The sequence below is a fragment of the Eschscholzia californica genome, unplaced genomic scaffold, assembly GCF_041429995.1.
Source record: "Eschscholzia californica isolate CP2 unplaced genomic scaffold, dmEscCali1.0.p SCAF_6, whole genome shotgun sequence".
NCBI classification, from domain to species: Eukaryota; Viridiplantae; Streptophyta; class Magnoliopsida; order Ranunculales; family Papaveraceae; genus Eschscholzia; species Eschscholzia californica.
In genome coordinates this window covers 34,316,955-34,389,043 of record NW_028238483.1, presented here as the reverse complement: position 1 = coordinate 34,389,043, position 72,089 = coordinate 34,316,955, and the positions used below count along the sequence as shown (strand labels likewise).

General features: G+C 35.0%; 1 protein-coding gene and 5 long non-coding RNA genes across 6 annotated transcripts; 3 read left to right on the top strand and 3 right to left on the bottom strand.

The window, feature by feature from the left end:
- The first annotated feature begins 19,319 nt into the window (after nt 1-19,319).
- LOC147533964 (uncharacterized) lies at nt 19,320-20,484 on the top strand. Its single transcript, XR_015228058.1, has 3 exons — nt 19,320-19,709; nt 19,969-20,026; nt 20,137-20,484. It is a non-coding gene; the product is annotated as an uncharacterized LOC147533964 (long non-coding RNA).
- Nucleotides 20,485-24,487: 4,003 nt separating this feature from the next.
- Nucleotides 24,488-26,771, top strand: LOC147533963 (uncharacterized). The gene is made up of 3 exons (XR_015227535.1): nt 24,488-24,717; nt 26,153-26,286; nt 26,419-26,771. It is a non-coding gene; the product is annotated as an uncharacterized LOC147533963 (long non-coding RNA).
- A 6,290-nt stretch (nt 26,772-33,061) lies between these two features.
- LOC147533962 (uncharacterized) lies at nt 33,062-40,153 on the bottom strand. The gene is made up of 3 exons (XR_015227983.1): nt 39,865-40,153; nt 39,499-39,531; nt 33,062-33,283 (listed from the first exon to the last, which is right to left on the bottom strand). It is a non-coding gene; the product is annotated as an uncharacterized LOC147533962 (long non-coding RNA).
- A 2,338-nt stretch (nt 40,154-42,491) lies between these two features.
- LOC147533961 (uncharacterized) lies at nt 42,492-44,531 on the top strand. The gene is made up of 3 exons (XR_015228307.1): nt 42,492-42,719; nt 43,260-43,345; nt 44,090-44,531. It is a non-coding gene; the product is annotated as an uncharacterized LOC147533961 (long non-coding RNA).
- An 8,429-nt stretch (nt 44,532-52,960) lies between these two features.
- On the bottom strand, nt 52,961-60,812 carry LOC147533960 (Nucleic acid-binding, OB-fold-like protein). The gene is made up of 14 exons (XM_086647411.1): nt 60,340-60,812; nt 59,627-60,230; nt 59,393-59,531; nt 59,207-59,327; nt 59,011-59,109; nt 58,487-58,786; nt 58,296-58,403; nt 56,938-57,009; nt 56,722-56,808; nt 56,523-56,594; nt 56,320-56,409; nt 54,461-54,568; nt 53,445-53,513; nt 52,961-53,193 (listed from the first exon to the last, which is right to left on the bottom strand). Exons 1-14 carry the CDS (start codon nt 60,589-60,591, stop codon nt 53,119-53,121), a joined length of 2,196 nt encoding a protein of 731 aa, XP_086503537.1. The 5' UTR covers nt 60,592-60,812; the 3' UTR covers nt 52,961-53,118.
- Nucleotides 60,813-62,295: 1,483 nt separating this feature from the next.
- On the bottom strand, nt 62,296-70,063 carry LOC147533959 (uncharacterized). Its single transcript, XR_015227534.1, has 2 exons — nt 69,822-70,063; nt 62,296-62,571 (listed from the first exon to the last, which is right to left on the bottom strand). It is a non-coding gene; the product is annotated as an uncharacterized LOC147533959 (long non-coding RNA).
- Between the last annotated feature and the right edge of the window lie 2,026 nt (nt 70,064-72,089).

The following is a 72,089-nucleotide window of genomic DNA, read 5'->3' as shown; positions in this document are numbered from 1 at the left end:
ATTTTCGATTCATATATTGAAACTTTATGGACTTGAATGATGTCTTCGTCTGCTAAATAATCTTTATAGTAGCTTTGGATTTCCATTTTATGATCTTGAAGATATTTTACGATGTTCTTATTATCTCCTTCGACGATGAGATATGAGGTTTTTGAGATCTGGCCCATTTAATGCCATGATAGACTGTTTTTGCTTCACTTTCTTCACTTGTTCTCTTCGTCTTGTATTTCAAAGTTGTTGTATCGTCTTTCCTATTAGGGTTGCCTATAAAGGAAAATTAGAGGAAAACGCCCAAATGTGCAGCTTAATTGGACGGTCAACCTTCATATCTTGCTTTCTAGTTTTTATTTTTACTTTTATGTACTTGAATTTTGCAACACTTATTTATTCGGGAGTTTCAGGTGTTTGAATACATGCCTCACTGAATAATTGAATTGATTTTTACTATCTTTTGTTTTATATATCTTCATTCGTTAAAGTTCTGCTATGATTATCTGTAATCATAATTCCTTCTCTCTTTAGCTATGTACCTTATGTATTTTTATGGTTTATACCGTTGAAAGAAGATCATGTTAGTCACTTTGTTTTCGAAAATACGTTTTCCTTTTATATTTGAGAGATCAACTTATTTATGTCGCTCAAAACATGTTTGAAACCAAACTAAAGAGTATCTTGTAATTCTAAAAAGATGTCCATACATATTAATAATGAATTACAGTAGTACACTAGTACTAAAAGATATCCGAGTTCTCATGATACAATCATGATCATTAAGTAATTTATGATGTTAGTTGTTGCTCTCTTAGTGTCTACCATATTGATATTGAATAGATCTTCAGTTACTACTTTAATTATTGAGACAACACATTTTTTTACTACGAGAGAGTGAATTGTCACACATTGTGACTCACAATAACAATAAATGTCAATGCATGGTGTTATCATTTGCATTATATGTTCGTTAACTAGATGGAGAATAGGTTTTAACTACCGAACTATGATGCATATGGTCATTAAATCTATTTATTTTCACGCACACAAACATATAATTATGTCTACAGATTTTATTTATTGAATATTAGAGATAGAATTTATGAAGTGAATCAAATGTAATGTATATAATTATTGTTGTATATAGATATCATCTCCTATATCCATCTGATTCCAGTTAGGATTTCCTTAAATTTGGTTCCTACTATTTTGCTCAAAAAAAATGTGAATATGTCCATGTATTCACTGGTGAAATCTCCAAGATTAAGTTTCCTCAATAAGAAGATCTGTTAGCTGTTGTCCTCTCTTAACGTCATCTCAGTAGGTCATTATAAATACTAGACCTAGAAGTCTCAACTAGAGTACCTTAGCTATGTCCAGCTCCACCAACTTTCTCTATTATTCATCTCTCACTCCTATACCTCCATCCAATGCTCTCAGTCTTTTAGTTTTTACAATTTGTTACTTTAAGTTCTCTCAAGGTTATCCCTTTCTGTTTTCTTATCGCATGTGGGGGACTATGTTTTGTTTGTTACAGCTTTAGGAAAATCCCATTTAATGGATAAAAGTGTTTTCTATCAAACATTTTGTCTAATGGGAATGATAGTATTATCTTCAAAATATCATTTCTATTGTATCAACGATTTACCATATCAATTGTAGAATTTTATGTCATTGTCAGTTCTATATTAAGGTGGAGCACTAAAAATAGAGGTAGACAAGTGACCTTAAACACCCGGGAAGTGCCTTGGTGGTGGTTAAGGTGGTTACGGTGGTGTGCGGGTGGTATCTATGGTGAGTTCCGATGGTCAAGGCGGGGTGACAGAAGTTGTTGCTCCATTTCAGAGTACGTTGGTGCCATGTGAATCCATTTCAACGTAATGGAGGTGACAAAACTTGCTCCTTCTCATAATACAAATCAATCAAAGACATGATGATAGTTATATTTGTAAAGTGTCTTTTTATAGGTTCTCTTGAAAATTGCTAAATAAAATTTGATTAATTAAATTTTCAGTCATGATCTAGAGAAGTTGTGTTTAAATGTTATTCTTTTCTTGTTGAGAGTGTTAATTTTTTTTTCTTGGAATATACGTTGTAATAATTTGTAAATAGTTTTTTTTTCGTTTCATACTACTATTTCTACTTTACTATTTCATCTTTTACTTATTTTATGAATTTTTATTTGAAACCCTAAAAGCAATTAGGATAACCCATAAGAATTTGTAGACTAGAGTTTCTTTTTTGTTGGGAAAATTCTCGTAATTGAAGACTTATTAACAAGTGCGAGAAGAAAAAAGCTTCATATTTTTTTTATTATGCATAATATATCATTAAAATAAAGGTGTGTTTAAAAGGGCGAGAGCGGTGCAACGAGACTTTAAAGTGTTTCGGCACTGAGGCCCACTCCAATACATATGTCAAATAAAAAAGAACAAGAACAAATATGACACTAAATTCATCTCTGTTGATTTTATGTTATGCAAATTCAAATTGGAATTGTAAATTTATTTACCACTGTTAGGATGAAATACAAACAAATTATGATTGAACAACCCAACTTTTTTTGTTTTTGGTCTATCTCTTGTTTCAAGGTTCATTTAGTGAAATCCCAGTTCCACTTTTTTTTTTTTTGTGGGAAAGAAATCCTATTTCCACTAACTTTAGTTGGGTTATTTCCCTAATGGCCCCCAACTTTGTGATCAGCTTCCCGCTTGGACCCTACTTTACAAGAAATACCATATGGCCCCCTACTGTTATAACACCGTTACTCTCTCTTCCATTTCTTTTCTCTCTCCTCCAACATGTTTTCTCTCTCTGCCACCTCGTTAAAACCAGCCATATCATCGTCTTCACCGGCAGGGTCGCCGACCGGCGACCTTCAAACTTTTTTTTTCTCTCTCTCTAAAAAAAAAAATTGAAAAAAAAAAAGTTTGAAGGTCGCCGGTCGGAAATTTGGCCGACCGGCGACCCTGCCGGTGAAGACGATGATGTGGCTGGTTTTAACGAGGTGGCAGAGAGAGAAAACATGCTGGAGGAGAGAGAAAAGAAATTGAAGAGAGAAGGAGTAACGGTGTTATAACGAAAGGAGACCATATGGGTATTTCTCGTAAAGTAGGGGGCCAAGCGGGAAGCTGGTCACAAAGTTGGCGCCCATTAAGGAAATAACCCACTTTAGTTTTTGTTTATATGTTATAGACATATTATATTGTTCTACTAAAAAAAACTTTCTAATTTTATTTTGTTTCACATTCTATCTAAGAAAAACTAAAAAACCCTAGCATTTAATGCTTGAGCCATTTGAACAAAACAAGTTGCGTGAAATCCCATCTCGACCATATATTACTTCTTAAATAAATTCGATTGATCTTTTATTTGAGAAAAAGTACGAACATAGTAATTTTTAGTTTGAGAAAATTGGCAGGAAAATAGATGTATTTTCGACATTCTTGTTAAATCGTCTTCGACATTATGACCATTTAAATTCGTTAATTTGAGATATAAATACTCTTATACTTCACCAATAAAAGGCCTCAAATTCTACACGGGGCATCAATTTCTCGGGATACCATTGTTCCTTATATCTTCAATTTTTGTTTGAACTAGTTTCTAATTGAACCTTTATAGAGAGTATGAATCTACGCCTATGTATTTTAATTAATGTTAGTTATCTTGATTATTAATCTCTCGTATTGATTTCAAGTATTAAAACTGAACAAAATAAGATCGATGTAAGAAACTAGAACACGTACATAGAGGTGATTAATTTGCCTTACATATCTTAACTGAAAGAGACACATGTGTCATGACACTCAAAGGAAGATCAAGTTAGTCATGTTGTTTTAGAAAATATATGTTTTCTTTTATATTTGAGAGGTCAATTTATTCTTGCCGCACAAAACACGTCTGAAATCCAACTAGCTAGAGAGTATGTAATTTGTAATCCTAAAACGATGTACATGTTAATAAATTCTAGTAGCCAACTAGCTAGAGAGTATGTAATTTGTAATCCTAAAACGATGTACATGTTAATAAATTCTAGTAGTTATAGATACTGGAGTACTACTAATATAGTCACAAGTCATGATTAAGAATAAGTTTTGATGTCATTTGTTGCTATGGAATAGATCCTTACTATCAGGGACGGATCCTAAATTTTCACTTAGGGGCTGCGGGTTTATATACTTAAATAAGTTTTTTTCGCAAGCACAGTAATCAACAAAATATTTATATTCAATAATTATATTAATACATCGACAATTACAGACGCAATTGACCTCTACGAGAGTTCAAATTTTGAAATGTTAGCATAATTGACTCATTGTCAGTTTCACAAGAAAATTTCTTTTCAATAAAGTCTACTAAATTAACATTCAGCCACGGATCACTCATCTTGTTTCTTAAGCGTGTTTGAACTAGCTTTACAGCTGAAAAACTCTTTCAACGTACAGAGGCAGTTGCAAGCGGCAAAGTTAGTGCTAAAGTGATAAGAAAATAAAATATATTCTATATCTCTCTAGTTTCCACCAATGCTCTAGCAAGAGCTTCAATCTCATCTAAATTTGAGAATCATCATTCTGCCTCATATAGTAAATGTAATTATCAAACTGAGAACTAAGTAGCATAATTTCAAGACTATTGAAATCTGACGGATAAAATTCAACAAGATGCATCAACTCATTTTTGTCGAAAAGGGCAAAACCTCAAGATGGACTCAAACATGCCATACAACAAAGTAACTTGATATTCTTCTCAGTGAAACGAGCATTTAATTCTTGAAGTTGCATATCAATAACGGTATAGAAAATATCCACTTGATAGAGATAAAAGTTTGTAATTTGTTGTGCATTCCTCCTGCTTCTCCTTTGAACTATGTATGAACCACTAAGATTAACAACTTCAATATTATGTTTTTTAACAAAAAGTAAAACACACTCCATACCAATTCTGACCACTCGTGATCTCGTACATATTGGATTCTAGCTTTTGATGATTCAACAAAATCTATGGGAATATTGTGTCTTTTCTTTTGATAATTTTATAGGATTTATGTTAGAACTGAACTTTGTAGGATCTGCGGTAGATAAATTAAACTTTGTAAGATTTATGGTAGATGAACTGAATTTTATGAGGTTTAAGGTAGTTGAATTGAATTTTCTAAGAATTTGGGATAGTTGAATTGAATAATTTCAATATATAAAAAGTTAAAATATACTTCATATTGCTTATAGTGGGACTCGAACTCAGAACCTCACACACTCACTCCCCCAAAATTCAACCTCTCAACCATTGATCCAAACTCTACTTAATGTCATTCATACCGACGATTAGTTACATATAGGTAATGCCACATATATATTAAAAAAAACACTTAAAATGCTTGTGAAGGGATTTGAACTCAAGCCCTCACGGTTTCACCTGCAACCATCCTATGCTTTAACTACTAAGCCAGGGCCTTCTTTCTGTTGTTTTAATACATCAAACGATATACATTTATATAAACCCCATCGCACCCCGATGGATCCGCCCCTGCTTACTATGTACTTTAATTACTGAGACCAGACGCTTTTTTTTTTTTTTTTTTTTTTTTATCAGAGAATGCATGGTAGTGGTAACAATTAAATATCCAATTTTCACTGTTTAGTAAATGTTTTGATCAATGTTTGAAATCAGTTGATTAGTAGGAAAATTGATTCTATTTACCTCGTAATAAGTTCTTTATAATGCATAGTATAATATTTTACAAAAATAAAATTTAACAGTCAAAGATTCACTATAGTCAAGTCATACGTTACATCTAAATAAGATAAGTCTGGGGAAAGATGATGGTATATTATATATCATTTATCGCCTGCACACTATAATAAATTATGCAAACTATTACTAACTTTGATGGTTGCATGAATGTTACCTGTGCATATTTGCCCCATATACCTTTCTATGCTTCCTATATTCATATATATGTATATGTCAGTGCATGGTGCTACCATTTGCATTATATGTTCGTTAATTGGGTGCAAATTTGATTTTAACTATGATGCATATAGACAGTAAACCTATTATTTTTTCACGAGAAAAATTGTTTTGTAATCATTCCTATATCCATATAATTCTATTTAGGATTCCCTTAAATTTGTTTCCAAGTATTTTGCTAAAAAATGTGAACATGTCCATGTATTTAATGGTGAAATCTCCATGTTTATATATTCAATATTCGGATATTAATTAATTAATGGGGGATTTCCTGTCATTATTCCCTAAGATTAACTTTCCTGAATAAGAAAATTTGCTTTTAGTTTTTACCTTATCCTATTGATCCTCTCTTAAGCTCACCTCAGTAGGTCACTATAAATACTACACCTAGAAGTCTCCACTAGAGCACCTTTAGCTATGTGATGACTATGTCTAGCTCCACCAACTTTCTCTATTATTCATATCTCACTCCCAGCTAGCTCCATCTAATACTCCCAGTCTTATTTATTTATTTATTTTCTGGGAAACAGTATTTTAGTTTTGACAATTTGTTAATTTAAGTTCTGTCATGGTAATAGCTTTTTGTATTTTTTTTCTTCTAGAGAACTATGTTTTGTTTCTTACAGCTTGAGGAAAATCCCATTTAATAGATAACATCGTTTCCTACCAGTCAAAACATTTTGTCTAATGGGAATGATAGTATTATTATATGTTCAAAAAAATTATTTTATCGGATCAACGATTTACCATATGGTTTGTAGGTTTCTTTCCGATTAGATTCAGCAACAAGGTGATGTACGAGAATAGATGGGGAAACCATCAACATGTACATGCCATGGTGGTGCTTAAAGTGGTGGAGGTGTTGGTGGTTTTGATGATGAAGGGGTTGTGCTGGTGAAGACGGGGGAATGGTAAACAACGGGAGAAACCCCTTGTGGTGAATGGGGTTGTGGCAATGCCGGTGCCGGTGGGGTGGTTTTGATCACGATGAAGATGGTTTTGATGTTGAAGACCGAGGTATTGATGCCAGTTGGTGTTCTGTTTCACAATCAATGAAAGACAGGATAGGAGTAATCTTTGTAAAGAATTTTCTTATAGAGTGTCTGAGAGAACCAGAGAAACTAGGATTTACAAGTCGAAGAATGAAATGAGGAATTAGGGATTACATGTTCTTATATGGTCAACATCAGTCAAGAGTCAAGAAGGATCAGTCAAGAGTCAAGAAGGCTTCAGTCAATAGTCAAGGAGAAGTCAATGGAAGCAGCCCATTACAGCCCAGCCTGGTCAAGTCTCAGTTGTGTTAAGAGCACTCTCCACCTATCAAGAAAAGTTAGTTTACAAGATTAGTTAATCAAACTAACTTTTCTGTTTTCTGTTTTTAACAACAATCTTAACAAACTTAGTTTGTTTTTCTTTTCTTCTTTATCTCTATAAATACAAAGTTGTATAACAAGGAAATTAAGAATTGGAAATAAAATTTAGAGTTCATTGAAAACTTACATGGTATCAGATTCAGCTAGATCCTTCCAAAACTAGGGTTTTCATTGTGAACTCAACAGCCAATTGATCATTTCTCGTAAAATCACCATCAAAATCAAGAGAAAGTAGTAAATATTCAGAAAATTACAATCATTTCAAGATGAAGATCTCTAAAATTCTTATACAAATCAACAAAGTTTCAGAAGATACTTGTTCTTATCAAAGCTATTGATCAAAATTGAAAGAAAACAAGTATAAAGATCTAATTACTTACTGTTTTTTCGTGCAAAGTCTCCAGCTTTCTTCAAATCTATCCATGGCAGCAGCAAATCAAGGTAATCTCCCACCTATTTCTGCTGTTACTAACTTCATAACTGAGAAGTTAGATGATTCTAATTATCTAATGTGGAAAGACCAAGTTGAGACCTTGCTTGGTACCTATGATCTTCTAGGGTTTGTGACTGGTTTGACTGAGGAACCATCACAACTTAGGGTCATTAATGGGGTTGAACAAATTAACCCTGATTTCTTACTTTGGAGAAGTAGAGAAAGTTTTGTAAGGTCTTATCTCAAGAGTACTCTCTCTAAGTCAGTCTATTATGACACATATGGATTGAATTCTGCCAAAGAGATGTGGGATTGTATAAATCTCACTCATAATGAGGGTCTTGAGTCCAAAAAGGACCAATTGAGAAGAAAATTACAATCTATTAAGAAAGGTTCTGCTTCTATTACTGTCTATCTAAGAGAATTAAAAATGCTAGCAGATTCTCTCATATCAGTTCATGATAGGATAAGTGAGTCTGAATTAGTTCGTATTGCTATTCAAGGTTTAAGTCCTGATTATGATCAATTTACAATTGCATTAAGAGCAAATAATGAACATCTCACTTTAGCACAACTCAAATCCAGACTCACTATGCATGAACAATGGTTACTATCCAAGGAACAGGATCAAGAAGTTTATTATGTTAGAAGAATAAACCATTCAAACAAACCTTCTCCAACTTACTATAGGAATCCATCTTACAATAGAAGAGAAGGGTCATCTTCTATTCCAAAATCTTCTAGTAACACTGATGTCAAACACAAAAACCAAAAGGCAGAAGATTTTGACTTTTCCACTGTTCCATGTGGCATATGTAAAAGATGGGGTCACTCAGCTAGTGTGTGTTTCTTTAGGTATACACCAAATAAGACTTAATCTGGTTACCACACAGAGTCTCAATCTCAGCCAGAAGGTTGTGTGTCTGAGGTTAAGGCTGAAACTATTGAACCACAGTCTTATTTTTATGAGGATGAAGCACTACCAGAATGTAATAATGCTGTGACTTATGAGTATGCTTATAATGATAGTACTGATGATATCTTCCATGAATGCCACACTGCTATTGTTGAAGAATGCATTGATAATGACACTTTTCATGATTGTCTTACAAATGCCTTTTATACTTATGATGATGAGAAATGCTATGTTGCTGAAAATGGCATAAGTATAGAATCAAAAGACTCTTCCTGGCTAGCAGACACAGGGGATAGTAGTCATATGACTCATTCATCAGGAAATTTATTATCTACTCTACCATATCAAGGCAGTGAGGCAGTGATGGTGGGTAGTGGAAATTTTATACCCATCACTAGTATTGGATCATCACAACTATGTACTTCTACCCATGATTTCAATCTTAACAAGGTTCTTTGTGTCCCTAAATTGAAGAGAAATCTGCTCTCTATCTCCAAATTCACTAAGGACAACTCATGTTCTGTAGAATTTATGCCATGGGGATATCAAATCAAAGACATAAGTTCTAAAAAGGTATTAGCTGCAGGCCCAATGCAAAATAATCTATACCCTATTGAAGTTCATACAAATTCTCTTAAGAACAGATCAATTGAAGTACATGCAGCTCAAACAGTAAGTTCTTATGATATCTGGCATTCTAGACTTGCACATTCTCATCATGGGGTCATTAAGCAACTACATACTGAAAACAAGATAGCAGTATCAAATATAAATGATAGGAAGTTTTGCAAATCATGTGAGCTAGGAAAGAGTAAATCTCTTCCTTTTCCAAACTCTCTATCAACAACTACTACACCTCTACATCTTATTCATTGTGATATATGGGGACCTGCACCCATCAATACTCCCAATGGAGCAAGGTATTACATTCTATTCCTAGATGATTTCAGCAAGTTTAGCTGAATTTATGCCATGAAACTCAGATCAGACAGTTTAAAGTGTTTCACACATTTCAAGTCAACAAATGAGAATCTTTTACAACAGAAGATTGTCATTTTTCAATCTGATGGAGCACCAGAACTTAAACAGGGAGTTTTCAGGGCCTTCTTGGACTCAAACGGAATTATATTCAGGTGTTCCTGCCCTTATACCCCTCAGCAAAATGGCAAAGCTGAGAGGAAACATAGACACATCACTGAATTGGGTAACACTCTATCTTTTCATTCCTCTTTACCAAAATTTTTGTGGTTTGATGCATTTAATACAGCTGTCTACATCATAAATAGATTACCAACTCCCACTCTGTCACCATTTGAGAAACTATTTCATGTCTCTCCTGACTACAATTTCTTAAAGTCCTTTGGGTGTGCTTGCTATCCACATTTAGGGGAATTAAGACAGGACAAACTCAGCCCAAAGAGTATTGAATGTGTCTTTATTGGTTATAGCAATGAACATAAAGGGTATAAGTGTTATGACCCTTTGTCAAAGAGAGTATATATTTCCAGACATGTAGTCTTTGATGAAGGTAATTTCCCTTACACCAACATCTCCAAACTACAGTCTAGTAGTGATCAGCATAGTGAGCAACCTATTTCACTTCCTCTACCTCCTATACAAAATTCATTTCCTGTTGCCACTGAAATTGGGACATCTAGTTTATCTACTAGCTCACCAGCAAGTTCTGTGGTTAGGGGTATGACTTCACATGAGGATGGCATTCCTAGTATACCTACTAGTACACCAGCAACCTCAATAGTTCCAATACCCCCTCAACAGTCAGATACTATTGTCACTAGGGGTAGAAATGGAATTCTCAAACCAAAACAGCTTCCTGCTGATTTTGTTGCTCATTTTACATCACCTCACAGCTTAAATTTAGCCTATTTGGCCCTTCTAGACCTACCCACTGAACCAACCACTTATAAGGAAGCATCAAAACATAGTGAATGGGTACAAGCTATGAATGAAGAATACTTGGCCCTTCAAAATAATAAAACCTGGTCTCTAGTACCATATGATAGTACAATGAATGTACTTGGATGCAAGTGGGTATTCAAATTGAAACAGAAAAGTGATGGGACTATAGAGAGGTACAAGGCAAGACTTGTTGCCAAGGGTTTTCATCAAATGGAGGGCATAGATTATGATGAGACCTTTAGCCCTGTTGTGAAGGCAAATACCATTAGAATTGTTCTATCTATTGCTGTCACAAGGTCCTGGTCTATTAAACAGTTAGATGTCTCAAATGCTTTCCTTCATGGGACATTGACAGAATCAGTTTATATGATACAGCCACCTGGGTTTATTGAAAAGGGTAAAGAAGACCATGTGTGTTCATTACATAAGGCTCTTTATGGGCTCAAACAGGCTCCTAGGGCTTGGTATACAAAATTTGCCACCTTTCTATATGATTATGGGTTTCAGAAAAGTAAGTCTGATCATTCAATGTTTGTCCTTTATTCTCAAAAGGATACCATGATATTGATATTATATGTTGATGACATAATACTAACAGGAAGCTCACAGTCTATGATGTCTACTTTAATCTCAGACCTAAGTACATCTTTTAAGATGAAAGATTTGGGTATCCTGTCCTACTTCTTAGGTTTAGAGGTTACCTATGATACACTAGGTACTCATATGATTCTATCTCAGACTAAGTATACTTTGGAACTGTTGAGCAAGGCAAATCTCTTGGATTCTAAGCCATCAAAGACACCAGTGACAAGTGGTCAAAGAGTTTCTATCAATGATGGTGTATTACTCTCGAATCCTACAGAATATAGGAGTCTGGTTGGGGCTTTACAGTATCTTACACTTACAAGGCCAGATATTTCTTTTGCTGTAAACTACACAGCTCAGTTTATGCAAAAGCCAACTTCATCACATCTTATGATAGTAAAGAAGATACTTAGGTATCTTAAGGGGTCAATAGGGTCTGGAATTCGCATTGGGTCAACTGATCTTACTACCATTACTGCTTATTCAGACTCTGATTAGGCTGGATGCCCGGACTCTCGCAAATCCACAGGAGGGTTTTGTATATTTCTAGGGTCGAACTTAGTATCTTGGAGTTCTAAGAAACAAGCAGCAGTAGCAAAATCATCGACAGAAGCTGAATACAAGGCATTATCTACTATGGCAACAGAAGTTGTTTGGATCTCATACCTGTTGGATGAACTCCATTGCTATGTACGAAAACCCTTCACACTGTTTTGTGATAATATTAGTGCTAAGTACCTTGCCTCAAATCTGGTTTTTCATGCAAGGACGAAACATATTGAAGTGGATTACCACTATGTTCGAGATCTGGTTTCGAGTGGATCTGTTACGATCCTTCATATTCCCACACAAGAACAGCTCGCAGATATATTCACGAAGGGTTTATCTCTTGATCTCTTTCAGACTCTTCGCAACAAACTGATGATTCATCGCCTCTCTTCATCATCGGTTTGAGGGGGGATGAGAGAACCAGAGAAACTAGGGTTTACAAGTCGAAGAATGAAATGAGGAATTAGGGATTACATGTTCTTATATGGTCAACATCAGTCAAGAGTCAAGAAGGATCAGTCAAGAGTCAAGAAGGCTTCAGTCAATAGTCAAGGAGAAGTCAATGGAAGCAGCCCATTACAGCCCAGCCTGGTCAAGTCTCAGTTGTGTTAAGAGCACTCTCCACCTATCAAGAAAAGTTAGTTTACAAGATTAGTTAATCAAACTAACTTTTCTGTTTTCTGTTTTTAACAACAATCTTAACAAACTTAGTTTGTTTTTCTTTTCTTCTCTATCTCTATAAATACAAAGTTGTATAACAAGGAAATTAAGAATTGGAAATAAAATTTAGAGTTCATTGAAAACTTACAGTGTCTTCCAATTCACTTAATAAATTTGGATATATAGATTATATTTTAAATCTTCGTTCCCTGAACTTGCGGCTATAAATTTGGATATATAGATTATATTTTAAATCTTCGTTCCCTGAACTTGCGGTCAATGTTCATTTTTGAAGTTTTAAGAGCATTAAATAATGTTTTATCAATTATTTATATATATATTCACTGTTTTGTCTTTGTAAATGGGATACATGTTGAACTAGCAGACTTACTCTGAGTCATAAACAAAATCAAAGGTCTTGACTTAGAATGAGAAAGTACATTAAAAGAGGGAGAGAGAGAGAGAGAGAGAGAGAGAGGTAAGATTTGAGTTTTAGTCTTTTGAATCATTGTTCTTTTATGTTTTACTTGTTGAGTATGCATGTATTGTAGAATTTTGATTTGAAGACCTAAAAGCAACTACGATAACCAATAAACTTATATATTTTTCTTTTTCACGAGTTTACCTTAAAAGAAGATGTGTCTAACGGGGTGCGAGTGGTGTGACCGGACCATGCCACCTTAAAGTGTTCCTGCATATGGTCCTACTCAGTTACATATGCAAATAAAAAAAAAAGATCAAATACAATAGTAGCTTTGGATTTCCATTGGATATCCATTACCTTGAGGATATTTTATGATGTTCTTATTGTTAATAGTCATGAGAAATCAATGCTGGTCTTGGTGTATGAGAAGCGTAAAAGAATATATGAGTGTATTGTATTTGGGTTCAATGTGACTTGTCACACTGCATCAATATTTTGTAACAACCTAACCAACTCCAACTACCTCTAACAAACTCTAACAACCCTCAACTAAGAGCAAGTCCAAGGGGGAGGGGGCTGAGGCCCTTAATTCAAATTAAGGGCCCAGCCCCCCAGTCTGTCCCCTTGGACGAACAACCGACCCTTATTAGGGGCCGGCTGAACCTCCCCAACAGACCGTTAGGGAGCTCCCAACGGTCATGTTGGGGGGTCAGATCTGTCGTTGGAGCAAATCCAACGGCCAGATCTCTCATTCACTCTATTTCAACTCTTTCTCTTTCATTTTATGTCTCCAACTTTCTTGCCAATCTCTTAAATTTTTTTCAATGGATTCCTTCAATGATAATGAGTTATTTTTGGATCTCATTCAAACTCCCGGTTATCACTCTAGCCAATTTGAAATTGATGAAACTTTTAATGATTCTTCACGCGTTCCCTCGACGGTAGATGAAACTTAAGATGATTCTTGCGAGCAAGAAGGCATGACTTCAACCAAGAAAGCTAAACGGGTTGCGTATACTACCAATGAAAATATAGTACTTACTAATTCTTATTTGAAATTCACGTTTGATGCGGTTGTCAGAAATTGCCAAAAATCTAATGTATTTTGGAAAAAATAACCGATGAATTTAATGAAATTACAAACTCTCAACGCACAAAAAAGAGTTGTAAATATCGTTTCAGTGAGATAAATGCCGATTGTCAAAGTTTTATCTCTAGTTTGAGGATAGTAAATAAAGTTCCAAAAAGCGGGGAGAACGACTATGACCGGGTAATTTTTCTTACTTTTAATCTATATATTTTTACCTTTTGATTTCATAATATCCCTTTAAAATATGTTGCATGCTTTCTTTTAAATATTAAAATCATTATTCTTAAACATACAAATAAATTCTAATTGCCATTTTAAAATTTTGAAATACTTGTAGAGGAATATGGTTCGGGAGAGTTACGAAACACAGACTTAATACTATTAATAATTTTCAACTTGAGAAAATTGGCAAGAAATTAGATGCATTTTCGACATTTTTAATTCGTCTTCGATATTATGATCATTTAAATTCGTTGATGATATAAATACTCTTATAATTTACCAAAAACCTTAAAGTAAATTCTGCAAGGGGAATACAAATTCTGGGAGATACACAAGGCCGTGCCTGAGAATTTAGGGGCCCAACGCTAAAATTTATTTGGGGCCCCTTTTATAATCAAACGTGAAAAAACGTATTTTAAAAGAAAACAACAAACAACTAAATCTCAACATGTAGGAATCTGTAGAATAGAGATGTAAGAATTTGTAGATAGGAAAAAAAAATTGATGTAAATATAATTATACAAGTAAAACTCGAGTAATGTTGTTTTCCCTCTTTTTGTAATGGAGATGTAGGAATTTGTAGACTGGAGAAAACGATCAAGTCTCAAGATTAGAGAAAAGCTAATTTATAGACAATCAACTTTAACATCTTTTTTCTCTTGCGAAAAAAAAGAACTCCAACTTTTTTTCTAGTTTAAAAGAATACAGATTTAGGTAAGAATTTAGAAAGAAAATAAGTTGAAAGCAGCATGGAGAGAAACAAAAGAAGGTGTTGGGAAGTCCTCTTGTTGCGTCCCTTTTTTTATTTTATTTTTTGCCAACAAACTTTGGTTGGAATGGTAAAAGGTATAATCTTCCACCTAGAGGTCAAGGGTTGGAGACATACGCTGAACAATTCAAGAAAAAAACAAAAGAATGAAAAATTCTAGCATATGAGGAAAGTAAGAATATTAAATAGAAAATTAAAGAGAGAATTTATTTTCTAAACAAAGGTGCATGTGGGCCATTTCGACAATTAATGCGTAGTTTTACCATTAACCTGCTCGCTCAAACCTCCCCAAAATCCAAAACCGCCCCCAAAAACCAAAGTAGTGTTGTTAAACCCCTTTGAAACTTGAGAGACCAAGTAACCAAAATGCCAAAAAAAAAAAAAAAAAGTATATTTTGTAGGCCCCACTAACTGGAGGGTCCAGTGCGGGCGCCCTGTCCGCATTGGATCATGCACGGCTCTGGAGATACCGTTGTTGTTTATATCTTTAAATTTTGTTTGAACTAGTTTTTAAATTTTTTTTTTTGAGAAATCGACTACAATCTACGTGAAGATGTGATAAGCACGATAACTGCCTAAGTTAACCAATAACTAAAGAGGCCTAAAATTTGACAACATCTATTTTATTTAATATCTTACATGAGATAAATCTTGGTGATAAACTGCTTCTATGAGACTCGATCTCAAGATCTCATGGGCTTAAGAGGGATGTCCTACCAGTTACCACTACAGCAAAGGGTGGTGAACGAACTAGTTTCTAATTTAACCTTAGAGATTAGGATGAATCCACACCTATGTATTTTAATTAATGTTAGTTTTCTTGAGTATTAATCTCCCGTATTGATTTCAAGTATTAAACTAGAACGAAATATAATCGATATAGGAAACTAGAACACGTACGTGAAGGTGATTACTTTGCCTTACACATCTTAACTGAAGAGACGCATATGTGATGACACTTAAAGGAATATCAAGTTAGTCACGTTGTCTTCTTTTACCATACAATGCATGGTAGCGGTAACAAATAAATATCCAATTTTCACACTTTCGTGAATGTTTTAATTAACGTTTTAAATAAGTTAGTGGTTAGTAGGAACAATTGATTCTATTTACCTCGTTAAAAGTGCTTTATAATGGATAGTATAATATTCTACAAAAAAAAAATTACCGCCACAGGTTCACTATACTCAAGTCATATGTTACGTCCAAATAAGATAAGTCTGGGGAAAGATGATGATATATTATATATCATTCATTGGCTACACACTTTTACAAATTACGCAAACTACTACTAACTTTGATGGTTGCATGAATGTTATCTGTGCATACCTGCCCTATACGCCTTTCTATGCTTACTACATATGTATGTACATGTCATAGCATGGTGCTACTGTTTGCATTATATGTTCGTTCGTTAATCAGATGCAAATTTGATTTTAACTATGATGCATATAGACAGTAAACCTATTATTTTTTCACCAGACCAATTCCTTTGTAATAATTCCTATATCCATATGATTCTGTTGGGGATTCCCTTAAATTTGTTTCCAAGTATTTTGCTAAAAAATGTGAATATATCCATGTATTTAAAGGTGAAATCTCCATGTTTATATATTCTTTATTCATTAATTAATTAATGGAGGATTCCCTGTTATTATTCCCTTAGATTAAGTTTCCTGAATAAGAAAATTTGTTTTTAGTTTTACCTTATCCTATTGATCCTCTCTTAAGCTCACCTCAGTAGGTCACTATAAATACTAGACCTAGAAGTCTCCACTACAGTACCTTTAGCTATGTCCATCTAATACTTTCAGTCTTTTAGTTTTGATAATTTGTTAATTTAAGTTCTGTCGTGGTAATCCCTTTTTGTTTTATCTCCTAAGGAACTATGTTTTCTTTCTTACAGCTTTAAGAAAATTTCATTTAATAGATAACAATGTTTTCTAGAGTCAAAACGTATGGGAGAATGATAGTATTATGCTCAAAAAGTTATTTTATCGGATCAACGATTTACCATATAATTTGTAGGTTTTTGTCCTATTAGATTCTTCATAAAGGCGGGGTATGAGAATAGATGAGAAACCATCGACGGGTAAATTCCATGGTGGTGGTAGTGGTGGTTACGGTGGTGCCTGTGGTTCTGTTGGTGAAGAAGATTGTGATGATGATGGTGGGGTGACGGAATTTGTTGCTCCATTTGGGAGGAGGAACGTGCTGTTGTTAGCTTGAACCAACTTCTGCGGAAAGGGGGTGTCAAACCATTTCAGAATCTACAAATCAATCAAAAGACATGATGTTGCATATTTGTAAAAGTGTTTTCTTCTAAGGTCTCTTGAAAATTTCTAATAAAGTTTGATTAGTTAAATTTTACCTCATCATTTGGAGAAGTTGTGTTAAATGTTCACTTGTTTAGGAATTTACATTGTAAATAGCTTTTTTAATTAATAATACTATAGTTCACTATTTTATGTTTTTGCTTGTTGTGTTTGTGGATTTCCTAAGAACTTTTATTTGAAAACCTAAAAGCTCTACTGTTAGAGAGTCAATTCCACTCGGTCACAACCGAGTGGGTTGGTCTTCATTAATCCTAATTCTATTAGGATTACATTAGATAATCCTAATAAAGATAGAGTTTTAGTTTTTAGATTTTATAAGACTCCTAAGTTATAAACCTATAAATATGTATCTCCATAGACAATGTAATCAATCAAGTAGTAGTGTTAATAAACAAGGTATTTACCTAGCTCTCTCTCTCCCTCTCTCACGATCAACTGTTCACTAATCATCATCAATCATCCTCGGTTACAACCGAGAGCTCCATTCTTCTCTCTCTCGGTTATACCCGGGTATCCATACTATCACACTCGGCTTCACCCGAGAGTCGTCACATATCATCTCGGTTATACCCGAGACCATCATCCCTTCTCCATCTCTCTCGGTTATCAACGAGACGATCATCTTCTTCACCTCCACTCGGTTATATTCGAGTGTGTTTATCGTTCAAAGGTTTAACCTTTTCACATCTACCCAGTTGGTTTCACATTATGCAAACCTAAACCAAACTGGATAGCATTTTATTATTCTAAAAAGGCGTGGACGCATATGAATGAATCGCGTAGTAAGAGATATTGAAAGCCTCCTGATACACATGAATATGAATATTCTATGACACTATTTATTGTTCTTTTCATATACTAGTAGATACTTCCATTTCTACTTTATTTTAGTATGACAAGACTCATTTTTTCCACCAGAGAGTGCATTATCGCAGTAACTACATCCAATATCTAAAATTTAGTTAATGCGGCTATGACTAGTTTTTTCATTCCATTTCTAGAAAAGAATTGTTCGATTTTCCTCGTAATAAATTCATAATGGATATTTTAATTTTCTACAAGTAAATGAACAACCGTCAAACATTCACTATACTTATGCCATCCAATTTATGCGGGTCTCTAATGCAAAATCAAAAACAAAACTTTATCTAAAGAAAAGCTATCTACAAATAAAATTGTAAGCACTAATGATGTTGATGTAAAGTATAGTTGAGTCTGTCAAAAAACTATCTTCGGAAATAACAATATAAAGAATGATAGAAATCGAAGACCTAAAAGGTGCATGAGCTATGATGTCCTTAAAACATTATTTGTCTATTCTCGATCGGGATTAATTGAATGTAAATTGCTTCTCGTGATATAACAAGTCTTTCTAGAATTGCATCAAGTAATTAATGAAAATTTCACATTAGGAATGTAAGAACATATCGAGGATGACACGTAGTTTCAATACAAGGACACATGATAGATTTATGGTTTTCAACAAATATTCTCTACAACTTGATGATTAAAATCCGATTCCATAAACCCTTATTTATAGAAGTCAAAGTGACACTTTTCAAATAAGAGATCTTTTTAGAAAAAGATGTAACTCTGAAATGTTTTATGAAATAATTTGAAAAATCATTACTACTAAAAATAATTTCAATGTTATAAAAATTAATTGTATGTTCATCAAATCTTTTAATCTTGTTTGAACCGGTTTCTTGTTGAATCTTTACAGAGAATGAATTAATTAATGTTAGTTTTCTTGATCAGTATGATCTCTTGTTCTAATTTCAAGTATTAAAAACTAGAGCACGTAGAAGTGATTAATTTGTCTTCCATCTATAATATAAAACACAAAGTTTTTTGCTGACTGGGACAAAGCGATAGATAAATCTAACCGTTCATTGAGTTTCTGATAGTATCCTCACCCTTTGATCTATCACCTACCCTAAAAAGGAAAAATTAGTTCACCCACTTAATGCAAGAAAGTGAACAAGAAGATAAATCTAGACCGTCTAAACTCCCCGAGCTGGTTTAACGACCGGATTAAAATAACTCTGTCTCCCCGTTTCCCTGAAACGTCTGAACCCCTTAATGAGATTCATTTTCACTCTGTCTCTCTCTAACTTCAAACCCCTTAATGAGATTTCCTGATCCAAAACGTTGAGAAGAAGACAATCCTCCACTTTCTCTTATTAACACCTTGTGGATTTTTTATTTCTTCAGCCAAAACGGATGTAATTCAACCTTTTCAATTTCTTCCGGGTTTGGTGTTTTGGTCAAAGTTGAAGTGGGGAATTTAGAATGGTCATTATCTTCTCTTCTCCTTCCCTTTTGACATTTCCACGAATTGAGAGTCGTTAGAACATTGAAACCCTTAAATACGCATCCATTTCCTGTCTGTTACAATAGTTGGGAAGTCATTTGCTTTTGGTGCTCATCCATGTCTATATATGAGCAGAACGTCATTTGCTTTGGCAAAGGTAAAAAAAAATTCTGTCTTTCATCTTCTACATTTCAATGTTTTTATCCAATTTCATTGTTAGATAGTTTAAAAATTTTAATATTTGGTATGTGTAGTAAGTTTCTTTCAAGGTTAAGGTGTTTGCTTGAATGTCAATGTGAAATAGAACTGATTTGGACTTAAGTTTTATCTGACGATGAACTCAAGATAGGCCAGTTACTTTGGGAGTTCCTTTTGACAATGGTAATGTAACTGATGTGAAAATGTTATTAATGTAGGCATATTTTGAAAAGGAGGTTGCAACCAAAGATGGGAAAGATGGACATTGATTATCAGGTTATTTTGTTTTTTCCCTTTCGTGCTTTCACTCTTTAAATAATTGTTTGTTATTCAACAATTTTATCATGGTTCAACTTCTTATCTAAGTCTGTGATATCCATTTACAGATTCTTTTTGACACAATCTTCAAACATCAAACCAAGCCAGAGGTATACCTTTATATTCTTACCCTTAATTTGATTTCGGTTATTCCATAAAAAAAATAGTATTCTAAAGATAACATTAGTACAAAGTTCCCCTTGAACATATTTTAGATTTATGCTAAAATGAGTATTTGAATTCAAGATATTTGTTAATTTTGTTGTTACTTAACGAGTTTGAAAGTATTTGTTAAATTTGTTGTTAATCAAGTAAAGCTTTATGATCTGTTGTTGTGTGGTGTAGTCACATTAACATTTTTGAATTTAATCTCTTGAAATGTTATGTGATTTCTAATGTCCATCATTTGTGTGAGAGTTTCCTTTGTTTGATATATTCACTGGTCATTTGTGTGAGAGTTTCCTTTGTTTGATATATTCACTGGAAACAATTTCTATACAATTGATTTTTTTAACTATGAGAACAATCAACATGCCTAAGCTCTAAAATAAGAATAATTATCAACTTATTTCGGATTTCGACGTAGTTCTGTGTATCATAAACGGTTCCTATAGTCAGGTGAATGATCAGTTAATATACAGAAAGCAAATTGGACATCGGAAAAGTGGGATCTTGAATTGTAATGAAGAAATATCATCAACTTATTTGGGATTTTGACATACTTCTGTGTATCATAAACGGTTCCTGCAGTCAGGTGAATGATCACTTAATATAGAGAAAGCAAATTGGGCACCGGAAAAGTGGGATCTTGAATTTTAATGAAGAAATATCCTAACTACGATGTTTTTGTGTTCTATTATTATTTTAAATTATTGAATTCTATAATGGCCATTTTATATTTTTTATACAACCAAAATTTCAATAAATGAATGCCACAATTGGTTCAATTCCCACTCCTTGATTTATTTTGTGCATCTTTTTGCAAGTTGTTCAAAGAATGAATATGAATTTATTCTAGCTCATTTTCGTGTGTACAACTTCATTCTTTTTGGTAGCAAGTAATAGATTTTGGGTTTGTAAAATCTTGATCACTAACTACTTTGTTTTCAGATTTTCATCAATCTAAGAGAGAACATCATCAAATCGTCGATGAGAAAATCACAAGTATGTTACATTTGTGATAACCGAATTAGTTTTGATAACAGGAGATTCACCATTTTATAACACTCTAAATGCTCAACAATAGCATCCGTGCCAGAGGCACGGGTTATACCTAGGCTACAATAAACCCCACTCATCCATTTCTCTTCACAACGCACGACCCAGACACCACATAAACTGAAATCGAGTACAATATATAATAATAAATCAGTTTCCGTGAAGATTGAAATTACTTTTTAAATGATCCTAAGGCCACAGCAAAGTTCAGTTTCAAGAGTTGTTCTCCTTATTGAGCCAGTGCACACTTGGATTTGTTTTGTTGGTTTTGTAATGGTTAAGTTGAGTTCAACGTACTGCGAGCTCCAGCTGTTCGAGGGAAGTCCTCCGCCAGTTCAGACGTCGCATCTTCAAGGTTACTTTCTATAATCTTCGGTACATATTCAAATTTTTTGTTATTAAAGATATTCGGTTATCTAATTTTTGATGTTTTTACCTCAAATTTGTGAATTCAATATGTTGTATTAACCTTCATTAACTTATGTTTTCATTTGTTGATGAAAGAAAGGAAGCTTCATTATTCATTTATTTGTTCCATAATCGAAAGTAAACTCTGTTATAGAAGTTGCAGTTTTGTTTCAATGCACTGGAAGGAAATGAGCCATTAGCATCGGAAGATATGCGACTGCTTTGGCAAACAAAAGTTGCATAGATGTAGTTATATTTTGGGGGACATTGCGTACCAAAATTTTTGGACGGTTGTGGTAAGCCAACCCAACCCAAAAGTATTACAAAGAAACGTAGATGAAAATGGAGATGGGTAAATAGTTATTTTGAGGGCCAATCGCGTAGCAAAATGTCTGGTTGGTTGTGGTAAACCAACCCAAAAGTATTACAAAGAAACCTAAAAGGAGATGCGTAATTCATATTCATCTAACTTCTTTCATAGAAATATCCATATAATTCATCTAACTGTTTTCATGCTAGCTATTTGGGATTCTGAAGTTCTCTTGTCATTTGCCATACTCATTTGCCGCTTTAGAGAAGGTACGATAAATGGTTTCCTTTCAATATAGTATACACTTTCAATTCATTGATTGAAGGTATATAGAAGTTTTGTAACCTGATTTTGTTTTTACAGTATAGAACTTCCTCATAACATTGTTCCTTCACTTTAACTCTTCGGTCGGTTGAAGAAAAAAAAAATCAGATAATACCTCTAGATCATGTTCATAATAGGGACTACTGGAAACAATGCCTTATAGAAGTTTTGTAACCAGATTTTCTTTTTACAGTATATGATAGGCGAAGTTGATACATGATTAATCTTTTGTTATATTTAGAATAATCATTAGGTTTGTGAGACTTATCGTTTTCTTTGACATTTGTATCTCATTTTGTCTATAGGTTTATTGGTCATCTTTGCAGTTCTTAAATGTTCTGAAGTGAAGAAGTTTTGCCTTCCATTATTACCTCTGCCATCGACTCTAACAATCACTACTCTTGCAACACCACAATCCATTTGTGGGTTACTTCAGGCTCCTCCACCTTTAGTGGAAGATATCAAAAAAGAAAAATCAGTTTAAACATGAAGTTGGGCAGGGGAGTAGTTTTGCTCTAGGGCTTGTTATTCTTCAAGTAAAAAATACACTTTATCATTGAATTACTGTAGTTTTACATTCTATTTCTATAATTCTATAAAGGAGTTACATTTTGATTGATTTTGGGGGTTTTCCTTCCTACCAAGTGACAACATCTTTCTCTTCTTTGTATCATAAAACATTTATTGGCTTTCAAAAACCTTATTTTGTGGCATTTTTGAAGTTGGACTTGAGAACTGAAATTTAGGTACGAGTAATTGTCGACTCATATTTAGTTCGAACCATATCTAATATATTTGTTGGTAGGAGAGTATCATAGAAACTCTTGACCAAGTTAAGACTTACCTTATTTTTCCAATACATGTTTCTTAGCCAAGGAAGCGCCCAAGTCCCAACAATTTGAATCATCCCCACGTTGTTCAAAATATATTTGGTACTTCTTTTGGACACAATATCACAACAATCATTGGCATTACTGATCTCATTGCCCCCTGTCACCCCGTCTTGTGCAAAGGACAAACAGTATGACAATTGATAGTTTACTACATGTCACTTGACAACATTAAATATGTTATGGAGATTAGTATTATGTAATCATATTATGTTTTTTCTATATTCTTTTGTCAAAAGACGGTCGATGTTGGTGTCTTGCCTTATCTTATGGGACCTATGAAAGAGACATGAATGTTATTTTAAGACTGCTTGTCATCAATAACTTCTTCACAAGAATAATAGTATAAAATCCTTCGGCATGCTTGTTTCTTTTGTAGTTTTGGCATTTCGACTTGTTACTTTGAAGTTGCATATCTATTCTCAATTTATCTCTTTATTTGCTGTTTTGGAGAAGCGTTCGTGTTTACGGAATTTGTGTAGTAATTGTTAGAGGAAATGCTGAGAGTGAGAAGAGACAGACGTTCCAACTATGAATTCTCTCATCTTGAATATGTTTTATTTAATATCGGTCTCATTGTTATTTCATTCTACATAATAAAAAAATCTTGTAGACGTTAAAAGAATTAAAGAAAGAAAATGGAAGAAGGTAATGAAGTGTATATGATAAGGGTTTTGTACAAATTGTGTAGTTTTTGTTTTTGAAAATTCTATAATCACCGCAACCAAAGCTCATTTATTAGTAAATGTTTATCTTGGTTTGTTAAGAGAAAATCTAATAATTGTGATAATGAAAGGCATACTTTATATAAATTGAAGGTCAGTCGCTTCGGTAATTGGTCTACCACTTTATAATGTGTAAAATTGTCAACTGAAACATCCGTGCCGGAGGCACGGGTTATATATCTATTATATAAAACACAAAGTTTTTTGCTGACTGGGACAAGCCAAAAGACAAATCCGGTCGTTGGTTGTGAATTTGATACGATTCACACCCTTTGATCGGTTACCCACCCTAATTTTTCTATTATATAAAACACAAAGTTTTTTGCTGACTGGGACAAGCCAAAAGACAAATCTGGTCGTTGGTTGTGAATTTGATACGATTCACACCCTTTGATCGGTTACCCACCCTAATTTTTACAAATTTATTGACCCACTAAATTCTAGGAAGTAAACAAAGCCCTTAATCTGGTTCGTATGAGAAAAAAAATTTTGAACATGCTTTGTCATCTCCACCATTAGATTTGTTTGTTTTCACACGTTACAATCTTTTCAACTCCCTTACAATCTTCATTTACATAATGTTGCCCTCTTAAATGGTGAATTGATTGTTGGACTTTAAGTTTTTTGTTAGCTCTGATTCTCATTGTTAATGCAAAACGCCTAATTGAATTAACCCTCCATAGCTCATTCTCTCCCCCACATTCTCTTGATCTTGTGTTGGTCTCTCTCCCTTCATTAAAGGCAGAGAATATTTAGCCATGGTGATGTCTGAAGGTAACAATTCCTTTTGTTTTCATTTTATAATTAGGATTCATCCTCTTCCTTTGATAATTAATTTGGATTCTTTTATTTTACGATTTAGGGTTTATGATTTAGGATTTTATTTGGATGGGTTGTCAGCATTTGGATTTCTTTGATGGATGTTTTTGAAACTTCACCTGCTCTCTTCTCATGCTTTAGAATTAGCAAAGAAAGGTTGCAATTTTATTTGTTGATTATTAGTCTATTTTAGTTTAAATTTATGTGATCATCTAAGTACCTCTCTCTTAAATTTCTTATGCAATCAAATAATGGAATCAAAAACAATTTCTTTAGCATGGGTGTCACATATACGGTAGCCAGGGGCGTGGAAGTGGGGGTGCCATAGGTGCGACGGCACCGGGCCCCTCTCACACGACAAGAAAAATCGAAGAAATTGGGGCCCCTCGAATAACTTATTTCGGTATAAATATTTAAAGGACTAAACCTTTATCATAACTTAGTTGTAGCTCATTTGGTAACCTCTTTGTTTTACAAACAAGAGGTCAAGAGTTCAAATCTCACTACCTTCATTTTTTTTCTTTTTTAAATATCAATTACAAATATATGCTTCTAGACTAATGATTCAAAGGAAGTTTAATAAGTATTGTGTTCGTCCTTTTTTTTTTCAAAAATGATTCTTGAAAATTTGTATAGAATTAAAATAAATGTTTTTTTATCTTGAAAAAAATAAATGGTTGGCAAGTTATTTTGTCATAAATATTTTTCTTAATTGTCTTAAATAGTTTGAAGCATCAAACATATTCAATTGTTATATTCATTCACATTCATCTAAAATATATCAAAAATGAATTTAGTAACCAAAGTAAATTTTTTTGGTTAACTATGATACGTATAAGAAATTTTTTCGTCTTATATTATCGAAGGGCCCCAAATAAAACTTCGCACCGGGCCCCGTTTTTCTCAGCCACGCCACTGACGGTAGCATACTTAGTTTACCTTTGATTTCATCATCATGTTAGATTTTTATTTTGGTTTCTTTTTTAGTTCCTATTCATATTATTATCCTTCTTGAGGTATTGGTAATAAACTTTTTTAGGGAAGAATTCAATTCAAAATTATGATTTCATGTTAGGTCTTTTTCTATTTCATGTTCATTTTGCTATCTTCTTGGGGTATTGGTGATCTATTGTTTTTAGGTTATTTTCGGGTGACTTTGATACAAAGAAAAAGTGTATTTAGAGTATAACGCCTTGAATTACATTCTGGTTTCTTTTTTAGTTCCGGTTAAATTCAAGATACTTTAGATCTTCATTCAGAATTCATTTTTGTTTCAGCTTGTACGTTTTTTGTTAATCTTTGAAGTTTATTACTTTATTTTATTATTCAATAGAAAATTATCTTCAGTTTCATGAATTTGATTAAAATTTTATGGAATTTATTTTTACAGGTGATGATTGCGATAGCTCATTGAATTCAAAGGGTTTCCAAATTATTGACTTCGACTCATTTTATTGTAGTATCACATTAGTTTCTTTACCTTGAAGAAATGAAACTAAGTATTTCTCCCGTAGAATTTTTACGGTAATAGGTTTTGGGATGCGCAATTTTACATTCTTCAAATCTTATATTTTTAACGGATTTTTATGTAAATTTTATATTATTTTTCTCAATATCGGAACACCGGATTTATTAATTGTTATCGATGTAATACAGAATATAGCGACTCCAGCTTCACCATGAGTGAGCAGAATGCTGACGAGAAGCTCCACAACGCTTTGTTCAAGCTCCATGAAGGTTCAGGGCTCTTAAGGGATTCGGACTGAAGGATCTCTTCTATCGACCTGCCTTCATTGTCAATCTGAACATGTTCATGCTCGTGTTCCCTTGTTCTTAGGTCTCCTTTCTATTGGTATTCGATGAGTCTTTCACCTTTTGAATTTCGTAACGATATTTTAGTTTTTCAGGTTTGTGATGGGAAAACGGATAACAACATTGGGAATAGGAAGAAAGATGTTGATGCTGGAGAGAATCAACAATTTATGGTGAGATATAATGGTTTACTGCAACAATACAGACTGAAGAATCCTAATTTCTGTGTTTCACTTCGTCACAATTTTTTACCCTTCAGATAGAACTAATAAAATGTTTACTTTTATGTATTGAGTTTCCTCTTTTGAACAGTTTCGCTTCTTAATGGGTTGGTTAAAGTTTTAAAATTCACTAATATATTATTTTGTACTCATCATCTCTGCCCCCTGCCCAACCTCAAGAATGTTGTACAATGGAGATTTGTCGAATTGACCTAAATTATTTTGGAGACGATATATGGTTTGAATTATTATGCATTATATCTTATGGAAGAAAGACGAGGGGACATCAATGTTTGCGTCGTAGGAGATCCATATGTTGTGGACAGATTTTTGTATCTAAATATCATTTAGATTTATTATATGCCAATGAATAAAAAATATATCGAACTTCAAGATTTCATATTTTAAAATCTTTAATGCATAGTTTTAATTTTTCACTTATGGTACAAGAGTAATAATTCGGCTATACACAACATTATATTATGTTTGTGATTGATACACATGGGGGTTTGGTTCATTTTTACCATGTATTTTATTACTCGAGCCTTGCCAAAATTTCGAAAATAAGTATTGGTTCTTCCTTTTGTAATTTTTTTTCCTGATCTTTTGTTAATCCTAAACACGAAGTGAGATTCTTATCTTTCGTTTTCTTTCTCATCTTTGAATGTTTTTTTAACTTTACCACTTATTTACACACGTAATTTACATATGTATAGTGCATAAGTCGAATAATCTAGACCGTTTCATCCCTTTTCATCTATTACCCACGGTTGTGGATGATTCAAAGAGCAGATTAATGAGAATGGGTGGAATAGCCCAAACACCATTTATACAGTTATGGATGATTCAAAGGCCAGATTAATGAGAATGGGTGGGGCAGCCCACACCACTTGATACCTACATAACTTCCTTCTAAGAATAACGCCTATGGGAATTGGTGGGCAGCCCCATTTCTTCCTCTTTCACGTTACAAACTTTTCACCACCAATGAGAATCGTTTTCTTCCCCCAAATATCAATTTTCTTCACGAGAGATAGGCCAATAGAAGCACCTTACAATTTTCGTCAATCTTCTTCTTCAAACTCTATTCGACGGAGAACCAATTGGACTACCTCTCTCGCTTCATCGTTTAACTCGACCAAAGTACTCTCCAGTAAGAAGAAATTATGGTTTCTGATTTTCTTTTACAATTTTGCTATCTTCCTATTAGTATTATCTCACTAATTTGGTGGGTTGTTCATAATCATTTTGCATAAATTAGTGTTGATATTCATATGTTGTGAATTTTGTCATGTTAGAAAGTATGTTAATGTCAATCTCCTAACATTAAGTCCAACAGGAAATACTATTGGGGAGTTTAATGGAATATTGATCTAACATATATTTTCTTTGTGTTGGGATAGTATTTACAGAATCTCTGGTTCACATATATGGCCATGAAACACTTAACAATCTTTGGCCAAATTTAGAGTTCTGGCATGTTATTTTTATCTTTTAATAGCTATCTAAAAATTGAAACTTTAGTTCGAAGAGAGTGTTGTTCTTTTTCATTAATGTTCTCATATATGTTCTTATGGATATAATTTTATCATTTTGAAGCATTACTCTCCACATTAGTAACTTGTGGAGATGATAAACTGATAAAGGTGAAAGGAACAAAAGTAGAGTCTTTTCTGTTTAAATATGGCAAGGCTTTCCTCTTAATCCTCTTCCCTGTATGTTAAAGGCATATGTATACACAAAGTGTGATACTTCGGTGGAATCAACAACTGCACCTTTAAAGGTCATTAAGTACATGTTTATTCCGAAAACTCCCCTTACAAAAAGAATATTGACTTCATCAATTTTACACCACTGATGGTCTCTGTGTTTGTGTATAAGATGCAGTAAATTTTCTCAGTTGGTGTTGATGAGAGAATTAATCCCTGGAAGCATATTAAAGTGTCTGTTTTACTTGATGGCGATGGTCCGGACACAGGGGAAACTTTGATTCTTTGTAGTGCTCATGCGAGCAGGTAAAAGATGATATAGGTAAGTGGGTTGCGGTCAATTTTACTATCATTTTCGAAAGAAATACATTGTTTCTGGTGATGCTTATTAGAGCTCTGAGGTTGTTCTCCTGTGGGACAGATAATGAGGGAGAGAGTTCATAGGTGAATGGAATGAGAGAAGGATCATGAGGTATTGTGGTCTTACAAAGAAATTAGTGGGGTTTAATTTGTTAGAGCAGGAAATGGTTTTCGGGTTACTGGTGAAGATAAAGAGTATAAATTTTGGTACATGTACCATATAATATTGTTGCCAACAAATGGTGACACTATATTTTCATTGAGATTTCCTTCCTTTCCTTGATTCATATGAACGCATATATTTTTTGGAGTGGCTTATATATTCCCTGATTTCCTTGAGAATTCACTAATGTTATTCCAGTGGCTTAGGCATTCCTTGAACTGTTCCAGGTAGGCGGGTCCAAAGCAATCAATTGTACTTTTTATCTTAAGGATGGCCACAATGACACCCTCATCTATCAATGTCCTTTTAGTAAGTGAAAATTTTGTTCCTCAAATGTCTTTTTATTTTAGATGGTTTGCAGAATAAAATAAATTAGTCGTGTCCACAGTGTTGAATGAACATTTTAATATAACATTAGGTTAAAATTAAATTTCTATTGATATTGTTGATTTCGACATTATGGCCTATATACATAGGGTTAGGTAAATGAACTATCTAGCATGAAACAAATATTTTTTCACATATTAAAATGATTCCATTATTTATGTACTTACAAATACCAATTGAAATGTGTCTTTTATACATAGATTCCCCATACCGACTTATGCAATAATTAATAATTATTTTTTTTACACGTTTTCTTTTTCTTGTGGCGATTTGGGACATTATAATGGGTCGAATCATTTCTATTCATACATATATATGTATGTATATATATATATATATATATATATATATATATATATATATATATATATATATATATATATATATATATATATATATATATATATATCCTTATAAATTTCTATGAGCAGTTTTTTGAGATCCTCATGTAGGGTTAACTGGACCAAAATTTTATTGTTTTCTTTTTTACTTCGGTGGTGATTTAGGGACCGGCATCTAATAGCAGGATAACCTTGCATTTTCACTATGGACGTATTTGAGTACAATTCTATTTAGAGATTTAGAAATTTTCGACATCAATAATTTTCTTAAAGAGAGGTACATTTCTATGGTTATATCTATAATGTCTTAAACTATTTTGTGGTTTTTAATGTCTATCATTGGTGCAAGAGTTCTTTTCTTACATGTATTCACAAGAAAAACTTCTATACAAACTTTATTAGGTTGTTGAACTCTAAGAACTGCCAAGCTGTCTAAGCTCTAAAACAAGGATAATTATCAACTTATTTTGGATTTTCGGCTACTTATTTGGGATTTTCGGCTACTTATTTGGATTATAAACAGTTCCTACAGTCAGGTGATAATGATCACTTAAAATGGAGAGAGCGAATTGTGAAGTGGGATGTTGAACCAAGAATATCATAACTAGAATGTTTTGTTGTTCAGTTATTATTTAAATTTTATCGAATTCTATAATGGCCAAGTTCTTTTTGTTCACAACCAAATTCTTCAATCAATGAATGCAACCGTGTGTTCAGTTCACTTTCTTATGTTTATTTTGCGCACTTTGTCTATTTTATTTAAGTCGTTAGAAAATGAGTTGGAATCAGTTCACTTTCCTATGTTTATTTTGTACACTTGTCTTTTTTAAGTCGTTCAAAAATGAAAGTCTTTGTGGTAAGAAGTAATAGGTTTTTCTTTATGAATCTTGATTATTGTGTACTTTGTTCTCAAATTTTCAGCAACCTATTTAAATTACATTTGTGTTAAGCCATTTGTTTTGATAATAGAAGACTCACCGCTTTATAACACTCAAAATGCTCAACAAGAGTGCCCGTGCCAGAGGCACGGGTTATACCTAGTATATCTATATAATAAATCTATATAACAAAACACGATGTTTTGTGCTGACTGGGACAAGCTGAAAGACAAATCCGGTCGTCCGTTGGCTTTTTTGCTAAATCTAGGCCACTAGATCTATTACCTACCTAAGAAAATGAAAATTAGTTCACCCACTCATTAAACTATTATGACCGTTTGTTTCATGCAACTCAAAGCCTGGCCTTTGGATTGAAATTTTACGTTATTTATCTTTCTAAAAATAATTAAGACCCTATTAAAGATAAAATTTTAGCTTCTAATATCCGGCCGTCCATCCCACATCAACACTAATATCCGCTTTTAGATAATTACAACTATGATTAACGTTAAAAAATTCATTAATTGGGGCACACTAAATCATGACCGTTTGTCAGTTGTCAGATCTAATCGTGGCCACTAGATCATAATTAAACCTTCCCTCTTAATTATACCATCCCTCTTAATTATACCATCCCCTCTTAACAATCCTCTAATCCACACAGAAACAAGGGGTTCACTAAACTCTTGCAATTTTCTCAATCCATCAGTTACAATTTTTATCACATACTCTGTCCCTCTCTCTCTGCAATATTAGAAATCTTAAATTGACCATGAAGGTGTCAGTTACAAAATTTTGATTATTGACGCAGTTACAAAACAAAAATTATGTGGCCAAACGGCTAAAATCAGTTTATATCCCTCTTTCAAACAACTATAAAATCAATTTTATGTCTAATCTTCTACCTCCTCTTTGAAAACAATGAAGTTACAAATAATATTATAGCGGAAAATTATAGTCCATTAATGGGGATAGTTTTTCTTCCAAGTTACTTTTCCCGTTCCTCTGTAATACTCAGTTGCCCCGGAATGAAAGAAAGGTTGTTAACATTGATTGGTAATCTCTATCGCCCTTCATTTACAAAGTTTCGGTAGAGCAAGTGGAGCATTTTACATTGAGTTAGTCACTTAGTGGTGTTAGTTTCTTTTCTAAACTGATATATATTTTCTTTTCATGTGGTCCCCTTTCCCATACTTTAGATATATATTTCTTGGATTGAGCTTGAATTAGAAACAGGTTCTTTTTTTATTTGTCGACGGGTCATGAATATAGATGCAGTCTCTTTGAGTTTAGTTTTCAGACTACTTAGTTGTATTCCGAAACAGAAAACGTGATTTTGAAGGATAAGACATAGAAGTTGAAAATTCAAGCAGATAAAGCAAGTCAGGTTTTCAGTATAATAGCAAAAGAAATCAATTAAATAAGTAAAAAGAACTTTCGGTTGCTGCAGAAAAATTCAACAAGTGGTGATGGATATTGTCAACACTATTGCCTCCTCGAGTGATCTACAAGAATCCTCAATGTTCGGGACTTCTACACTGGAATTCCATATGGTATTTCACATATTTAAATTCTTCGAGCCATAACCAAATTGGGGGTTTCAACTTTCATGTAGTTAACGTCTTTTTAGTCTCTGCAATATACAATTTACTCAGCGTAGCGTAGGTGCGTAGGTACACTTATTGCTTAAAGCTTCCACTTATTCATTGTGTCAGAAGCCTTTCTCAATATGCCTCTTATTTGTTATACAAGTATGTTCACTTCATCATCATTAAGTTCAACTTTTATCATCAAGAGGGGTTTTGTCTGATCAACCTCCAATCCACTTATTTCAACAAAAAAAACTCCAATCCACTTTCTAACTTATCTCCTTACTAGGTATAGCCCGTGCCTTCGGCACGGTAAAACTTCTTAGGTGCGCTATTAACTATTTAGCAGGAATGGAAGTCGAGTAATTTTATTGGTATTCGTATATTGCAATTGTTGTTTCTTAAACTATTCCAACTCGTACGAATAAAATCATTAATCACATAATGTATCGCACGGGAAAAATGAGAAACCTAAATTTTTTCATATTTTTCAAGATGTAAAAAAATTAAGTACTGAGGTAATACGTATGGTAGCCTGATCTATTGACCAAATAATAACCTTCTAAAAAGAGTTCGGTGCTCAATCAGCTTTGGAGATCATAAAAATATATGCGTGTACCAAATGATGTGTAAGCCTATAACATTAACAATTCACAAGGTTGCAGCTCTAGCAAATATTTCTTGTGTTGTTCTTTACTGCAAATAAATGTTGTATACAAATCACCAAGTAGTTTTACATTAAGCTTAAACAAATTTTTTTTAAGACAGTTTGCTTTGGCTTCCACAACAATGTTACTAAGATGTAGTCATTACAAAGTTTTAACAAAAAAAAAAAGATGTAGTCATTACACAAAGTTATAGTGGCATCCATACATGAAATTAATACACAAATTTTTAAAGGGCAAGGTCTTTTTCTCGAACAAATACAAAGATTATTTATCCTGAGAAAAATAATCACTCTTGCATCCACTTTCTTCCCATTGAAAATGGTTGAGTTCCTCCACTTCCAAATAGTCCAAGAACTTGTAACTGGATGGTTCCAAAAAACTTTTGTATTCTTCCTACAGTCACAATATGCAAGACAAAAAACTTTTGTGAACATGCATCCTTTAGCATAAAGGCAAGAAAATCTACTTAATTCACAACAACGAAAGGATATTGATTTAAAATCATATTTCTTGTACTTAATGCAGAAACCAACTGAAGAAATATAGGAACCAAGTTGTCTCTACCATCAAAGTTTATTTATAGCCAGACTCAACTTAGAGAAATTATAGCTCTTACTCCAATTTTTTTTTCAAAAAAACATCTAACTCTTTTAAGGGTTGAAGAAGGCTTTTCCTTGCCCTTTGGGATTTTCAACACCTTCACGATCTCCTCTGCCAAAAATAGTTGTATGATCATACCACATACAACCAATGAGTTTAGCTGAAAGCAACATGATTATTAATAGAGGTCCTATTATTGAAGACAGGGTACACCTCTTGTGCTCAATATTCATATGTAAAGAATCTGAAACGCAAGAAAATACACACATCTATCCGTGTCTCTTGTAATTGAAATGATATAGTGAGAAATTAACCTATAGCATGATTTTCATTAATGGTAATCATATTCACACATCCATCTGTCTCTTGTATACACATCTATAGATAGTGAGGAATTAACATATGTATACACATCTATCTTTGTCTCTTGTATATAGTTGTAAACCTTTCTCATTGAATAATGGAATGAAGATTACACAGTTATATAGGAAGAAAGAAAACAGAAAAACAACAACTAACAACTTCCTAACTAACTTATAACCGAAACTTAACAACTAACAACTTTCCTAACAACCACATGGGTTATATTCCCCTACTTCTCTTCTTGATCCAGTACAACTCACACACCTCATTTACAATATTATCTATTACCCCCCTTCAAATTGATAGTTGGTGAAGCACAAACTTTCAATTTGGACTTGAGAGAGTGAAAACGAGGACCAGGTAGTGACTTAGTAAGTGTATCAGCAGGTTGATCAATGGTGGATATGTATTGAAGACCAAGTAGCCGAGATGTAACCAATTCCCTTATAAAGTGAAAATCCAAAGCTAAGTGTTTGATTTTAGAGTGAAACACTGGATTAGAGGCTAGAGCAAGAGCTGAAATGTTGTCACAATATAAAGTAGGTTGAGTGGAGAGAGAACAATGTAGTTCTTTTAAGAGGGAGCATACCCATACAACTTCTGCAGCTGAATGTGCTAGAGCACGATACTCAGCCTCTGTGGAAGACCTTGACACTGTGGGCTGCTTCTTAGCAGACCAGCTGATGGGATTTCCAGCAAGAAAAATGATGAAACCACCCATTGATCGACTGTCAGATGGACTTCCAGCCCAATCAGCATCAGCAAAGGCCTTGAGATCAAAGGAAGGTGACTTAGAAATTCGAATTCCATGATCAATGGTTCCTTTAAGATATCTTAAAATTCTCTTAGCTGCATTAAGATGAACTTCAGTGGGTTTGTGCATAAATTGGCACACTTGGCTCACAGCAAAATTAATATCAGGTCTGGTCCAAGTAAGGTATTGAAGAGCACCTACAATGCTCCTATAAATTGTTGGATCAGAGAGAGGTGCACCTTCCTCTGGAAGAAGTTTGACCTTAGCAGCAAGAGGAGTAGAGCAAGGTTTGGCCCCTGACATGTTGGTTTTGTCTAAGAGATCTAATATGTATTTAGACTGTGAGAGATATAAACCATGAGAGTCTCTAATAGCTTCAAGACCCAAGAAGTAGTGTAAAGGACCAAGATCCTTCATGGAGAACTTACTGCTTAGAGCAGAGATGAGATGGTGACATAAGGTGGAGGAAGTACCAGTGACCAAAATATCATCAACATAGACAAGCATATAAGCCAATTGGTTACCATTTTGATAGATGAAAAGAGAAGAATCAGCAGCAGATTTTTGAAAACCTAGACTAAGTAAGGAATCAACCAATTCCTCATACCAAGCTCTTGGAGCTTGTTTCAACCCATAAAGGGATTTGTGAAGTTTACACACAAAGTCTGGTCGAGATGGATCTTGAAAACCAGTAGGTTGGGTCATGTAGACTGTTTCTTTCAAATTGCCATGAAGAAAGGCATTACTTACATCTAATTGCCTCATATCCCAGTTATTTTGGACAGCTAATGTCAATAGAACTCTAATTGTTGTTGGTTTTGCCACTGGACTGAATGTGTCTTGAAAATCAATACCTTCCTGTTGGTGAAACCCCTTAGCAACCAATCTGGCCTTATATCTTTCAATCGAACCATCTGAATTTTGTTTAATCTTGTAGACCCATTTACATCCTACCACATTTTGATTGGGTTGAGGAGGGACTAAAGACCAAGTACCAGCTCTTTGAAGAGCTGAGAATTCCTCACTCATTGCCAATCTCCATTTAGGGTCTTTATTAGCCTGAGAGAAACAAGTTGGAGTGGAAGGGAGAGTTTGTGCAAGAAGTAAAGGAGAAATGGGATGTCTAGTTGTAAGAAGCATGGATTTTGGTTTAAAAATCCCAGATTTTGATCTAGTTTGCATAGGATGTTGATTAAGGGTTGGAGCAGGCTCAGTTGATAGTGGAACAGGTGCAGGAGATGAGGTAGGTGGTGTTGATAATGGAGAGATAGGTGCAGGAGATGGATTGAGAGTCTCAATTGTGGGAGATATTGGGTCATGAATTGGGGAAGTGGGTTCAGGTACTTGTGGGTGTACAGAAGCTGGTGTTGGTGTTTGTAAAATAAGAGAAGAAGGTACAAGAGATGGGTATAGAGAAGAATGAGAAGGTAATGGTTTAGGAGGAGAAATAGATGAGCAGGGAAAGTATTGTTCATTGAAAACAACATGTCTTGAAACATACACTCGACCAGTTGAGATGTCAAGACATTTATAGCCTTTGTGATCTTGAGTATACCCTATAAACACACATTCCTTGCTTCTAGGAGAGAGCTTATTACTAGAGTATGGTTTAAGCCAGGGAAAACATGAACAACCAAACACTTTGAGAAATTTATAGTCAGGAGAAAGATGAAATAACCTTTGAAAAGGTGTATCAAAATTCAAAGATCGAGTTGGAAGTCTGTTGATTAGGTAATTAGCTGTAAAAAGAGATTCTAACCAGTAGTTATGAGGTAGATGAGATTGAATGAGCAGGGTTCGAGCTACATCAAGTAGATGCTTATGCTTTGATTCAGCAATTCCATTTTGCTCAGGTGTATGTGGGCATGACATTTGGTGTATGATCCCAGAGGAATGAAGTAATTCCTTGAAAGAAGAATGTAAAAACTCTCCACCTCCATCAGATCTAAGAGTTTTGATAGAGCAAGATAATTGATTTTCTATAGTTATTTTGAACTTAGCAAATGCATTTCTAAAATCAGACTTATATTGTAAAGGTAATAACCAACAATACTTTGTGTAATCATCTATGATATTAGCATAGTATCTATAGCCACTAACAGATGGTACAGGTGCTGGACCCCAAAGGTCAACATGAAGTAATTCAAGTGGTTTAGAGGAACTAGAAACAGAAATAGTAAAGGGAAGCTTCTTGCTTCGACCTGTCTGGCAATCATTACAAAAGATAGGCTTCATAGAAGCACTATTTGGGAGGATGAAGGGCTTGAGTCTTTGAAGAGATTGGAAAGATGGATGTCCAAGTCTCTTGTGCCACAGATGATCTTGTGAGCACTGAGTTGAAAGGGCTTGAGCTAAGCTTGAGTTGTTTGAAGAAAGTGAAATTGGATAGAGACCACCCTCAGTTGGCCCTTGGAAAAGAGTCTTGGTCGAGTTGAGGTCCTTCACATAATACCCAAATGGATCAAATGTCAATGAGCAATTATTATCAGTTGTAAACTTATGAACTGATAAGAGATTGTGAGAGGCATCTGGTACTCTAAGTACATTGAGAAGATTAAACTTTCTATTATGTTTAATGAATGAAGTATATCCTGTGTGAGTAATATCCATACCTTGGCCATTAGCAGTGGTGATTCTCTCTCTACCATTAAAATCAGAAGAAGAAGTTAATTGAGATAGATCAGGAGTTATATGATTAGTTGCTCCTGAGTCAGCAAACCATGGATTGTGACCAAATACATTAGCTGAGGCAAGCATAGCAGCAATGTTAGATGGTGGAGTCCTTCCTTGATAAGAGAAATTGATTCTATGATAACACTCCAAGGCTGTGTGTCCAACTTTGTGACAAATTTGGCACACAGGTCGACTATTGTTGGAAGAATTAGAAATTTGATGATTAGTTCGATTGAAATTGCCTCTTTGACTTGAGTTGCCTCCTCTTCCTCTAAAGGAGTTGTAACCTCTTCCTGAACTTTGATTATTCACTTGATTTCGATTAGAGAAATTCTGATTTGTAGAGTTTCCTTGATAAGAATTAGCAGACTTGTTCTTAATTTGAGAATTAGATGCCATTAGAACACTATGATCAGAAGACACAGTCATCTTCTTCATCTTATCACTTAGAGTGATTTCCTCACTTAACAGTAGATTGTGTAATTCATTAATTATAACAGGAGGATGTCTAATTCGTATGGAAGTAGAAAAGGCATCAAATTCAGAAGGTAATCCACTTAAAATACTCACAATGACTTCCTTAGAGGAAGCAGGACTTCCAGCAGCAGCAAGACTATCACAAATTCTTTTGATCTTTGCAAGGAATTCTGGAATGGTATCATTATCTTTCTTGCAATCTCTTAGTTGTCTTTCAAGTTGAAGAACATGAGCTGTTGAAGACGCACCAAATGATTCTTCAAGACTATGCCAAAGTTCAGCAGATGTAGTTGTACCAACTACATAAGGAACCACTGATTCTGAGAGAGTCGAATTGATCCAGATCAGAAGAGTTTGATCCTCATCGATCCAGTCAATATACTCTTGATTGATGATATCTGCATCAAGAAATTTGTCAGGACAAGGTCTGGTTCCATCTATTAAGCCTAGCACCTTGTATTTCTTTAGAATTGGGAGAAACATTGACTTCCAGGCTAGATAATTATCTGGTTGGAGTTTGATCGGGATCGCATTTCCCATGGAGTTGATAGAGAGAGAAATTATTTTACTTGATTCCATTGAATTCAGAAAAGAAAGTTGCAGATTTGAAGAAGACGAAGAAATTCTAGTGAGAGAAAGCTTTGATTAGAAAGAAAGTTGCAGATTTGAAGAAGATGAAGAGGATGAAGATGAAGATGAAGAAATTCTAGTGAGAGAAAGCTTTGATTAGAATATGATGATTCGTAAAAACTTGAGGATCATAGCTCTGATACCATAGTTGTAAACCTTTCTCATTGAATAATGGAATGAAGATTACACAGTTATATAGGAAGAAAGAAAACAGAAAAACAACAACTAACAACTTCCTAACTAACTTATAACCGAAACTTAACAACTAACAACTTTCCTAACAACCACATGGGTTATATTCCCCTACTTCTCTTCTTGATCCAGTACAACTCACACACCTCATTTACAATATTATCTATTAGTATATACACATCTATATGATACATACATATTACAACTACTAATAAAAACAGGACAGAGAAGAAGAACAATAATATAATTGGTTTTAAATATATCTATCCGTGTCTCTTGTAATTGAAATGATATAGTGAGGAATTAGTCTATAGCATGATTTTCATTAATGGTAATCATATTCACACATCCATCTGTCTCTTGTATACACATCTATAGATAGTGAGGAATTGACATATGTATACATATCTATCTTTGTCTCTTGTATATACACATCTATATGATACATACATATTACAACTACTAATAAAAACAGGACAGAGAGGAAGTCAGGAACTCTCTTGCACATGATTTTCAAACCTAACAATCTATGTTATTCAGTTTGAGCGCAACTGTGAAGATGTTTAGGACTTGTTGTGGATTCTCCTCTTATAATTTCAAAAACATTTCGATTATTATTTTCTTCTTCAAGCATCTTAAGGAGTACCTATTTTTCACATTCTAGTTGAGGCATTTTGTCAAACACCATGATAACTATTCTGATTTTCTTGAGTGGGTTACTTATGGTTGTCATAAACATTTTAACATCAACAGACAGATGGAAATATATGGGTTGTAAATGAAAATATATGTAAGAAATGAAAAATTATTCACAAATAAATCATTCATAAAGAAGGAGAAACAACATAAAGCAATCTATATAATAGAAAAACCTTTCAATCTTAATAAAAAAAGGACAGAGAGGAATTGAGGAACTCACCTTAAGATAGCATGAGGTTCTTCTTCTCCAAACCTATATAAAAAACATCAACAGTATAAGTTAACTAAAAAAACATATCAAACCTGTTTAAACAATACCATAAGAAAGCAACTGGTGTATTCTTCAAACCTAACAATCTATATAATAGAAAAAACTACCAAAGAAAAAACTATCAAACCTATCTATGTCTCTTGCACTATACGTATTGCCACTACTATAGTGAGGAACTAATTAGATCACTCTCCCTCCTCTTTACACAGGAAAAACAAACTCTAGAATCTATATACAGTTGTTAAAAACAAACTCTAGAATCTATATAATAGGAAAACCTTAAGAAAAAGAACAAAGAGGAAGTGAGGAACTCACCTTAACAAAGCAGCTCTGAATTAGATTATACCAATTAGATGATGAGTGAGTTATTTATAGGGACTTGGGTGATTGAATCAAGGGATGAATAATTCCTAAATTTAATTTTGTAACAATCGGATGATTGAATTAAGGGATTACTAAATTTGTAACGATCGGATGATTGAATTAAGGGATAACTGTAATTGAAGGAGATATACGTTAGAGATTGAGAGGAGAAGGATCGGGGGAGATGAACAGACGAAGGAGATGGAATTTGTGAGATATGTGAGTGAGGGATTTGGGGGAAATGAACAAATTAGCTACATAGTACTTTGGGCGCCCTGAAATATTGCTCTGGGCATCGTCAAATTCCACTCAAGGCGCCCTGACATGATCCAACGGTTGTTTTAACGGCTGATCCAACGGTTGATTTAAAACGTGATATTAATACTAACAATTACGCTGAACGGCTAATCCAACGGTTGTTATAATGGTTGATCCAACGGTTTATTTGAAAAGTGATATTAATACTAACAATAACGTTCATTATAATGGAAGTTATCTAACGGTTGATATCGGTGTTGATATGAGACGGACGAACGGATTTATCTCCAATGTTTGTCTCAGTCAGCACTTTTCAACCTGTTTTATTATATAGATGCATACCTAATCAAATATGTTTGGATTTCTTATACCAAACACCAGGACATTTATTTGAAAGATCTATTCTCTTTTATCCATTGTTTCCATAAGCTTCCACATTCATTTCATTTACTTCAACATGTTATTTGTAGCCCACATGTAACTTCTTTCTCTCTCTTTCAACCCACAATTGATTAAGAACATTTGAAATGGTTAGAAGACGCAGGTAGGTATTGTGTGTGATACACAAATTTCGTATGGTATATTGTTCTTATATAAATTAGTCGAGAAAGGAAGTGTTTGGGAGTATCTGTGCTTAATTTCGTAGTTTATCTTTTCCTTATATGTTATTCTAACATATTTTTTCTGAATGGTTTTGTTCTTGTTGATGATATGAATGAGCTTAGTTTTTTACTTGAAGCTTTCATTAGCTAATGGAAAAAAGAAAGAGAGATAAAATCTTATTATATATTTGTTAAGTGTTTTTTGTTTGAATGTGTATATCATCAAAATGCGACATTTAAATTGTGTTTTTTGTTTTAATCTTCTTCAATGAACGTTGACTATATTATTGTTATTATGCTTTGAGATGAGTCTTTATTTGTTCCTTCAAGAACAGTAAAAAAAGTTAACCTCTTTAACTTGATATATCCCGAGTTTCTTTCTCGTATCATTTCCTAATTAAACGGAGGGGTTACATTCTCTTCTCTATTTTTTTGTCTCTTAAGCTAACATATAGTTGTTATGTTTTGGTGTTTGAAGCCTAATAATGTAAGGAATTTCCTTTTGTTTGATATTCTGCTTGGATTTCATTTAACAGTTTCTTTGATCAACTATGTTATTTTCTTTTATAGATATAACGTTAACAACTCTTGCTTCTTAGAATGCACTAGAATTTGATCGGTAAAGGTTGGCAAAGAAGATCAGATAGCCGCGATTAAGATGGTCCCATCCCCTAAGGGACAACCGATACCCGCTACAAGACACAGGTGCACCCAGCATGTCAGGCCTGTAGTTAGTGTTCAGGACATAGGCAAAGACCTTTAACTGAGTGACTGGAACGTTTTGCCGACCAATTTCTACCTGACAGGGTACCCGAACAGATCAAATGCCCTACACAATTGTGTACTTTTGCTTGCACGCGAAGAACCAAATGTCTTCAAATCTTCGGTTATCATCTTAAACATTTTCCCCACCGTCTTCATCTTCTCTCTTACTCTCCTCTACAGACCATATATATCAGCTTCCATGTTGAGAATTGATGAACTAAGTTGGAGAACATCTCCAAATTTACTACTTCTCATATATGTGGGCGTTACTGACATTTAATAGCCTCTTGCTTTTGTTTTAGATTTGGTTCATATTTAGGGTGTGTTTCTTTTAAAGAGGTTTTCTTTAATTGCATCTATCAAAATAAATTTGTTGATGTAATTGTTCTTCTAAATTTCGAGAAAACAAATTTATTTTATTTTAATATGAATGCGATTTGGCGTCGTGCCGAAGGCACGGGCTATACCTAGTCTATATAATAAAATAGGTTGAAACGTGCTGACTAGGACAAACCCATGATAAATCTTGGTCGTTCGCTTATATCATGATAAATCATGGCCTTCCTTAGGTAACTCTAATTTATTGCTAATGACATTAGATGTTTAATTAGTTATAACTATTCTATTGGACGGTCAAAATCATGGCATTACTACTATCTTTTTGCTTATGACCGTTTCCAATCCACACTTCATGCAAAAATTAATGGACCTTTTAATGCCATGGAATATGGTGATCCTAATGCTAATTAAGTTGCAATATAATTTATTAAGATTTGAGTAACAAATTTGATGTAGACTTGGACGGTCAAAATCATGGCATTACTACTATCTTATTGCTTACAACCGTTTCCAATCATGGCAATACTAAAATGAATCCCATGTTTAATCCTCTGCCGTTAGAATATGGAAGGTGGGGTTAAATTTTAATGAAAAGAAATTAACTGCCCTTAATTGGAAAAATTGATTAGAAGAACATGGGATTCTTCCCCCAAAAAATCGATGCATCCATTCCCCTTCCTGCCGTTACCATCTCTTCCTCCTAATCCATTCTTCCACCAGACCCTCTCTATAAAGCCCAGACTCAGAAGAGATCCTCAAAGTCCATTATCAATCCACCATTAGGAGATGAACATTTAGTGAGAGTCTTTATCTCGATTTGTGATGGGGAAGCTTCTTTTTGAGGTTGTTACATTTTCTATCTCTCTCTATAAAGTTTTCTCTATCTAAAGAGCAAAGTTAATAATGGTTTTGTGTGGGTTTTTTTATGGTGTACTTTCACTTTTAAATTTTGCAAAAATCTCCAAGGACGAATTCTTCAATAAGTTACCTCTCTTTTATGGTTGGCAATTACAAATGACACTATCTGTATTTACTTCTATATATTTAAACCAACAATGGATCAATAATCTGAATTTTCTTCAGTGCTTCATGGCCATTAATTGAATAACTGGTTATGTTCTTGAATTTTATTTTTATTGAATAGGTGGTATATCTACCGAGCTTGAAATACCGGACCTGTTTCGCTCAACAAACTTCCCTTAGTTACTCGGTTTACTAAGGAAATTGCACGAATGATTTTTGAGAATGCAATACGAAACATGTACTGACATATAATCATATTTTTCTTTTCAACATTTTGAATGGTTGAAAGAAGGTCTTTGAAGCTTTGATAATTAAAATTCTCGAGTGAATTTTCATTTTGGAATTATTTTATAATTGCAGGTTATCTATGTTCGCGTCAAACTCGACGATGGAGTTGTAGGGATACCACATTCAGGTTTTTTTTAGCGTCAAGGTAGACCATCTCAGTGTGTTTTTTCTCTTGAATTTTTCACTTTGATTTCTGATTTAAACTTCAAAAATTTCATAATGTAATTCATTTGCATATAGATTATTCTTATACCCGAAGGAAAGATGGCAAACAAGTACTTTTTCTACAATGAAGTCACATATCATAATATAAAAGTTGGATTCCTATTACTTATTTAGACCAACTTATTTTCATCACTTGGGTTTTGCCTGCCATTATGTTTTTTTATCTTAATTACGATGTAGTCTATTAGGCATTCACAAATGATTTTCTTGAAGGCAAACTTACACCTTTCTACAAGTCCAATCCTATGCCGAGATTGTAAGTTTTTAGTCCTCATTTTTCTGGTGATTCACTTGACAAAATAATTTTATACTTTTCCATTTTTTCGTTCGTGAATGAGCACAAAATTATGGACAATGGAGACATATAGATAGTGGAAGTGAAAATATTCGATAAGATTGTGTATGAGTCAAAGAAAATTCTTCTTGAGACATCTGACTATCATTCTTCCGGATGATTCATATTTTTTTTTTACTTAGCTTACAATCTCATTTGATGAATTGGCATTGATCCATATGAATGCACCATGTTGTGAATATTGCATAAAGTCATATTCGACATTTCATATTCCAGTTTAGCTTATTCTATTGTGGGAAAATGTGTTAAATGAAAACGATAATACCTTTTGTCATACTAATGCATGTTGATGGGTTCCCCGCATTTTTTTTACCCCCTGCAGGAAATTTAGTGAAGGAATTGATGTACCAAAAAGAGTAATTAGGGAAGTTACTTAAAGGTCGCATTTTTGCTGGGACAAAGAGAAATTTCGTTGAAATTGTCGAAAATCTAAAATACCGTGCTTCAATTCCTTCCAAGAGCATCAACACTGGGTTGCCCAAGTACTGGATAGTGTTTGACATAATACAATTTTTTATTGGATAATTTGCAGTGCTAACAAAAGGAAACAAACAATTAACAAGACAAACGAATTATGCTTTGTTATTGTGTGTCTCACGTATGATGTGATCTTTTCTTTGCAATTGAACCTCTTCCTTATCAAGAAAAGTGCAAAATTTGTCTGGTTTTGGTGATTTTTTGAAGAAGTGATGATACATTGTCGATGAAAGTCGGTAGTTTCCTCCGAAGAAATTGAGAAGAAAATTGAGTATTTTTATCGGAACTTCAATTTCAATCATGGTATTTGTTATATACTCAATGATCACAGTCGTGCCGAAGGCGCGGGTTATATCTAGTAGTATATAAAAGTTAATGAAAGAGACGCACATACGTCATGACACTTGAAATAATACCAAGTTAGTCGAGTTGTTTTCGGAAATACATTTTTCGTTTTATATTTGAGAGCTCACCTCATTCATGTAGCTCAAAACACGACTGAAACCAAGCTAGAGAGTATTTGTAATTCTAAAAAGATGTCCATACATTAATCATGAATTACAGTGTCCATACATATTAATCATGAATTACAGTAGTACTAAGAGAGATTCGAGTTCTCCTGATACAGTCATGATCATTAAGCATAATTTGTGATGTTAGTTGTTGCTCTTTCAAAGTCTACCATCTCGATTAGATCCCCAGTTTCTACTTTAATTACTAAGACAAGACATTTTCTTTTGCGAGAGAGTAAATTACCACAATAACAATAGATGTCAATGCATGGTTCTATTATTTGCATTATATGTTCGTTAACCGGGTGGAAACTAGATTTTACCTACATTGTATATGGGCAGTAAATCTATTAATTTTCACGTGACAAACATATAATTATGTCTACTGATCTTACTTATTAAAAATTCGAGATAGAATGTATGAAGTAAATCAAATGTAACATATATCATTTTATGTAGATATCATCTCATTAATTCTTTATGTATATCATCCTATATCCATGTGATCCTAGTTAGGATTTCCTTAAATTTGGTTCCAAGTATTTTGCTAACAAAATGTGAATATGTCAATGTATTCACCGGTGAAATCTCCAAGATTAAGTTTCCTCGATAAGAAGATTTATTAGTTTTTATCTTATCATGTTGTCCTCTCTTAAGGTCACCTCATCAGGTCATTATAAATACTAGACCTAGAAGTCTCAACTAGAGTACCTTTAAGCTATGTCTAGCTCCACCAACTTTCTCTATTATTCATCTGTCGCTCCTAGCTCTATCCAATGCTCCCAGTCTTTTAGTTTTGACAATTTGTTAATAGGTTCTTTCAAGGTTATACCTTTCTGTTTTCTTATTGCATGTGGGGGACTATGTTTTGTTTGTTAGAGCTTTAGGAAAATCCCATTTAATGGATAAAAGTGTTTTCTATCAAAACATTTTATCTAATTGGATTATTGGGATGATAGTCTTATCTTCAAAAAATCATTTCTATTGTATCAACGATTTACCATATGGATTTTAGGATTTTATCATTGTATGTTCTACGTTTAGGTGGAGCACTAGAATGGATGGAGAAATTAACTTTAAACACTGGGGAAGTGTCATGGTGGTGGTTAAGGTGGTTACGGTGGTGCAGGTGGTATTGATGGTGAAGGCTGAGTGACAGAAGTTAGTTTTGTTGCCCCCTTCTAGAGTACGTTGATGCTACTCTTAGCTCGAACCGATTTCAACATAATAGGCGACAAAACTTACTCCATGTCATAATCTACAAATCGATCAAAGATATGATGATAGTCTTATTTGTAAAAGTATATTTTTTATAGGTTCTCTTGAAAATTGCTAAGTAAAATTTGATTAACTAAATTTTATGTCACGATTTGGAGAAGTTGTGTTTAATGTTCATTTTTTATTTTCGAATACAGATTGTATAAAAAAATTTCCCTTTCATACTACTATTTATACTGCACTATTTCATCTTGGGAAATTTTAAAAGGCCCCCCCGTTTTTGTTAAAAGGCCTCCCCGCTAAAAGCGCCCCTCATTATAACCCATTTGGTTATAGGGCCCCCTCTACAAAAGAGCACCTCCTTCATCAATATTTGACCTAACGGCAAAGTTAACGCCGTTAGGTCAAACTTAACCCAAGACCAGAGATGTTGACCACGCCACATCATCATCTTCTCCGGTAGGTCGCCGGCCGGCCAAACTTCCGGCCGGCGACCTTCAAATTTTTTTTTTTTTTTTTAACTCTCTCTCTCTCTAGAGATCTAGAGAGAGAGAGAGAGCAGATCCAGATCTGCTCGCAGACCCATTAGAGGTCTGCGAACAGACCTTCAAAAGCTCTGTTCGCAGACCTCTAATGGGTCGGCGAACAGACCTTCAAAGGGTCTGTTCGCAGACCCTTTGGAGGTCTGCGAACAGATCCATTGAAGGTCTGTTCGCAGACCTTCAATGGCTGCACTCTCTCTCTCTAGATCTATAGAGAGAGAGAGTTAAAAAAAAAAAATTTTTTTTTGGAGAGAGAGAGAAAAGAGAGAGAATAAAAAAAAAATTTGAAGGTCGCCGGCCGGAAGTTTGGCCGGCCGGCGACCTACCGGAGAAGATGATGATGTGGCAGAGAGAGAAAATGAGATGGAGGAGAGAAAATGTGAGTGAAATACACCTTTAAAGGGGGTTTTTTTCACCCATTCAAAGAGGGGGGCCCTTTAACCAAGCTAAGTCAAAGGGTTTTTACTAAGTCAACGAAATCATGGGGAGGCCTTTTAACAAAAACGGGGAGGCCTTTTAAAATTTCCCTTTCATCTTTTACTTATTGCTTTTGCAGATTCCTAGGAATTTTTGTTTGAAACCCAAAAAGCAACAAGGATAAATAATTCTCAAAAAAAAAAAAAAACAAGGATAACCAATAATTTGTAGACTTTCTTTTCTGTCGGGTAAATTCTCATAATTGAAAACTTATTAACAATTGTCATAAGAAAAAGACTTTACATTCTCTCTGTTGCATAAAATATCATTAAAAATAAAGGTCGTTTTAAAAGGGTAAGAGCGGTGCGACGACACCAGACCTCTTCAATGTGTTTCAGCACTGAGGCCCACTGAAATACATATGTCAAATAAAAAAGAACAAAAACAAATACGACAACAAACTCACCTCCGTTGGTTTTATGTTATGCAAATTCAATTTTTTTTTTTTTTTGGAAGTCGACTACGATCTACGTATGTCGTTACATTTGGCACTTGATACATCATAGATGTGATAAGCTCGATAACCGCCCACTCAAACACTAACAGAACCGGGCCTATAGCCCAACAAGACATGGCCTAAAGCCCAACAACATTATTTACACCCTAATAACCCCTATTCAAATAACAAAGATTCCACCTTCTCTGGGATTCGAACCGGGCCTATAGCCCAACAAGACATGGCCTAAAGCCCAACAACATTATTTACACCCTAATAACCCCTATTCAAATAACAAAGATTCCACCTTCTCTGGGATTCGAACCTGGGACCTCCAGGGACTTCTGGAGTTTATGTCAACACCTTGGAACCACTTGGGCTACCAACTGTTGACATGCAAATTCAAATTGGAATTGTAAACTCATTTACAAATGTTAGGTCGAAATAAAAACAAATTATGATTGGACCACCCAACTTTTTCTTTTTTGGTCATCTTTTGTTTCAAAAGTTCATTTAGTGAAATACCATTTGAATCCACTGTTTTTTTGTTGAAATGAAATCCTATTTCCACTTACTTCAATTTTTTTTGATATGGTATAGGCATATTATGTTGTTCTACAAAAAAAACTTTCTAGTTTTTAACTTGTTTGAGGTTCTATCTAAGAAAAATTAAAAAACCCTAACATGGCCATGTTTTCCGCCGTTACAAACTTTCATTGCTTGAGCCATGTTGTCTCTCCACATATATTACTTCTTAATTAACCTCCATGGATCTTTTATTTTTTTAAAAGTACGAACATAATAATTTTCAACTTGAGAAAATTGGCAGGAAAATAGATGCATTTTCGACATTCTTGTTAAATTGTCTGCGACATCATGACCACTTAAATTCGTTAATTTGAAATATAAATTCTCTTATACTTTACCAATAGAAGGCCTTAAATTCTGCACGGGGGCATCCAATCAAATTCTTGGGATACCACTGTTCTTTATATCTTTAGATTTTGTTTGAATTAGTTTGTATTTGAACCTCAGAAAGGATGAATCTACGCCTATTTATTTTAATTAATGTTCGTTTTCTTCATTATGGTCAACATAGGAAATTAGAACAAGTACATAAATGTGATTAATTTGCGTTACATATCTTAACTGAAACAGACGCATATGTCATGACATTTAAAGGAAGATCAAGTTAGTCACGTTGTTTCGGAAATACATCTTTTTTATTTTATATTTGAGAGATCGACTTATTCTTGTCGCTCAAATCGCGTTTGAAATCCAACTAGAGAGTACGTAGTTTGTAATCCTAAATGATTTCCATACATATTAATGAATTCTAGTAGTTACAGACAGTGGAGTCCTCTTGATACAGTCACGAGTCATGATTAAGAATAAGTTTTGATGTTATGTGTTGCTATTGAGTCAAGACAACTATTTTTTTTCAGAGAATGGATGGTAGCGGTAAGACATAAATATCCAATTTTCACACTTTAGTAAATGTTTTGATCAACGTTTTAAATCAGTTAGTAGGAAAATTTGATTCGACCTCGTAATAAATTCTTTATAATGGATAGCATCTGCTTTAATTACTAAGACACGACACTTTTTTTTTATGAGAGAATGGATGGTAGCGGAAAAATTGATTCTACCTTGTAATAAATTCTTTATAATAGATAGTATCTGCTTTAACTTTTGAGACAAGACAACTTTTTTTTTTATCCGAGAATGGATGGTAGAGGTAAGAAATAAGTATCCAATTTTTACACTTTAGTATATGTTTTGATCAACGTTTTAAATTAGTCAGTAGGAAAATTTGATTCTACCTCGTAATAAATTCTTTATAATGGATAGTGTAATATTCTATAAATAAAATTTAGTAGTTAAATATTCACTATACTCAAGTCATATGTTGATACATTATAAATCATTTAACGCTGCACAATATAAAAAATTAGGCAAACTACTACTATCTTTGATGGTTGCATGAATGTTATCTCTATCTGCTCCATAGGCCTTTCTATGCTTATAGACGGTAAAAATTAGGCAAACTAGTACAAAAGATTTTTGACAAATTTCTTGACTCGATGAGTCAAACGGTAAAAGAACGGTCCTAATCAAAGTCAAATTTTAAAAAAAACTTTGTCTTTTAGTGATAATGATGCATATAGACAGTAAAACTATTATTTTCTTCACAAGACAAATTGCTTTGTAATAATTCCTGTATCCATGTGATTCTGTTTAGTATTCCCTTAAATTTGTTTCCAAGTATTTTGCTAAAAAATGTGAATATGCCCATGTATTTAATGGTGAAATCTCCATGTTTATATATTCTTAATAGAGGATTCCCTATCATTATTCCTTAAGATTAAGTTTCCTCTAGGAGAATATGTTATTAATTTCGAATGGTATTGTTTAAATCATCCTCGTGGACTTTCCGGTAAAGAAAGTGAATTTTCCATGTATGCACTTGTGAAACCCTCATTTTATTCTTTAGAAATTAATGAAGAAATCCCTATTTTATTCTCTAAGATTAAGTTTCCTCAATAAGAAAATCTGTTTTTAGTTTTTACCTTATCCTCTAGTCCAGCTCTCTTAGGGTTTTCTCAGTCCATCATTATAAATACAAGGACTAGAAGTCTTCACTAGAATACAATTTAGCTTTCTTTAACTCCACCCCCTTTCTCTATTATCCTTCTCGATTCCTTGCCCCCTCTTATGTTATCAGTCTTTGTTTTGGCAATTCTTATGTTTTTTGTAAGATAATCCTTTTCTTTGTTTCTTATGTGGGGGACTATGTTTTTTTTGAAAAAAAAGTTTAGGAAAATCTTGTTTCGTTTATATAGACTGTCAAAGATTTTATTTAATGAGAATGATAATATTTTGTTTAAAGAATTTTGTCAATCGAATCAACGATTTACCATAGTGTTTGTTGGGGTTGTTTATTTCGTTCAGTTATAATAGATGAAGACGACGAGGAAACAAAAAATGATGAGAACGATAAACAACTAGTACCAATTGGGGTTGTGGTTGTAGAGGTGCTGGTGGTTTCGATGATGAAGGGGGTGTGATGGTGAAGACTTGTGCAACGATAAACAACGAGAGAAAGCACTTGTGGTGAATGTGGCATTGGTGGTGTTGGTGGTTTTGACCTGAATGAAGAAGGTTTTGACCTGAATGAAGAAGGCTTTGAGAGTGGTGAAGATGGTTTTAATGTTGAAGACAGAGGTGATTCAAGTTGTTGTCCGTTTCACAACCTTTGAAAGACAAAAGACAGGATACCAGTAATATTTGTAAAGAAATTTTTTTATAGTGTCAATGAAAGACACGATACTGATTATATTTGTAAAGTTCGTATCAGAATTGTAAATTCATCTATAATTGCTTAGACAAAATACCAATGAATTTTGATTGAACCATCCAGGTTTTTTTTGTTGTACGTCATGTATTGTTTCAAGATTCATTGAGTGGAATCCTATTTCCACTTTACTCTAATTCTATTTTGACATGATATAGACTTATCGGCATTTTTATACAAACAAACTTCGGACATGATGTACTTTTGGCATTCTTGTTTAAATCATCCTCAAGATCATGACCATTTGGTTTCGTTAACTTGCTGTTATAGTTTGAATCTTATCTAGTTTTTCGGAACTGTTTTCTCATTTACTCCACGCCACACACACGATTTCTCAGACCGACTAGTACTCAATCAAATCTTTTAATCTTGTTTGAACTGGTTTCTTATTGAACCTTTACAGAGGAGGAATTAATGTTAGTTTTCTTGAACATTAATCACTTGTACCAATTTCAAGTACTACAATAGAATAAAAGAAGATCGAGTTAGAAACTGGAGAACGTAAAGGTGATTAATTTGTCTTCCGTATATATGATTTAAAAATTAACGGAAAGAGACGCACATGTGTCGTGACATTTGAAGGAAGATTAAGTTAGTCACGTTGCTTTCAGAAATACGTTATTCGTTTGATATTTGAGAGGTCACCTCATTCATGTAGCTGAAAACACGTCCGAAGCCAAACTAGAAAGTATACGTCATTCTAAACAAAGATGTCCATACATATTAATATAGCTCTTTCCATGTTCACGATATCGAATAGAATCATAGATCCTCAGTTTATACTTTAAGGTGTTGTTTGATGGCATAGTGTAAATGTATTTTTATCAGTACTTGAAGTTCTCTTACTTTTAAAGAGTTAAAATATACAAAAAGAATCAAGCTGGCAAGATACAAAAAGGATCAAAGATTACGGTTTTTAGTTGGAATATTTAGTATTTGGATCAAGAGTTTGTCCGTTATAGAGTTTGTCACAGACTAACCGTTGACCCAGTTGACTAGAGACGATTGTTAACAACCATTAATTTGTGACCTAAATGTTGCCGGTACTTTACGTTGACCGACCCTAACATTAAATATCTCAAAGTAACTTGTAATGCCAAAATAAAAACATATTAATCAATATAGCAAAACTAAAACGTAAGTCAAAAACATAAATATTCCTTGAATTCAATATGTCGATCATATCTGGAACATGTTTTATTCTGCACTTAATACGCGTCGTCAAAACGTTGTGTCTTTCCGATGCGAAAATCATTGTACCAGTGCCTCAAAATATGAATTTTTTCCCTACAAATTCTCTAGATCACTGTCTTTTTCTTCTCACGACACTCATCTTTCTTATCGTAGAACACTCTATACTTTTCAAAATATTTTTCACAAATATCACATGAACTTAATCTTCTTCCGGAGTGTTTGATACAGTTTCCCTCTAGGAATCTCATCAGGCGAGTTCTTACGACTATTTCCTTGACACATTGAAGGGGTCTATGATAAGCAGTAGATTCATTGGAGTGACTGTTGCTAACATCCTGAAACCCACACATCTTTCACTAATTTCTTGTAAGACGCCCATGTTAACAATGATTAAAAGGTAAACTTAGCGTTAGGGTCAATGAAAAAGTACCGACATTAACATTTGAGTCACAAACTAACGGTTGTTAACTACCATCTCTAGTCAACTGGGTCAACGGTTAGTCTGTGACCCAGAACTCTATAACGGTCAAACTCTTGACCCAAATACTAGTGTCGCTACTTTTCTTTGACCCTAACGCTAAAGATTTTTGTTTCTCTCCTATGAATTTTGTTCAGTTAACCTTCATAAATCATGAAAGAGAGGAAGAAGAAGAAAGGAGAGAGAGAGAGAGGAGGAGAAAGATGAAGATGACTTGGTGGTGGTTACGGTAGCCAGAAGTTGTGGTAGTTAGAGGTTTTAAGGTTGAGGGGGGATAAGGATGAAGATGAAGATTATGGAGAATATACAACTTTATAAAATTTTGGGCCAAAAAATAAATATATCCTTCAAGTCGAAGGCGAACAACAAATGACTCCACTCTAAAAATCACTCCACTCTAAAAACCCTACTCTTTATCGAAATTCAAGAATTATTGCACAACAGAAGCTACCATCGATTACAGAAGAATGTAATTTTACGAAGTTCTAGTGTGAGACCAAAGATAGCGCAAATTATCATCTAAAGAAAAGAAAGTAGGTTAATCTCCTTTAATGCATAACTCAATGAAGAAATAAAAATGATACACACTGCCTCCTACTACCTTTTTCAATAAAATTATAAAACAAGGAACTCAGAGTTACGAATGAAAATAACAGAACTGATTACTCCACTTTATTTGTACATGTTAAAATAACAGCTTTCATCTCTTCTTTGCCCAGAGAGGATTGCACCATCACCTAAACAAACCCAAAATACCACCTCGTGTTAGTTTCGTAAGGAACTTGATTCAAATCTTTTTCTTCTCGGTTTCTCCTTTCCCGTTAAATTAACAAATTTTAGGTGATGGTTTAAGCAAGGAAATAATATAAGTGACTGAAAATACAAAAAACACAACCTACGCAACTAGTTTACGAGTATGTCTAAGTGTGGTTTAATGGGAAGAATTGAACTATGAAGTTTTTGTTAATGGATTCAAACATTTTTTTACCTCCTGTACTTTGTTTCCAGAACGAGCGAGTAACTTGTACTGGTTTTGAAACATGGATGCCATATAAACCTGGTTTCAGAAAAAGGTATTTGTATTAGGATCAGAAACATAAGCTTACGACGGTTGAAAATTAAAAGGTTAAGGGAGTAGAGCAAAAACAATACAAAGTTACAAACATATGTGAAAGAATTTTTTTTTTTTTTTACCGATGGTACTTCATAGTGATAAACTGATACAATAGCCTTCTTACTAACATATTTGTGTATACTCGTAAATTCTTGCATGGCTCGAAGTGGTAAAACACTTTCATAGACCTAACGATGTAGCAGATGGCTCTAGAGTCTAGATTTGTGAGCCTATAAGGGCTGTCTCATTCATATTGATAATTAGCAACCAACATAAAATAGTATTTTTTTGTTAAAAATAATAGTTTCAATTATATTTTGCACTAAATATAGTTTCAATGTATTAAAAGGTATTTAATTTCCTAAGCTTACAAATTAAAAGAAATTAGGAAAATAGAGTTCTAAGCAATGGCCTAGCCACCGCCTAGATGAATAAACATCTTGGTTGCCCTTATCTTCTTATATATTTTTGTTCGCTTTTTATTTGCTTTTGATAATTAGTATTAGGAAGCTAAGGTTTCAACAGCCACCACGACAATTTTATTCCCGGAGAGGGGAGATCGAAAATCTACAGTTTTATCTTGTAATGGAGCGACCAAGATAGAGTTTTGATTTTATCAAAGTAGAAGTACTTCCTTATTAAATGATATTTAGTGTCCTAAATTCAAGAGTTCAAACAAATAGGAAACTAGAGTTCTAAGCATCCTAAATTTAAGAGTTCTAAACAAATAGGTAATTTGAATTAGTCGACCATTTAAGTGTTCTATCACCAGTTTCAGAACTCTATATTGATACAACAGCAGGAATATCTTTTCTAAGTTTCATAATGTCGTTGAAGAAACACTAAACATTTAGACGGCATCCTAACACATACCATTAAGCTTCGCATACCTGAAAAGTTGGAGCTAAACCAGGGCTTAGGAAAAACCGGCCTTTAGAAACTGATTGAACTCCTTTTATCTGCTTTAGTTCATTAACAAGCGATTCCACTTCAGGCCACTGCCAAATTCACTTAACGGATCAGAATTAAAAAGCGAAAGCAGCAACTAAGTATAGGATACAATAATTTATTGGAGATACTTAATTTTATATACCTTGTCCGCTAAATACAGTAGCAATTGCAAATACAAACCAAATTAGTTTCTTATACTGGAAATATTGCTAATACACACACACACACCGAGATTATATATATATATATGAGGGTGGCTTTCCAATTTATTTTCGGATATAGACAGCCATCCGATATTCATCAAGAAATCTTGACGTAAAGTTCAATGCAAAACCAACCAGTTTCTTAGCCTCTCACTTTATCCTTAAGGTTCAATGCAACGCGAGGAGTCATTCAAAGTGTCGCATTTCTTCCTAAGAAAGTAAGAAGTTTCAATATATCCTGATGTATGCCACAAAACTTGTACGAGGCATTTGATCAATGGGAGGCAGCACGTACTTCAAAGAAAGGGAAGCAGGTGCGGAGCTTAATACCTCATGCCATGATATGGCAATATAGAAGGAGATGAATAGTGCCATATTCGAAGGCAAAGCAGTGAGGACAGAAGAAACTATAGAAGTAGTCCAATCATCCCTATACAGTTGGAGGAGGGGAGATAAATGGGTGGGCTATAAGTCAAATCTTACTTGGATTTCACTGTATTTGGGAAGCTATCGTATCAACAGGGTAATTTTGTTTTGAAGGCCTTGCAGCTTCCTAATAGGCTTATTCGCACCCTCGCCGAAGCTATTTTCAGCCTTACAGAATTGTACAGTGATACTTTCCCTTTTCAACAAAATGGTTCAAAACAACAAAGCTAATTGACTATCATACAATAAATAATTTTATAGTTAAACTTAATATTAATTTATATGGTGGAAGATTTTTCAAGAACTAAGGTACAATCACAAAACTATGGTACTGACTAAGCTATAAAATCAGGGACTAGTCGAACCTAGGCACTTAAAAAGCTCTCCACTTGAACAAAATTGGTTCAAGGATGGGCATAAGCTACACTTCTTGTCAAATATGTATTACCACTAAGCCATCAAACTCGAACACAGCTTGGAATCAGCTTGGCCCGAGCCCGAGCCCGAGCCCGAGCGAAGGCTAGTGACTCGGCCGATTCTCCTTGTTCTAAAAAATTGTGCATAAAAACTGAGCAATAAAGCTGTTGAAGTGCAGCACAGCAGCAGCTCCAGGGTTAACAAGTGCATTGGTCAATAGGTTGACAAGGCAAAAGTTTTCAGTTTCCCATGGGATTGTTAACTCGACAATACATGAGTGTCTTAGAGTATGCCACCATGCTTCCATACTGCTCACTGACAATAGACTTCATATTTGTGGGCGCACTATTAGGGTTTCAAGAAAAGCATTGTTAAAACAGAATTGTCAGTTTTTGTGACTGTATCCAAGCACTTTCTTTTAACGAATGTCGTTGTTACGCTACTACTATAACAATCACTTTATCTGTTATAACTTATAATCATTTTCTGACTTTAGATAACTACAATTTATAAAAAAAATTATTGTTTGTAGTGCTCATTTTTATACGATTCGATAGTCTATCGCTTAGACTCCTCTAAATTGATTATTTCAAATTTTGGTTTCATATAAGCAAACAACAAACACAACCTTAGCCTCAAAAAAGTCCTACCATCAATTGAATAGTAACTCAAATGATTATTTCTAAAGCAAGCGTCGCAACAAAATGAAAAGGTAATCCAAATATGCATGCTGAGAGGGTGCAGAGAAGAACCTCGTCATCTGCTTCTGCAGCTTGAATTTTCTGATTTGAAGAGTTCTGGTCACCAACTACAAACTCCAATGCCTCTATCAGTGGATCTGGCTGCAATAAAACAAAATAAGTTATAAGCAATTAGTTATTACAGAAGTTTCCAGATGGCTTACTACTATACAGAAACAGGTTAAATGAGAAAGGTAGTTTCAGAGATAAAGTACCGTTATTTCTTTTAATGACAATGAGATTCGCTCAAGTGCAAAATCTAATTGGTGAACTTTTGCCTCAACAATCTGAAAGAGAAGATATTGTTGATATCATAGTTCCCCACGAGAAAGTAAAATCAGAGAGGCGGAAAATGAGCATTTTGGAGTTGATGTCGCCTGCAAGAACATAATTCTATGCATTTAGACAATATACCTGACCAATTTTGAAAACTGATGAGGGGTCCAATGTCGCGTCCCATGACACTTCTGATTGGTGAATCAGTGCAGGCACTCCTTCAACCTTCATCAATTTATGTACGAGAATGAGTTGATCAATAAAGCTTACGTAAGTCATAAGTCTTACTTGCACATGGACAACATTCTATCCCACGTAACTTCATACGAATACAATCCAGATCCTCTCACTTACCTCAACAAATATTCCAAAATATGTGATTTTTTTAATGCAACATTTCACCACATCTCCAACACTAAGTCTAGCCTGCACAGAGATAAACATGAAAAGTTATAAGCCAGATGACCATAAAATCTGTTCCATTACCGACTAGCAAACAAATAGAAGTCAAACGGAAAGATGTAATAGAAGTAACAAAAGATCAATAATACAGTTTTTTTTAACTGAGGACTACAAAGTCATAGTTAAATTTATGTGTTCAACATATAGAGGGACATTAAAGACTATAAGCTCATTTGGTGCGTTCAGAAAATGCCGTTTATTTCCAACTCTAAGGAGATTAAGCCACCGAATTGAAGGCTATGCAGTTGAACTAGGAATCAGCAGCCCATCCAGGGAGAACTACATGTCAATTACACGAATTTGGGTATTGGCCGATCACTACACAAGTTAATCAGCCCAACGATCAGTTATTTATTGTTCCTCTACTCATAGGCTTAATGTCTTAGTCTGCAGGTTTCATTTGTAAAGTTCCATTCAGGCACTTCCTATGGCAGGGGTGAGAGGGTGGATTCTGATATAAGCACATCTAAGGGAGCTCCAACAATATAATCTTTGGAATAATTAGACAGACAAACTGAATAACTCTTCAAGAATATTAACTAGTACTAAAATAGACATGAATTACTACTTCAAGATAACTCCAGTGTTGCTGAAAACCAAAAATAAGAAAACAACTGTAACTTCAAACTCTTAGGAGCTCTCATATAGAAGATCCCTCACTAAGACTTCAAAACATACTAAAAGTCTAAAACTAGTAAGACTTGCGGAAATATACATAACAACTTTGGACCTCGTTTTAGATATAAAAGATCAAAATTAACAAGCTACGCAAAGAGGAAAAATTGTAAAATAAATTGAAATATTCCTGTTAAAGAATAATGAAATTCCGTTCTAGAAAGTAAACATTATACTCCGTAGAAATAAACTTTCTTGTTCTTACCTAGTAGCTAAAGTAAGCAACACATGGGAAGTAAAGAAATAATTTAAATGGGCGTATATAAATAAAGAAGCCTAAAATGAAGGAGTAATGTGATCGGGCTTGACTTTTTACTGACCGTAGCATGGTATTGGCTTATTTATATCAGGAGATGAGCCCCAAGTTCCATATTTAAGAAGAAAAAAAGAGGCAGCTCTGGTCTATTTCTGAAATAATTCAATAAACCATGTACCCTTCTTACTAAGTCTGTGGTATATTGCACGAATACTCGAGGATCAAAACAGCGAATTTTCAGTAACATAAGGTAATGGTAGTAAAGGGTATCCCTAGAGAGTTCCTAGTGTCAAAGTAACATAAGCAAATGCATAGTTACCATTATACTTCTCTTTTTCTCGACCGATTCTTCTTTTTCCCTAGGCCTTCTGGAGAACATCAGCCTTCTAGAGTTTTTATCAGCAAACACCACATTCACTTTTATTCTCTGCACAGTCAGAAAGCTCGCAATGTGACAAAATCTTAAATCAAAAAAATATGCTTTTGGAAATTAACTCGAGGTACGCAAACCTGACCAACAAAGGATGACAAGAATTTGATCTTCTCTTGGTCATATATCTGAAGAAGATCCTCTAGTCTGGCATCTTGTGACAATTCACCTTCCAACTTCCTATATATTGCTGGATTTGGATTTCCATCAAGCACAACATTCTTGTTTTGGACTTCGTAACCCCCAATAATGCTTAAATTTTGCCTGTATAAGGCTGGGTCTAAGCCTTTCTTTCTCAACCACGACTCAAAAGCTAAGAATTTCCATTTTGTTCCAAGATTGCGGTATGGCAAGAACCCTATTAAAGATCCAAAAGATGCCTGAATAAGATAAAGAAAATAGCAGCAATTCAGTATAGTGAGAAGAGATCCGGGTGAACATTGTACAGTAAAAGCTCCATACACGTCCATCTAATTTTCAAAACGGTATAGTGAAAAAGAGTACAATAATTAACTTTGCGTAGTGAATAAGGAAAATGAAGAGAGACTAAAGAAGAAAAAATGGATTATTTTAAGTAATTCATCTATACAAAAGGGTTACATACAACAAACCCTCTGGTGCTGCAACTAATCAGCTCCACTTCTTCCCTTTCTTCACTTTTAAGCAGATCTTCTGCCCTTGTCCAATCCACATCTTCGCGCTCCTAGTAGAGTTACAATATACTATGATTTTAAGTTAATTGTATTAGATAAGGAATCCATTACGAGCATGTCCAGAGGAACAAAGTAAAGGTTGGTCACCTTCAGAGGTTCTGCAGCTATGAATTGCCCAATTTCAGCATTCTCATCGTGGATACTAACAGCCACGTGGGTCTTCTCGTCCTTGAAAGGAACAGAACTTTGCTTCATAGATTGATTTAACCTACAACCCAACTACTTAAGGAGACGTCGATGAGCAAATTAAACGAAGTACAAACCAAAGAATACCTTTGAGGTTTCCCAAGCAAAGCCGCTTCATTAGAGAATTCACTGCTAGTGTTGACTGAGCTGGTATCAGAAGGTTGTAGATTTAATCCAGCATCATTCGAATGAACTTCCGGATCACTTCTCTCAAGTGGCTGAAATCCTTGAAGAAACAAGAGCTGTATTAGTTGAACAAGAGATTATAACAAATTCTATTTTTATTCCAATTCTGAGACCAATAAAGATATGAACAAATACCTATTTTTGATTCATCTTCTACTTCAGATACCATTGAAAATGAATCATAACTAGGTTTCTGAAGTATACTTTCATAATTGTTCTCTTGAATATCTTCCACCGATATTGCTTCACCAATACCCAACCCAACAGAATCCCTCTTCTCTTGATCTTGATTAGTATCATCACTTGAAACCACAGCTTCAGGCTTCCTTAATAATTTAATATCACTCTTTGTTTTAGTTTTCTCCTTGCTCATTTTCAACACCAAATTGGGTTTAATTTGCATTGAAAATTTCTGAATATCGACATCATCTTGCTGAAAACTTGAAGGCTTTCTTAGTGCCACATTAAGGATGCTACTAACTTTGGGCTTAGTACTACTACTACTACTACTATCAACTACTTTTCTAACTTTAGGGTTCAAACTGTTCTCTGATTTTTCAAATTTAATTCCTTTTTTTGGGACTGGACGGACCAAATTCAAGGAATTTAATTTCTCGATCCCATTATCATCACCAAATGGCACACTAACTATTTCCTTATCTGAAACTCCTTTTTTCTTACTAAATGATTTCTCAATCTCAAGATAAGATACATCTGGGTTCGATTTACGTCCAATTACCTGAACAAATACAAAATCATAGTACAATTCACAGCAAAAAAGAACTTCAAATTAAAACAAATACATTGAAAAAAGAGAGAATTGAAGAAATGGGGAGGTGTAAAAGTACCTTGGCTAGGGTTAGATTGGGGTCTTCACCGATCATGCGACCAAACTTGAGCTCCATTTGGTCCCATTCATCGAATTTGGGTTCATCCCCATTTTTGGAATTGGAGGCGAAGATAATAAAATTTAGTTTTGAAGAAGAAGAAGAAGAAGAAGAAGAAGAAGAAGAAAGGGTGTTGGTTGTTTTTAAAGTTGTTGTTGTTCTTGTTGTTGTTCTGAAAGGGAGAAGGAAACGAGAAGTGGTGAGACAGTCCATGTTTGAAGCTTCTTATTAAGTTGTAAAAACAGAGACGGAAGAAGATAACATTTGAGTTTCAAGAGAGGGAAGATGAAGGAGATAAACGTCGACTAGTTTAAAACCCTCATTTAGGGGAAAGTCTGCTAAAGTTATGAAAAAGATAAAATACAAATGAGAGAGTGGCTACGGATACACCTACCAGGTTACCATGCTGTAGCCAAAGACCCTCACTTGAGTATAGGGGTGGGAATCGGTCCGGGTCGGGTTCATGTCATTCATTGGGTCGGGCCAGCCGGGTGTTGAAACTGTATGTTCGTTCGGGCTTTCGAGTTTAATCGGACGGGTTATTTAAAAAATCCTAGTGTCCAAAACCCGTCCAAGTCCGTCAAACTTTTCGAGTATCGGGCGGTCGAGTATCGGGTTTTCACCAAAGTTTCAAAATATCTCGATCGAAATGAATAAATATTTCTATTTTGATGGTACCGAAATTTCTATCGAAACTAAAATTTAATTAAGTTTCTCTTAACAATGTTGTGTCAAGGGCACTCCGCACTTGAACAACAATATATGTACTTATATTTATATTATACACCTCAAATGCTTCAAAAATATATCTATATATATGTTATACATGCATACATAAATTCATTTAAGCAAGCATACATGCATATAATGTGCATAGGTATTATGGTATAAATAGATGACATTATTAAGCGGGTTGTCGGGTTAAGATTATCGAGCAGGATGCCGGGTAGCACTTCAAACCCCGTACCTGACCCGTTGTTCATCGGATCGATCGGGCTAAACCCGCCTTCGGGTTTCGGGTACCCGTGGGCTCTAACAGGCTCGGGTACCCTGACGGGTTTCGTGTTTGCGGACTTTTTTCCCACCCTACTTGAGTAGAGGGGTTGGGAAAAAAGTCTGAAATAAACCAAAACCTGTCACGAGTACCCGAGTCCATTAGAGCCCATGGACACCCGAAAACCTAAAGGCGGGTTCAGCCCGACCGACTCGCTGAAATAAACTGATTAAGTTCGGGTTTGAAGTGCTATCCAGCATCTCATTCGAATACGCTCGTTAATATTTATCTGACATAACCCGCTTAATAATGTCACAAATTTATACGATAACACCTATGTACAAACAAGTATGAATCACGATACGTTATGACAATTATACAACATAATAATATTATGGAGTGACAATATTCAATAATTTGAACATATTATCCACTAAAGTGTTATTTCTCAAATTGCCTCCTACCTTTTAACCAGTTTCATTCCTTACCTCCTAGTTTATGCTAAATATTCGAATGGTCTCTTTATCGTCATTGCAATGCATTGACTACAAAACAACTTAATTTCCAATTTCCTTTAATACATATCTTTATTTACTTTTTTAGTTTATCTTCCTTTCTTTAATTAATTCTTAATTGGGCCCCTACTTTGTGACCAGCTTCCTTTATATTCATCTGTTTTTCGTAAATTTTCCGGCCTACGACCTTTGTCGGAGAAGAGAGAGGTGAGTTGGAGAAAGAGAGGTGAGTTGGAGAGAGAGATGAGATGGGATGAGAGAGAGGTGTCGTGGAGAGAGAGAGAAAGAGAAAGAGGTGACGTGGAGAGAGAGGGAGGTGACGTGGAGAGAGGGAGAGGTGACGTGGAGAGAGAGAGAGGTGACGTGAAGAGAGATGTGAGGTGGAGAGGGAAGTGAGGTAGATTCATGTTTTCTATTTAATTTTATTTTGAAAACATATTTATAGGAAGGGTAGTTATGACATTTACTTTAAAAAAGGCAACCATATTTGAATTTACGGAAAATAGGGGGTCATAAAGCAAGCTAGTCACAAAGTAGGGGGCAACTAGGAATTAATCTTCTACTTGAATTGCTCATTCACTGTAGCGCCCCAAATCCCAAATCTCAAGCCGCCTTGAAATCGAAGATTTGAGACCTTCAAACTGGATCCACGAGCGACGCCTACCATGAGTGCACAATCAATACCTGAAAAATGAAATAGCTGGGTTAAAACCCAACTGCAGTAGATTTCCTTAAACCTAAGTCTCGGGTAGGCAAGCTCAATCCCCAATGAAGGAAGTATTTCATTCATATTCATTATTGGCGTTATCTGAAATTTAACGTGACAACTAACATAATACAACGAGATTTACCACACGCATGTAGAAATTAGTAATTTATGTTCTTGATTATTAGGCTTTCAACGTCCTCGTTTTCTAATCCAATATTAACTCTCGTGATAATAATCTTTATCTTTTCAATAGGTATAAAAAGATCGCACTATTCACTAAGATAGACCTTTATAGAAACCTGACTTGACGATTAAGTCCACAAAACATTATGCCAAAAGACACAATCATCCAACTCTCGTCGAATGATATGACAAGTTGGTATCCACGTTGTATGAGAGTGTGGTCCACAAGGTCATCAATTGTGTTAGCGCGGACCCCATACGCTCCATACCTCGATCACATCCGGTAGAGAGGGCCGAACCAACCACATAAACTCATACAACCGTCCATCAACTTCATCATCACACACATAATAGCATCATACCACATACATAAGTTGAATGAGAGTGTGGTCCAGAAGGTCATCCATTGTGTTAGCGCCGACCCCATACGCTCCATACCTACATCGCCTCCGGTAGAGAGGGTCGAACCAACCACATAAACTCATACAACCCTCCATCACATCACACACATAATAGCATCATACAACAAACATAAGTCGAATGAGAGTGTGGTCCACAAGGTCATCCATTGTGTTAGCGCCGACCCCATACGCTCCATACCTACATCACCTCCGGCAGAGAGGGTCGAACTAACCACATAAACTCATACAACCCTCCATCACATCACACACATAATGGCATCATACAACAAACATAAGTCGAATGAGAGTGTAGTCCACAAGGTCATCCATTGTGTTAGCGCCGACCCCTTACGCTCCATACCTACATCACCTTCGGTAGAGAGGGTCGAACCAACCACATAAACTCATTCAACCCTCCATCACATCAATCGCATCACACACATAATAGCATCACACACATAATAGCATCACACCACAAACATTGGCTCTAATAAAGAATTACAAACAAGTTCACCAAACCATTCAAGCCAACAAAAAATGGCAAGTCAATATTGATGATGCTCATAATAGATCCTCACGTGGATCACAACCCCAAACAAACAAATAACAATAATAGTTAACAAATGTAGGCTCACCAATATAAGGTATCATATACCTAGGAAATACATTGCTTAAAGAATAGAAACCATGTGAATTATCTCAATCAATTCGCTCATTGAAGATTGTATCGACACCTAGTACAAAAACTATTATAACTCCTCACTCGGAACTTCAATTAGCTCACCATTTGAACCACTAGAAATTAGACAAACAAACCTTTCCAACCATATAAGATACACACCGAGATTCATTACCAATCAATACCAAATCTAATTTTAATCTAGAACGAAATACAGTATGGACTGCTGTGACACCTAGTACGAATACTATTATAACTCCTCGCTCGGAACTCCAATTAACTAACCGTTTGAACCACTAGAAAGTAGACAAACAGACCTTTCCAACCATATAATATACACACTAAGATTCATTACCAATCAATACCAGATTTATTTTTAATCTAGACAGAAATACAGTAGGGACTGCTCTGACACCTCGTACGAAAACTATTGTAACTCCTCACTAGGAACTCCAATTAACTCACCGTTTGAACCACTAGAAAGTAGACAAACAGACCTTTCCAACCATATAAGATAGACTCCTAGATTCGTTACCAATAAATTCAGATCTAATTTTGAAGTTAGACCAAAACATTATCATATATAGATATTTTATGCAATTCAAGATAGAACTAATATCTAAATCATTCAATCATTCTTTATAGAACTTTATGTGATTAACAATACTAAACCTATCATGGAATCAATTGAAAAAAAACCTACAAAAGTGTTAGAGTAACGGATATGGATCGGCCACCCGATCCATATGCCACACACGACCGACCCGGTCGGGTCTAGCAGCCGGTCCCACCGGTTCCACCTCCTCTTTGTATTTTAGATTAGCATAAATCTTTATTGTATGTTTATCATAGATTTACCCTAATTATGTTTTCTTTTACTATAAATACATGTAACCTCAATGTAATCAATACAACAGAGAAGAATTAATCTCTACATCTTCTTTACTTTCCTAGCATCTTTCTCTTTGTTTATCAAGTTTGGTCTCTATAGAATTATCAAAGTGATAGTTCTCACATGGTATAAGAGCCATAAATTTTTTTTTTCTTTGGAATTAATTTATTTTTTGCTTCTCTTATTTCACCATGACTACACCTACTGATGCTGGTTCTGAATATACCCCTGGTACCCCACCAAACTCCTCTACTTTGTTTGGGATTCATCATTCTGATTCACCCACCACCATTCTGATTACCCCTCTGTTAAGTGGAGATAACTATGCCTCCTGGTCTCGAGGGATGAAGATAGCTTTACGAGCAAAAGATAAGCTCGGATTTGTTGACGGTTCTATTAAAAAACCAACAACTCCCATTGACTTACATGCATGGGAGAGATGTAATGACCTTGTGTCAAGCTGGCTAGTCAACTCAGTCAATGCTGACATCCGTCAGTCCATCCTTTATGATGAATCTGCTGTAGAAATATGGCAAAATCTTTATGAAAGAATTCATCAAACAAACGCGCCAAAGATCTTTCAACTTAAGCGCGTTATTTCTACCTTGAAACAGGAAGGTTCGGATGTCTCAACCTATTTTACTCTTCTCAAATCACATCAGGATGAGCTTCAATCTCTCCTTGCCATTGAACCATGTTTATGTGGTCATGGAAAAGCCCTCATTGATAGGTCTACTCAAGATCGAGCCATGGAGTTCCTTCAAGGACTCCATGATCGATTCGCTGCTATTCGGAGCCAAATACTCCTCATGGACCCTTTCCCATCGGTCCTCAAGATTCATAGCATGGTCAAGCAAGAGGAGATTCAACAAAACCTAACTAACTCGGATCTCGCAAGCTCGGAAGCCGCGACCCTTGCTGTCGGACAGCAGTCCTCGGTTGGACGGTTTGATCGGTCCGGTCGACAGGACCGAATCCGACCAAAACGAACCCGACCCTACTGCGACAATTGTCATCAGCACGGTCATCTCCAGGCCACGTGCTACAAGCTACACGGCTACCCGCCACGTCAGCGAACAACTCAGCTTGCCGGTTCGGTGGTTAACGGTTCTGTCGTTAACGGTTCGGTCTCTGACCCATCTCAACAGGGGGCGCCTTCAGCGACGTCCATGACCCAAGAGCAATACCATCACCTTGTTCGTTTATATGAACAAGGCAATGCTGCTGGAGGCACCTCGGCTGCGGGCACCACTGACCCGTTAGTAAACCTAGCAGGTAATGGTTCTTATTCACTACCATGGGTCATCGATTCGGGTGCCGCTAAGAATATTTGTGCTACCCTATCTTCTTTTTCTTCATATAGAAAAGCACCTCCTTATTACTATGTTCGATTACCGGACGGATCTCGTTCTCATGTCCTTCGCATTGGATCCGTCCTGTTTAGTAAAACTTTTATTCTTCATCATGTTTTACATATACCATCGTTTAAATTCAATCTAATTTCCGTTTCTGAAGTTACCAAATCTCTTGATTGTAGTGTTATTTTTTACTCTAAATCTTGTATCTTTCAGGACCTGTTGACAACAAGGACGATTAGACTTGGTGATCCTCATGACGGACTATACTTCTATCGCACGGAACCTAAGATATTTTCTACTTTTTCTAGTTCTTTTAGTAGTTTCAATTTATGGCACTGGCGTCTAGGCCACCCTTCTTTGGATCGTTTTAATTTTAATGTTTCTAAAAATCCATGTATTAAGAGTGGATTCATGAATAAAATTCCGTGTGATGTTTGTCCGATCTCTAAACAACCACGTCTCTCTTTTTCTTCTAGTACTTCAAATTCTACTCGACCTTTTGAATTAGTTCACATAGATTTATGGGGACCATTTAATATTATTTCTAATTCTGGTTGTCGATACTTTATTACCATAGTTGATGATTTCTCCCGATGTACTTGGGTATATTTACTACATTCTAAATCGGAAACTTTTACTATTCTTTCCAATTTCATTAACTACACAATAACTCAATTTCACTCTAAAATCTCACACGTTTATTCCGGTAGTGGTGAAAATCTTTTTCCTCAAATACAAACGATACGATCCGACAATGGTTCGGAGTTTCTTTCTCGCGAACTCCAACTACTATTTCATAACAAAGGGATCATTCACCAACGAAGTTGCGTATACACACCCCAACAAAATGGTGTCGTAGAACGCAAACATCGCCATATACTTGATGTGGCTAGGGCATTACGTTTTCAAGCCCACTTGTCTCTCAAATTTTGGGGGGAATGTGTTCTTACGGCCGTTTACCTAATCAACAAGATTCCGACCCCCATTCTTAAAGGGAAATCCCCTCATGAAGTCCTTCTCGGTTCTCCACCATCTCTTAACCATCTTCGAGTATTTGGTTGTTTATGTTATGCACATAACACAAATATTCGACACAAATTCGATCCACGTGCTACACGTGGAATATTTATCGGATATCCTAACGGCAAAAGGGATATCGTGTCTATGATTTGTCAAATCATAAGATTTTTACGACACGTAACGTCACCTTCCAAGAAGATCGGTTCCCGATGCAAGAATTCGATCGGCCGACCTCCTCACCATCAGCTCAATTTCTTTCGATTCAAGACGATGGGTCGTTTCACTACCCTACTGGCCACGGGTCTGTTCCTCTATCGGCACCACATTCCCCTGGTCTACTGGGCTCGGGTCAGTCCACTGTGCCACCATCATTGTCTAACGGCAACTCCTCGGTCCGGTCACAGGGGGAGCTCCTAACGGGTCCAGATCCACCTCTTACCCGTCACGTTCATGCCGACAATCCTACAGGCACCTCCATCTCTACCTCCTCTGGAGGCACTCCTCCCATTCCATCCACTTCGGCTATTGCCGGCACACCCACTGGCCTAAATCTTACAGGCACCTCTGTGGACCCTTCTACCGACCAGATCACTTCTGGTCACATCACCTCCGGTTCGGCCTCTGTCGACATACCGACTGGTCTTGATACATTAGACCGACCGGTTCGCAATCGACGACCTCCGGCTCATCTTGCGGATTACGATTGTAACAATGTTTCTTTCCCGTTTTTAAATTCAAAATCAGATACTCCTTACCCACTCACTGATTTTTTGTCCGTCGACTCCTTTTCTCCTTCTCATAAAATTTTCTTAACATCAGTTTTGTCTCATTCCGAACCTACCTCCTTCACTCAGGCCATGACTTCACCTCATTGGAGAGAAGCAATGGCTAATGAGATCAAGGCTCTCGAATCCAATAAAACTTGGACTCTAACTCATCTTCCCAACGGTAAGAAACCCATTGGATGTAAATGGGTCTATAAAATCAAATTTCGGGCAGATGGGAACGGTATAAAGCCCGTCTAGTCGCGAAGGGATACACTCAGGTCGAAGGACTCGACTACAATGACACTTTTGCTCCAGTCGCAAAATTAGTCACCGTCCGTGTACTTCTCTCTATCGCAGCCGTCAAAGGTTGGTCCCTTCATCAACTTGATGTTAACAACGCTTTCCTCCAGGGAGACCTGGATGAAGAAGTGTTCATGAAATTGCCACCTGGATTTTCACCTAAAGGGGAAACAAGGGTATGTCGTCTTAACAAGTCCCTTTACGGACTCAAACAAGCATCCCGTCAATGGTTTTCCAAGTTTTCATCCGTTCTTCTTAATCGGGGCTTTGTTCAATCACTGTCTGACTACTCACTTTTTACTTATCGAAAATCATCCACCTCATTATATGTGTTGGTCTACGTTGATGACATCATCATTACAGGAAATAATGATGCTGCGATTTCCTCTCTTAAAAGTTTCCTACGATCGGCCTTTTCCCTGAAAGATCTTGGCCGCCTTCAATATTTTTTAGGGATTGAGGTCTCTCGCTCTTCCAAAGGTATATTTCTCTGTCAACGGAAATATATTGTCGACATCCTCAAAGATTCTGGTCTCACGGCCTCCAAGACTTCACCATTTCCCATGGATCAGAAATCAAAACTTGGTCCAACCGATGGTGTTCCACTCCAGGATCCTTCCGTGTATCGCCGTCTTATCTACTTAACAGTCACTCGTCCTGACATCACTTATGCTGTTAATAGTCTTAGTCAATTCATGCAGGACCCACGCTCCGCTCACTTAGACGCCGCTTGCCGCGTTCTTCGCTATCTTAAAGGCTCCATAGGGAAAGGCATCCTTTTGTCTTCCTCTAGCAAGTTACTTATTTCAGGGTTTTGTGACTCTGATTGGGCTGGATGCCCGACAACCCGTCGTTCTACCACGGGTTATGTAACCATGCTTGGTTCAAGTCCGCTTTCTTGGAAATCTAAAAAGCAACACACAATTGCCCGATCTTCTGCGGAAGCCGAATATCGGGCCCTTGCTACTCTGACTTGTGAGCTTCAATTGCTCAAGTCACTTCTCCTTGATCTCGGCATTAATCATTCTTCTCCTATGCCAGTCCATTGTGACAATAAAGCTGCAATTCACATTGCAGAAAATCCGGTTTTTTACGAACGAACCACGCATATAGAAATTGACTGCCACTTGGTTCGTGAGAAGATTAAAGGCAAGTTAATCTCTCCGCAATTCACTCCCTCTTCCGAACAACTCGCCGACATCTTTACAAAGCCACTTGGTGCAGAAGCCTTCCGCAATACTGTTGGCAAGTTGGGCCTCATTAGCATTCCGGCTCCAACTTGAGGGGGAGTGTTAGAGTAACGGATATGGATCGGCCACCCGATCCATATGCCACACACGACCGACCCGGTCGGGTCTAGCAGCCGGTCCCACCGGTTCCACCTCCTCTTTGTATTTTAGATTAGCATAAATCTTTATTGTATGTTTATCATAGATTTACCCTAATTATGTTTTCTTTTACTATAAATACATGTAACCTCAATGTAATCAATACAACAGAGAAGAATTAATCTCTACATCTTCTTTACTTTCCTAGCATCTTTCTCTTTGTTTCTCAAGTTTGGTCTCTATAGAATTATCAAAGTGATAGTTCTCACAAAAAGAATTAGGAGATAAGAAATCTACCTCTTTTGCCTTAGATGACATCAAGACCACCATCATGCCTCTTTCTCTCTCTAGAAAACTCCATCTCTACCTCTTTTCTTCTTTATCCATTCTTCATTTACTAAGAGTGGCTTGTTGAAGATTAAGAAGATATACTAACCATAACATAAACAATACATAGATTTCTTCAACTTATTCATCAAAATCTTCTCCAGAGAATACCATTTCTCTTTCTCTCTCTAAGTTTTGTTCTAGATCCACAAAAAGAGCTCTAGACCCCTTTTTATATAATTAACTCAAGCAACCCTAGTTTTCCTTCTAACCCACTTCTATTTTATGATACTCAAGCCCACACTAACTTACTCTTCATATTAGGCCCAACCCCAAATTGACCTAGAGTTTTGTTATTTCCACCTAATTTGATATATATAGAAAATAGGGGTGTTACATTCACCCGGAATCGGATTTGAGTGATTATTGGCTCTAAACTGAAGAGCTCGACGAGACGAACGCAATGGTGCGTTTCGTTTCTGAGTTTGACGAGTCAGGTCGAGCCAAAATTGGCTCCGATTCCAGTAATTTACTGATTAATGTTAGTAGTTAAGAAAGTAGTAGGTCAAATTAGTGGTAAGTCAATGGTGTTAATGGATAAGTTAGTGGGGTCAACGCATAAGTACGTTGGATCATGTTAGTAGTGGTCTTAGTTAGTAGGTAAAATTCTAGTCTATAAATATACCCGTCTGTGTACTTTATTTCCATCAAATCAAGTTATGTACTAATCAAAATCTATTCCGTTAAATTCCTTTTTCATTTTTTGTCTATGAAAATTAATTTTGCTTTATCAATGAAGTCTTTTAATTTCCAGCATTAATTTCCATTTTGACAATTTTGATTTTTCGTATAGGAAGAACAATGTTTAGTAAATGCAGTGCGTTAGAAAGATCAATTTATGTATTTGCTATTCCTTTACCAAATTATTTTAAGGAGGACATTATAAGGATCATTTAATAAATAGTGCTAAAATATAAGGACTTTGATAAAAATTAATAATAAGTCTAATTTTTTCTCACATAAACAACTCAACCCTAATATCGTCACTACTATCAACATCACGATTAGTATTAAAAAATTTGCAAAGTTTACCATCACTATAGTCTTAATTTCAAACTTTTAATGATGCATCGGGATCTCATTGATGAGAAATCACCATTAATGAAGGAGGAGACAACCTACATCAAGAAAGAAGAGTCCTTTGACTTAAACGAAGACACCGACTTAAACGAGATCATCAACTTAAACGAGGACATCGACTAAAAGAAGATATTGACTTAAACAAAGACATATATAATGAAGATAATATGCCTCGGGTAAAGAAAAATCATTTTCTTGTCTTCCTCTATGGTAGAACAAACGTTTTAGGGTTTTAGGTCGTTTTTGTTTCGTAAAAGATTTTTGGTTGGGTCGGTTGAAAAAGACAACAATTTTCGGACGGGTCGGCTGAAAAAGACAACAAAATTCGGCTGGGTCCGCTGAAAAAAACAATAAATTTCAGTCGAGCCGGCTGAAATTATTGTTATGTTTTTTCATCCGCTCTGGACGAAATTTGTTTAAATTTTCAGTTGTTCTGGAATTGTAGAGATTTGCAAAGGTTCCAACTGAAATTATAACCAAAACAAATTAATCAGTTCAGAAGATGAGGAAGAACTCTTACCTTTTCTTCTTTGTATTCTTCATTGCACTATTGATACTTGAAATCTTCAAAAGTTACTTATCAGTGTTAAAACCCAAAAAATCTATGGAGAAATCAAGCAATAACAAGAATTGCAAACCTCTCTATGGAGACGAGTGTTGTGTTAATCATTTAAGGTTTAAGTTTCCATCTTTATCTCTCTCTTTGATAGAAACGAACAAATTTAGAGTTTTTTTCTCTTTTGGTTGAACCGGTTTTAAGGGTGTTTATCTATCTTCTCTCTCTTTTTAACCGACGAACAGGTTTTTGGTCGAACATGATTTTTATCTCTTCTTTATCTTTTGGTAGAAAATAGTTTGAAGGGAGGGACTAAAGTTTAAAGTTGGGATATTTTAGAAAATAAGTGTTTATCTCTCCCTATTCTAAAAAGAATGCTCTCTTATCTAATGCAGTGTCTTTGCTAAAAATTGTTCTTCCAATAGCAAAGGCCTTAAAAAGAGTAGGGATCTTCATAGGGAAAAAAAATTTAGTACGATTTGCATTGGTTTTGATTTGATTAGCGACGTTATTTTTGTTAATTTTATTGTAAAATTTTGGTT

Bases quoted from the DNA above. Each gene is read 5' to 3' on its own strand.
- LOC147533960 (XM_086647411.1), bottom strand. From the start codon at position 60,591: ATGGACTGTCTCACCACTTCTCGTTTCCTTCTCCCTTTCAGAACAACA. The intron at 57,010-58,295 runs GTAACTATGCAT...ATCTCTGTGCAG, and splicing joins AGAAAAAGAGAAGTATAATG to GCTAGACTTAGTGTTGGAGA. The intron at 56,410-56,522 runs GTACTTTATCTC...GTTTTATTGCAG, and splicing joins TGTCATTAAAAGAAATAACG to CCAGATCCACTGATAGAGGC.